The following is a 72,089-nucleotide window of genomic DNA, read 5'->3' as shown; positions in this document are numbered from 1 at the left end:
TAACAGGCTTATACATAATAGGTTTATACGGAACATGAATAAACTAATTTTATGTTCTATACAGTTATGCACATGTGCAAAGTTTGACAAATTACGATTACACTGAATAAGATATTGACGTGTGTGATACATAGTTATGCACATGTGCATAAAACGTAATAGTATGTTAACGTGTACAAAAATTTGAATAGGATTCACTTAATAAATCAATATAATAAGGTGATTTTGTGTTTTATATAGTTATGCACGTAGGCATAAATTGTCATAGTTTGTTAATATGCACATTAATTTGAATACTAATCTCAATTATTTATTCATAAATGATATATAATTTGTATGTATTGTTATTTTGGTGTTGTTTTTTGTTATGACATACAGTTATGTAGTTATATTATTATGTAATCAATTATATTATGAAGTTATATGAACCTGTAACTCATGGTTGAATATGATAATAAGGTAGCATTGGGTGATATACAGTTATGCACATGTGCATAATTTGATAGAATAGGTTAATAAGGTCATTCATGTTGATGTACATGTGCATAGTTTGTCATAATATGCTAACAAGGCCAGTCATGTTAATGCACATGTGCATAATTATGCACAAAATCCGTTTCCCAAATATATTTAGAATGGAACAAGAGAAACGACGACTGATGGCGGACCAGTACAATCAGGATAATATAAACTTTATGGGGGTTTGGAATTTATCGAGAAACCCAAGCTCTGCCGAATAATTACTGTAATGGCACGAGTTGATCGGGCTCCTCGATAATGTCACTTTGTCCGATGGCAAAGATGGTTGGGAAATGGTTGGGAGGTAATGACTCTGATTTTTCAGTCAATGTTGTCAAGAACTTCCTGTATAGCGGCTCCGATTTCAGCAGCAGGCACGTTGTGAAATGGTCGAAATGGGTCCCAAAAAATGCAATATTTTTGTTTGGAGGGAGGTTTTAGATCGTATTCCACGCTGACTTCACTCTGGGATCGGAACTGTTGGGGCAGAGACGTGAAATGTTGTCTGTGTGAAGATGGCGATGGAACAGCTGAACACCTTCTTTGTTCGTGCAGGGTAGCGTAAACTGTCTGATATCACATAACTCAGTGGTGCAAGGTGAGTCCTTTTATTCTGTTTTCAGCTAAAGATATCGTAATTGCCTCTGAGTTTTACCATCTGGATAGAGAAGTGAAAGAAGCTTTATATGGCATTATGTTCGTGACAAATTGGTGTATATGGTTAGCCAGGAACAATAAAAGGTTCCCGGAGATATTATCCGTAATATTAAGTCCGTCGGTTTTTATGGTATAAGAATCGGTCCAAAAATAGGTCCGTGAGTTGGGAAAAATGGTGTAGGTTCGATATAAGGTAGCTGCTCTTTTTCGGTCTTTAGGTTCTTGTGTTGAGTTGTTGTTTTTCGATTTGCTGTAGTGGTTGGTCGACCGCCTCTGTTTTGGAGGTTAGCTTCCATGAATAACATTTGCATTAAAAAAAAAAAAATTATGCACATGTGCATAGTTTGTCATAATAGTTTTGTTACTAATTGATGTTAAATATGATTGGTGGTAATACGAATTTTGATTTGGTAAGGGTTAATTTTTTTATTGAAACAAACCTATTAATAAGGTCAGTCATGTTAATGCACATGTGCATAGTTATGCACATGTGCATATTTTGTCAGATTAAGTTAATATGAATGTATTACGACATATGCAAACGTGCATTATTACCTTAAAACATAAGCATTGTACATATTGTATGTAATATGATTACTGCACATGTGCATACATGAAATAATTGATGTAATGTATGCAGGAAAAAAATATTCGAAACTGCTCATGGATTGACAACAAGGATGTATTTGATTAATAGGTTGAAGGATGAAAAATTATCGGAAAACGATAGACGAAGATGCATTGAAACATGAGGAGTGTTGGAAGATGCATAGAAATTGGAAAGAAGAGCAGAAGGTGTGAGGTTGCGAACTAAAGCGAATGTTATGTGTAGGTAGTTTGTGGACATGCAATACGGATGATCATGTCTTTTAATATATGATGTATTATGTTGTTTGGTAGAGGTAATGTTGGTATTGCACATGTGCAAAGTTTGATATAACATACATATTGGTATTGTATAATGTATTACGAATGGTAACATTTGTTAATTTAGGATGTCATATTTTGTTTAGTATAGTATATGCTGGTGATGCATATGTGTAATAACGATTGTTCTTCGGATTATGTGATTCCTTATGATAAGGGTGTTATATTTACTTGTTGTTATACAAAAGTTGTGTGATAGTGTGTTAATGTTGGTAATGCACCTGTGTATTAATAAAAAACAATAAACATGGTAGTAATGAATATATGTACTTTTTAAGATATTGTATATTTGTTCATATGATATTACGTATGTGGCACCCTATTATGTATGGGGTACCACGTTACATATGTTGATGTATATGTAAAGGAAACGGGTTATATGTAGGTAAAATATTCATGTATGCACATGTGCATTGGTAGAAACAATAACAATGTGAGTGATAAAAAAGTATCACCCGTGCAAGTGCAATCATAAACAGTGCAAGTGCAATCATTAACATCTAAATTTGTAATCATAATATCGGAATACATAGTTTAAATGATGTTTAACCGAGTAGTTCAACGTAAATGTGTAGGTCAAATTGAATGTAAACAGTAATTCAACATAATCAAAATGAACTCAGACGTTTCAAATTAAGTGTAAACAACAGTTCAACGTAGGTGAGCAACTTGAATGTAAACAGTTTAGATTAAATGTAAAACGAATAATAAAACAAAATGATCAATATTTTGACGACGAACTTAATCAAAATTTTGATGGTTGGGTGCATTATGACGTCTGGATAAACGTCTAAGGGGCTGTTCATGTACATTTGTATGTGAAGGGTATTCAGAATCATCATATGTATCTTCATTAGTATCATTATCATCATCGGAATAAGAATTGGTTTCATCGTTAGGGGGGTATGGAATTCCAACAGCAATGGTAGCAACTTCATTGTGTATGAATGTTCCTGAAAATATAAAAAGAATGTTAAAAAATAAATAAATGGTAAAAAGTGATATTTAATAAGTTAAATGTTATGTGTAAGAATGTTGTATAAATGATAAACAGATTACTGGTGATGATTATAGGATAATGGTAACGTGCTGCACATGTGCAGGATGTAGATTATTGGTGATGGTTATAGGGTAATAGTAAAGTGCTGCACATGTGCAGGATGGTGTATTTATACAAGAATCACGTCTGACACTCGAATTACATCAGCAGTTCTCAGTTCTCAAGCATTAGCAGTTCTCTGTATTTCGTCTTCGTCGTCTTCGTCTCGATTACATCAGTAGCGATAACGATACACCATAAACCGTTCGTCATATCGATTTTACCATCAAACATTTCAATTTCGTCATATAATTGAGGGTAGTGCTCCAAAATTCGTATTATAATCGGTATTATTGCAATAAGAACATAATCATATATAATATACTAGTCTAAGAACCTGCGAATTTCCCGGGTGGCTTAACACAAAAATTTTATTATTTATTAGTGTTACATAAACTTTAAAAGGTTATTTTTATCTAATGAAGAGTAGCTGATAGAATGCCCTATGGAACTACTAAGCCAATGTACACAACATCAGTCATCAGATCTGGATAATTTGGTGCATATGTCTAGGTGATAAAAAAAAAAGATACTTAAGAAAAATAAAGAATATCACAAGTATCTCCTAAGTTTAAAGGTAAAACAAAATGAGATACCATCATTAATGGAGGGTAACATGGGCAAAAATTGTCTATAGGGGTGTCTAACTTTGAGCAACATAATTATCCAATCACCTAAACTAACTAATACTTTTAATTGCAGCAGTAGACATTTACAGAAGTGTTCATACACGATTACCTTGGAGAATCAAACATATTTATTTCCCTAATCATTGCTGGTACAAAAAACTACTTACCATTGCTTCAAATCTGGTAATTTGACACCAATTAACCAGTAATACAGTCCTGCATCAAGTTGATCCAATCACTCAACCTAAATAAGACTTCTAATTACAGAAGTAGATGTCTACAGGGTGTTTATCTCCCTTATCATTGTTCTTACGATGAGTACTTATTAATCAACCAAATCTAGTATCACAAGAATTAGCAAATTACTATGTTGACCACAGGTGCACCAAGGCCATTGCTTTTGTCAAAACGGTTCGTTTATATTTACCAAGACAATGAACTACCAACCTAAGTATTAATATTTTAGCCCAATCCATTTGTAATCGAGTATTCCATTCGTAATTAGGGAAACACGATCAGAATTATCGAGGAGTGTGGCATAATTAGGGTTCCAGGAGGAACACTGGTAGGAGGAATGACACGATTAGGGTTACAGGAGGAACAAAGTATGAGGAGGATCAATAGATGTATGATGATCGATACCTGATGAATCAGAAGACGCTATGTGTCACCGTAAACACTGTGCCGACTGCCACCACCGTGAAATATGTGAATGCCGCCGTGAAAACCACCATGAACGCCTCTACTCCGCCATGAAACCACCGTGAATGCGTCTCTGCCACTTGTGAAAACTGTGAACTGATGAAACCCTAAAATGGAGAACAGTGACAACAAAAGGAATGAGCGTGTTTTATATTAAACATATTATAATTACAAAATTGCCATGTGTTCACACTGGTTCTCGCGGTTCTCGCAATAAAGGGTGGTTCCTAACGGATCTTTATCCTATATATATATATATATATATATATATATATATATATATATATATATATATATATAGGGAGAAGATCATGCGAGAACCACCTCTTATTGCGAGAACCGCGAGAACCAATGTGAACACAACCAAAAATGCCTAAAAATAGCTAAAAATCACACAATTTTTTTTTAATATTTTTCATATAAAAATCGCTACTTTTCGAAGCCAAAAAAAAAATTAAAAAAAATTATTTTTTGCCACTAAAAGTAGCGATTTGAGCATAAAAAATATTAAAAAAAAAATTTAGATTTTTTTTAGATTTTTTTAGGTTTTTTTTTTGTTTAGTTTTTAGCATTTTATCTTGGGGGTGGGGGGGGGGGGGGTTTAGGTTTTTTTTAGGGGGGGGGGGTTAGGTTTTTTTTTAGGTTTTTTTGGGGGTTTTAGTTTTTAGCATTTAGCTTGGGGGTGGGGGGGTGGGGGGGGTGGGGGTTAGATTTTTTAGGTTTTTTTAGCTATTTTAGGTTGTGTTCACATTGGTTCTCGCGGTTCTCACAATAAAGGTGGTTCTCGCATGAGCCCCTCCCTATATATATATACATATATAGGGGTGGGCTCTATAAGAAACCCCATCTTTTTTAAGAAACCTTGGAAACCCTAGATTCACCCTTGATTTGGTTTCACTTTAATAGATCAATGGCTCTCCTTTTTTGGTGTATATATTATATTTAAATTAATGCATAAAGGGCATTTTGGGTAGTAAAAAAGACTTTTTGAGCATTGGAAATCAAAAACCCATCTGCCATGTTGTATTGTCAAATCAAATAAGAGATTTCAAAATCATATCCCTCTTTCTCTCTCCCACTCTCTACTCACAATTATCACATCTCTTTCCTCCCCCACCCCACAAACGTGAAGAAGAACAAGAAGAAGATGGTCTCATTTCAGAATTAAAATATCTACCTTCAAGATTTCAAGAAATACTAATTCCAGATTCAGTTGCAGAAGACGATGGTGGTTGCAGATCAAAGCATGATTCAGTTGCAAAAGACGATGGTGGTTGCAGATCTGGTGGTTGGTGGAAGGTGGTGACTGGTTCATTCTGGGGTGTTGGTGGTTGATAGCGGCGACAGTGGGTGGTTGTAGAAGGTGGTGGAGGGTGGGTGGTTGGTGGCGCCGGAGTTCGGAATGTCGTCGGAGTCAAGATCTAGTAATGGTTAATGTTCTCTCTCTCTCTCTCTCTCTCTCTCTCTCCTCTCCTCTATCTTCAATCAAGATCTAGTAATGGTTAATGTTCATATATTTTAAATAAATCGAAAACTTTAGGATGAGATTTTGAACGCGATTTTTTGTTGGTTTAGTTGCTTGTTTGGGGATTTTGATCTTAACAATAATTGTTTTTTTTTGTTGGTTTGGTTGCTGGTTTGGGCTTTTGATCTGAACAGTATGTTTTTTTATTGGGTTGTTTGATTTACAGAAACAGACCCATAACATGTGCTAAGCACCTGTTAGAATGATATATAACGTGTGTTGATTTACAGAAACAGATCCATGCGGGGATGGATGTAGGCAACGTTAATGTGGGGACATTGAATAAGTCAACTCTTTTGGGAAAGAAGTTTTCGTTCGTTTATAACACGTGTTAGTAGTTCATGCTGTAACAGATCCATAAAGAAGTTTTCATGATGTAACAAGTTTTCGTTCATTTCTAACATGTTTTGCACATTTTGGAATGTATAACATGTGTTAAGCCTCTGTTATAATCTTTTTGTAACCTAACATGTATTCATGTATAAGCTAGTGGTTTACAAAACACCACGATGTGTATATACTGATCTAACATGTGTTACAATGTGTCTGTTCGGAACATGTAATTGATTAACATGTGACAAGGGTGAAAACAGTCGACGGGGGCGATGAGTTTAATGGTGAGCTTAGTTAATATCGTAATCTTGTTGTAACCTCACTTGTATACATTTGATAACATGTAAGCATCCATTATAACCCGACTTGTATTCATGTATATCAAAAGTGGTAACCCGACTTGTATTCATGTGTTAGTGGTGAGCTTAGTTAATATCGTAGTATTGTTGTAACCCCACTTGTATACATATGATAACATGTGTTAAGCATCCATTATAATCTTGTTGTAACCCGACTTGTATTCATGTATATCAAAGTGGTTTGCAAAACACTATGATGTGCATATACTGATCGTAACACGTGTACAAGTTAATATGGAGCATACATGTTAATATGGAACATACAAGTTAATATCATAACACCGTATACCTGGGATAAAATGTGTTAAGACTCTGTTATAATATTGGTTTAACTTAACATGGTGTCATGTATAAGCTAGTGGTTTCCAAAACACCATGATGTGTATATACATACTGTAACATGTATTAAGCGACTGAAATATATAACGTGTGTTAAGCATCTATTATAACATGTGTTAAGACTTCCATAATGGATGCATAAACTCCAATAGTAACTTAATAACAACATAGTTGTAACACCTCGAATTTTTGTGTCCAATAATGTGTTAACACGTGTCATTAGTTACACGTGGCATTTAATATTAAATAAAGGACTAATGTTGACAAACCTTGAAAGTATATAAATTCGAGGGTTATAAATGTCAAACAAGGGTAAATATACTGTATAGTAACCCTAAGTGATGCTTGTACCTTCAAACGAATAAACCATGGATCGTACGGTAGCGAAACGCGGAAGAAAGTGAGAGATTACAAGCTACAGGGGTTAACGGTGTCAACATGTTTAATTATACCTCTGAGTGACCCTTTAACGCTCACGAGGCTTTGTAACAGTATTATACGCTCACTAGAATATACTGTATAAATTCCGCGAAGTTCCGTTTTAGAACGAGAAAGTTGTGGTCAAATTCGTATAAGAAGGGTTAAAAGCGCCAACAATGAAAGTTAAGGCTTTTAGAACAATTAATAAACTAACCAGGGACTTAACAATGCGGGTAACTAACACGAGGTCCTTAGTTGTAATTAACCGAGGGCCAAACCGCAAAGTTACCCCTTCAAACCTGAAAGGTCAGGTTAATAATTACGAAAGATTTCGTTATTAATTACCAGGATTTCGTCATAATTACAAAAGATTTAAAAAACCTGAAAATCTAACCTCTCGCGACCCGCGTAAGGTTTTAGAGTTAGTTGAGGCGGGCCGCGAGCCACCTCTTATTCGCGTCTGATTTTTAAACATCAGGCGACCCGCGTTAAAGTATGCCTAATCTCCCATGCGGGCCGCGTGGGACGCCCAGATGCAGAAACTTTGGATTTTTATGCCTTTTGAGCTAGTGAACGATCAAACAACCAATAAATGAGGCATGGGCGCCCCCTACTCGACCCATAGCACCATGGGACACCTGCCCATCATCCATGATCAGTTGTAGACCAATGTGTAATGATCTAGAGGCATGTTGAGCACTATAAATAGGCATGTTATGTGCATAAGTGAACTCACACCTCAAACACTCATCTCTGATCATTTCTAAGGCTCTCAAGTGCTCTTCTCTTGTTCTAAAACTTACTACAAGTCTCTGTAAGTATACCATACCTTCCATAGTTCTGTCTTTGCTTAGTTTAGCTTATAAACCAAACCGTCGTAACTAACGGTTGTCATAGCGATAATTCACGAATGGTCCAGTGAATTGTCAAATCAAAAGTAGTTATGAGTTGGTATTTATGTGGGTAATAAACCCCTAAAAGGGTTCCCTCTGATCACCACTCTAACTACTTCAAATGTCGAGTCAAACGAATACTTAAAAAGTCAACAGAAAGCTATTTTAGCGATTCTTGTATAAATGGTAATGCAGATGATATGAAACCTGTTTTGACTCTTATAAAACATGATATTAAGTATATAAACATGTCTAAACTCGTTTGAATCGACCATTTGCTATATTGACCCGGTTCGGAGCCGAATGTCGCAAAAGTTTGACTTTTGCCTTGACTTCAGTTCTGACCCGTTTTAGTGAGGTATAGATATGCCTTAGGACACTATTAGGACCAGGTTACATGATGGTATAACCCTCTGTGACCGGTTTATTGTTTGTCCGAGTCTTTTACGCATTTCCGTTAATCGCCTAAAAGTTGACCGTAACGGCCTTTGTAAAATAAAACGAGTATTTCGGACGCGTGAATGGACCATAACCTTGCTTACTAAATTCTAAGCATGTCCTTAAAATTCCACGTCAATCCGAGGTCTAGAATAGGAGTTATGCTAAAAAGCGCAACTAAAATAAACTTTTGTAATAAATGGCGCAATTAGCATAACGCCTATCTAAACCAAGATTTCGTCACCAAAACTTTTACCCACTGTTATAAAATAATATTTTTGGAATTTTAAAGATTTTTAATAATTTTTACCTTGCTCATAACCTGCGGTTATGGCTACGGTTCGGTAAATACCGAATATGCCCTTTTCGGCCAAAACTTGAGTTCTACAAGGTCTTTTGACCCGATTCCAGTTGCTACTGATTTTAAATAGTAAATAAAGTATTTTAGACTTTATAAACTATTCGGGAAACTCAGATTTCCTGTAGAACTCGAAAAGCTCTTTAAAAGTCTTTAAAATGACCGAAAAACCCCTACGGGGTGTAATATTAACTTAAACTCGTTACGGGCATTGCGGAAGGTATCCTACTGATACCACAACCTCTTTAAGGCATATTGACTTAGGAAATAAGCGTAAGACTCTCATGGTTAACCGTTTCGCCTAATGCGCGCACGGTTCGGCTTATGAAACTAGTTTTCGTAAATTGGCCGATATGGGTCAAATTATATCATTGTGACCCCAAAATCCAGAGTGTGAACCTTAAACCCATATAAGACAAGTCTCTGAACTTGTTGGGTCAGAATCACACTCCTTTCTCGGTTTTCTCCTTTTCGCGCGATTAAACCGTATTTATATTTCGGAACCAACCGGTCTAGGCTACGGCCAATATAAAGACCCGTTAGGATTCTAATAGGTTAATTAAAACCTTCGTTCCAGAATAGGAGCCCCAGTAAAAGCTATCTGTGACGTAATCCATTAAGGAATATACTTGCAAAGGTAAATACTTTAACTTATTTTCCCTTATACGGGCTTGGGATACGGTATATTAATACCGCTTGATTGAGCATCATATCTTCCATCGCTTAGGTGGTTAATTGAATAATGTGATCGGCTCATTTAAACAGTCTTGTTACTTAAAAGCCTTTGGGGGGTTAATGACCGTTGTCCCGGATATCCTTGGCATCATTTTACGAAATGGCCACGACCTCGACATCCCGGTGTAGGCGTACACCCGGTATATTATGTCGACATTATTATTATTAAAAGACGTACCCGTTGGTTTTTACACTACGGTTTTACGCAATGTGGTGTGTCTATTAATCTTTAACCCGGACAGGATCCGGGCTACTGAACGCATAAAAGGACATGTAATTCGTTCACAAGATTTTAATATTTTCCCAAGTTATAAAAGAGTTTGTGCCTCGTGCATTCAAATCAATTTTAATAAACATTTTCAATTGTGTCAGTTGAACGTATTTACCAGTGTAAACTGACGTAGTTTCCCCAAAAGATTAAGTGCAGGTACTACACGAAATTTGGCTGGTAATAGCTTCCTAGCATCACGAATAGTCTCGCAAACTTGATGCTGTATCTGACTGAACAATACTTTATTTTATTTATGATCCCCTGTGGATACAATTCGACTTCTGTAATACACTTGATATTACATTCAAAAAGTTGAATTTTATTTATCTTTATGCTTCCCCTGTGCATTCATATAATTGTGTGGTTTGACTATATTGTTGCCAACTACGTCACGGTAATCCCCCACCGGGCCCACCGGTGATACACGTGGAAATCGGGGTGTGACAGGTTGGTATCAGAGCCAACATTGAGTGAATTAAACACTATCCTAATGTGTTTAATCTCAGTGACACAATTGCACCTGCTTGAGTCTAGACAAGAACATAGGACAAATTCGAATTGTTATTCCCAATTTGTCTTTTCTTTTATTATTTTTACTTAAAGTTTTGAAAGCAGGAAATATGCCGCCAGTGATATTCCGAGGAAGAGGAAGGGGAAGGAGAGGCAGAGGAGAGATCGCTACTCACCACGATCACGAAGCCGGGCCTTCAAATACGCGAGCTCCTTCAACTACAAGGAGTGAAGAACCGCAGAGGCGAAGAGACCTTTATGAACCTGCGAGGCATTCCACCTCGCACAGCTCGACGCCATCATACCGGCACTCATTCGGGCCAAATTCCGAGAATGATCCCAACAACCCGCAACCCTCCTTCATACCTCTACAACGTTCGGTATCGCACCGAAATTTTGACGACCCTACTCCATACTTCAGAGGTCAGTTCAATCCAGCTGACTACATCCAGGAAACGTCAGGCTTTGTCCCGTTAGGGCCACAAGATCATTTCTCCGAAGATCATATGGACGAGGATACTGATCTGACAGAACCTGCTCGTGGTACGCCCACGCATCCAATAGAAGTCTCTGATGGGTCATCCTTCCATGGCACACCCTATCAGGGACCTGATAGCTTTCAGGCGTTGTTTGACCGACATGAGTGGTACTACACACCACCTCAGCAGTCATCACAACAACCGCGACATCCGCAAGATCCTTCCGAGGATTCACGCTTCGTGGCAGTTACGCCACCACCTCCGCCACTGGCACAACCAGTAATGCCTGATCCGCCAAGGCGTAGGAGGACCAATGCTCGGATGTCCACACGAGGAGGAGGGGATTTCCACTTCAGCACCCCTCGACACTCTAGTAGTAGCCACTATCCGCCACTACAAGAAGAAGGACCTTCAAGTCCTGTACAGGAGGCGAACTCCGCACCAGCTGCACCAAATTCGCCACCATTTGGGTATGACCAACCCATACCCGCTTACACGGGTCCAACGGCTTACAACCCGTTCGAACCGTCATCACAAGCGCATTACAACTACAATTATGAGCGCGACCCATATGTGGTGTCGGCTAGGTATAATGCACGCTATCCCGACGGAGCTCATGGGAACATGGGAATACCGGACTACTCAGCACATGGGTATCCAGCACCTCCCAGACCTCCAGTTCCGCAACAAGCGCCACAACCACGTTTCTCTCCTCCTGAGCATGAAGAGATACTCCACCGACTGGATCGTGTGGAGAGAGAGTTCGAGGAAGAGAAAAAGAGCCACCGAGGATTTCTCAAAGGCTTGGCGAACCTACTAAAGGGCAAAAAGAAGAAACGTGACCACTAGCCCTTAATAGTTGTACTAATGTAATTTCTACTTTGAAATAAGTCCCTGCGTGGACACTTATCGTATTTTAGTCCCTACTTGGACTTATCCGTTAATCCCTACAAGGACACATGTCGTGTACTAGTCCCTGTATGGACCTATCTTTTATTTAACCTTTATAAAGGTGTGTACTGTTTAAAGACCCGTTTAGGGCAATATGTGATTGTATTTGAGATTATGGAATGTATGTTATGAGTTTTGTTTTAATATGTATGAAATAAATCAAAACCATTCCTTTTAAATTGATCTGCCTAAATAAAGAATCTTAAGAGTGAAACCTAGCCTGGTATCTTTTAAGATCCGGCCAAGATGGTACGACCTAATTAAAAGATTCAGATTCCCTGTTAACCTCTGCAAGCATGTTGACGATCATGGCAGATGTGATTCGTTAAAATCACACACGTCATTCTTATACAATAATCCTTTAGAGGATTTCAAAGACCCAACTAAATGATTTATAAATCATGGGCAAAAATCACCAATAAAGGTGATCAAATTATCAAACATCCACTAGCGATGTAGTGCCTACGGGCCAACCTTATTAAACATCCATTAGAGATGTAGTGCCTACGGGCCAATCTTATTAAACATCCATTAGCGATGTAGTGCCTACGGGCCGACCTTGTTAATACATCCATTAGTGGTGTAGTGCCTATGGGCCATAATAATTATCTTATAAAGACAAAAGACAGTGGTGGTCTATGACTCCCTGTCAAAAAGGGGTAAAAGAACTACGGTTCAAACCTCTATGCCTTTGATTCCCTGAAATCTCGGCTAACATTATAAAACATCCTCGTGATTAGGCTTTACGCCGCCGATATTATTGTTATAGCAAAAATAGGATATATTCAGATCCTAAAACTAAGTGAGTAATAAGTTAATTAGATATGGTCTCTGTTACCATGATTAACAAATTGTCATAAAAGACAATCCTATAATAAACTCCTAAATAAAATTTTGTTATCTTCTATAACAGATACAAGTTACAATGGCGGATCCCAACGGAGAAAACAGCCATACAAACGAAGATGACTACGATAATGCGCAAGTGCATCTGACAGGCGCACAGCTAAAGGCTCTGATTGACAACGCTGTTCAGGCAGCTCTTGATTGCCAATACACCGAGTCTCATAGCAGAACCGTATCAAAACCACCCTCCAAACCAAAGTCACAATCCAAACCACTCTCCAAACCCAAGAAAGATGACGATAATCACTCGTCCGCTAAGAATAGTATTCGTCGTGAACGAGAATATACTGATGCATCCGGTGCCAAGGGTTGCACCTACAAGTACTTCGTGTCTTGCAAACCCCGGGAGTTCACAGGGGAAAAGGGTGCCGTTGATTGTATAACTTGGCTGGATGAGATGGACACTATCGTGGACATCAGTGGGTGTGCGGAGAAGGATGTGGTTAAATTCGTGTCGCAGTCGTTTAAGGGCGAGGCCCTAGCGTGGTGGAGAGCGTTGGTGCAAGCATCGGGTAAGTATGCTCTGTACAAGATGACCTGGGAGGAATTCATTGCACTCATTAAAGAAAATTACTGCCCTCAGCATGAGGTGGAGAAAATCGAGTCTGATTTCGTGTCATTAGTGATGACAAACCTGGACTGCCAGGCCTATTTGACGAGCTTCAATACGATGTCTCGTTTGGTTCCATACCTTTTGACTCCGGAACCAAGAAGAATCGCTCGTTTCATTGGGGGTTTAGAACCTACCATAAAGGCTAGTGTAAAGGCCTCTCGGCCAACGACCTTCAGGTCTGTGACAGACCTCTCCTTGTCCCTCACTTTAGATGCTGTCCGTCTGAGGACGCTAAGGAGCAAGGAGGCGGAAAAGAGGAAACGTGAGGATGATACCTCACGAAGGTCGGGAACGAAACACCGTGGAAACGGTGATGGCAAAAGAGGGGCAGAAGCAAAGAAAGATGGGCAAGCTGGAGAAAGGCCCAAATGCAAAATCTGCCAGAAACCCCACTCTGGGAAATGTAGGTTTGGGTCGAATTCACAGTTCCAGCCAAAGTCTTTTGCCTGTGGACTATGCAAGTCCAAGGACCATAAGACTGTGGACTGCAAGAAAATCAAGGATGCAACATGTTATGTTGCAATGAAAAGGGGCATATCAAGAGTAACTGTCCCAAGAATGCCAGGAAACCGGAAGAGAACAAGAAGACGAATGCGAGAGTCTTCCGTATGGACGCAAAGGAGGCTGTGCTGAACGACAATGTACTTACAGGTACTTTTCTCGTAAATAATATATTTGCAAGAGTACTTTTCGATTCAGGCGCTGATAAATCCTTTGTAGACCAAAAATTTTGCAAACTATTGAATATGCCTATCAAAACCCTAGATGTGAAATACGAGGTAGAGTTAGCAGACGGCACGATAGAAACCGTCTCCACTGTTCTAGAGGGATGTGAAATGTCCATTAAGAACCACTCTTTTCCTCTATCTCTACTTCCTTTCAAACTAGCGGGTTTCGACATCGTTCTAGGTATGGACTGGTTATCCCGCAATCAGGCCCAAATCGTTTGCAACAAAAGGCATATAGTGCTAAAGACTCCAAGTGGTGAATCGCTTACCATTCGAGGAGATACGCAGTATGGATTGCCCGAGGATGTATCTATGCTAAAGGCTTCTAGATGTTTAAAAAGAGGCTGTGTCATTTACATGGCTCAGGTGATAATTGAAGAGCCCAAGCCGAAGATAGAAGATCTTCTTGTCATTTCTGAATATCCCGAGGTTTTCCCCGAAGAACTACCTGGTTTACCACCAGATAGACAAGTGGAATTCAGAATAGATATCATTCCTGGAGCAGCTCCCATAGCTAGAGCGCCCTACAGGCTAGCTCCTACTGAAATGAAGGAATTAAGGACCCAATTGGACAAACTGTTGGCAAAAGGTTTTATCAGACCTAGTTCGTCTCCCTGGGGAGTACCTGTCCTATTTGTGAAGAAGAAGGACGGATCGATGCGTTTGTGCATTGATTATCGTGAGCTAAATAAAGTTACCATAAAGAATAGATATCCTTTACCAAGGATCGACGATCTGTTCGATCAGCTGCAAGGAGCGAGCTACTTCTCAAAGATCGACTTGAGGTCGGGCTATCATCAGCTAAAGGTCAGAGATGAAGATGTGCATAAGACAGCATTTAGGACTCGCTACGGTCACTATGAGTTCCTAGTGATGCCTTTTGGGCTCACAAATGCACCGGCTGCGTTCATGGATCTCATGAATCGCGTCTGCAAGCCATACTTGGATAAATTTGTCATCGTCTTCATCGACGATATCCTTATATATTCCAAAAGCCAAGTTGACCACGAGAAACACCTCCGTTGTATTCTCGATTTGCTACAGCGTGAGAAACTCTACGCCAAATTCTCTAAATGCGAATTCTGGCTACGAGAGGTTCAATTTTTGGGTCACGCTGTAAGTGAGCGTGGAATCCAGGTGGATCCCGCTAAGGTAGAGGCGGTCATGAATTGGCAAGAGCCAAAGACGCCTACCGAAATTCGTAGTTTCCTGGGGTTAGCAGGATACTACAGGAGATTTATTGAGAATTTTTCGAGGATTGCTGCGCCCTTGACTTCCCTAACCAAGAAGAAAGAAAAGTTCATTTGGGGCCCAAAGCAGCAGGAATCTTTCGAAGTTCTGAAGCAGAAGCTAAGCAACGCACCTGTGTTGACATTACCTGAGGGTTCAGATGAATTCGTAGTTTACTGCGATGCATCACACACAGGCATGGGGTGTGTGCTTATGCAGAAAGGCAAGGTGATTGCCTATGCTTCAAGGCAATTAAAGGTGCACGAAAAGAATTACACCACTCATGATTTGGAGTTGGGTGCCGTTGTATTTGCACTGAAACTGTGGAGGCATTATCTATATGGTATCAAGTTTGTGATCTACTCTGATCACAAAAGCCTTCAGCATCTGTTCAATCAAAAGGAGTTGAACATGAGGCAACGCCGTTGGATGGAAACCTTGAATGAATATGATTGTGAGATCAGGTACCATCCCGGTAAAGCGAATGTAGTCGCTGATGCCCTAAGCAGGAAAGAAAGGGTGAAACCTATTCGAATCAATGCCAAGAGCATTGAAGTCAAGAATAATTTGATTGAAAGGATATTAGCTGCACAGCAAGAGGCTGTGTTGGAAGCTAATTATCCTAAGGAGAAGTTAGGAGTTACTGAAGAACAGTTGGCTCTTAGCAAGGATGGAATCCTTAGATTGAACGGACGAATATGGGTTCCGATTTATGGAGGGTTACGAGATATTATCCTCCAGGAAGCCCATAGTTCCAAATATTTTGTCCATCCTGGAGCAGATAAAATGTATCAAGACTTAAAGGCAAACTATTGGTGGATAGGCTTGAAAAAGTCTGTAGCCGCCCATGTAGCAAAGTGCTTGACTTGTGCTCAAGTCAAGGCCGAACACCAAAAGCCGTCTGGCTTGCTACAACAGCCTGAGCTTCCCGAGTGGAAGTGGGAATGCGTAACTATGGATTTTATTACCAAGTTACCAAAAACCAGGAAAGGAAACGACACGATATGGGTCATAGTCGATAGGCTGACTAAATCAGCTCATTTCCTACCCATCAAGGAGACGTATAGCTCTGATATGTTAGCCCAACTTTATGTTGATAAGATTGTAGCCTTACACGGCATACCTGTGTCTATTATCTCCGACAGAGATACTAGATACACGTCACATTTCTGGAAGAGTTTCCAGCAATCTTTGGGCACGCGTTTGAACTTCAGTACGGCTTACCATCCACAGACGGACGGTCAAAGTGAGCGTACCATTCAAACGTTAGAAGACATGCTTCGTGCATGTGCGATCGATTTAGGTGGTAACTGGGATAAGAATCTACCCCTAATCGAATTCTCCTACAATAATAGCTACCATACCAGCATAAAGGCTGCGCCTTTCGAGGCATTATACGGTAGGAAATGTAGATCGCCTATTTGTTGGGCGGAAGTAGGAGAGGTCCAATTATCAGGACCAGAGATAGTTTTCCAGACAACGGACAAGATTGTCCAGATTCGGGAACGTCTCAAGGCTGCCCGCGATAGGCAGAAGAGCTACGCTGATCCGAAGCGTAAGGATTTTCACTTCGAAGTAGGTGAAAAAGTGTTGCTTAAAGTGTCACCCTGGAAGGGGTGATGCGTTTCGTCAAGAAGGGCAAACTGAGTCCGAGGTACATAGGACCTTTTGAGGTCATTGAACGTGTCGGGTCAGTTGCCTATAAGTTGAACTTGCCTGAAGAGCTCAATGGAATTCACAGTGTGTTCCACATCTGCAATCTCAAGAAGTGCTTCGCCGATGAATCATTGGTGATCCCACACACAGATGTGCATATAGATGAGAGCTTAAAATTCGTAGAGAAGCCGTTGTCGATTGAAGATCCACAGGTGAAAAAGCTTCGAAGAAAGCACGTACCGATTGTAAAGGTCAAATGGGATGCTCGTAGAGGTCCCGAATATAAGTGGGAAGTCGAAGCCACAATGAAAGAAAAGTACCCCTATTTATTTGAGTAAATCTCAGGTCGAGATTTATTTTAAGGGGGTGAGGATGTAACACCTCGAATTTTTGTGTCCAATAATGTGTTAACACGTGTCATTAGTTACACGTGGCATTTAATATTAAATAAAGGACTAATGTTGACAAACCTTGAAAGTATATAAATTCGAGGGTTATAAATGTCAAACAAGGGTAAATATACTGTATAGTAACCCTAAGTGATGCTTGTACCTTCAAACGAATAAACCATGGATCGTACGGTAGCGAACGCGGAAGAAAGTGAGAGATTACAAGCTACAAGGGTTAACGGTGTCAACATGTTTAATTATACCTCTGAGTGACCCTTTAACGCTCCCGAGGCTTTGTAACAGTATTATACGCTCACTAGAATATACTGTATAAATTCCGCGAAGTTCCGTTTTAGAACGAGAAAGTTGTGGTCAAATTCGTATAAGAAGGGTTAAAAGCGCCAACAATGAAAGTTAAGGCTTTCAGAACAATTAATAAACTAACCAGGGACTTAACAATGCGGGTAACTAACACGAGGTCCTTAGTTGTAATTAACCGAGGGCCAAACCGCAAAGTTACCCCTTCAAACCTGAAAGGTCAGGTTAATAATTACGAAAGATTTCGTTATTAATTACCAGGATTTCGTCATAATTACAAAAGATTTAAAAAACCTGAAAATCTAACCTCTCGCGACCCGCGTAAGGTTTTAGAGTTAGTTGAGGCGGGCCGCGAGCCACCTCTTATTCGCGTCTGATTTTTAAACATCAGGCGACCCGCGTTAAAGTATGCCTAATCTCCCATGCGGGCCGCGTGGGACGCCCAGATGCAGAAACTTTGGATTTTTATGCCTTTTGAGCTAGTGAACAATCAAACAACCAATAAATGAGGCATGGGCGCCCCCTACTCGACCCATAGCACCATGGGACACCTGCCCATCATCCATGATCAGTTGTAGACCAATGTGTAATGATCTAGAGGCATGTTGAGCACTATAAATAGGCATGTTATGTGCATAAGTGAACTCACACCTCAAACACTCATCTCTGATCATTTCTAAGGCTCTCAAGTGCTCTTCTCTTGTTCTAAAACTTACTACAAGTCTCTGTAAGTATACCATACCTTCCATAGTTCTGTCTTTGCTTAGTTTAGCTTATAAACCAAACCGTCGTAACTAACGGTTGTCATAGCGATAATTCACGAATGGTCCAGTGAATTGTCAAATCAAAAGTAGTTATGAGTTGGTATTTATGTGGGTAATAAACCCCTAAAAGGGGTTCCCTCTGATCACCACTCTAACTAGTTCAAATGTCGAGTCAAACGAATACATAAAAAGTCATCAGAAAGCTATTTTAGCGATTCTTGTATAAATGGTAATGCAGATGATATGAAACCTGTTTTGACACTTATAAAACATGATATTAAGTATATAAACATGTCTAAACTCGTTTGAATCGACCATTTGCTATATTGACCCGGTTCGGAGCCGAATGTCGCAAAAGTTTGACTTTTGCCTTGACTTCAGTTCTGACCCGTTTTAGTGAGGTATAGATATGCCTTAGGACACTATTAGGACCAGGTTACATGATGGTATAACCCTCTGTGACCGGTTCATTGTTTGTCCGAGTCTTTTACGCATTTCCGTTAATCGCCTAAAAGTTGACCGTAACGGCCTTTGTAAAATAAAACGAGTATTTCGGACGCGTGAACGGACCATAACCTTACTTACTAAATTCTAAGCATGTCCTTAAAATTCCACGTCAATCCGAGGTCTAGAATAGGAGTTATGCTAAAAAGCGCAACTAAAATAAACTTTTGTAATAAACGGCGCAATTAGCATAACGCCTATCTAAACCAAGATTTCGTCACCAAAACTTTTACCCACTGTTATAACATAATATTTTTGGAATTTTAAAGATTTTTAATAATTTTTACCTTGCTCATAACCTGCGGTTATGGCTACGGTTCGGTAAATACCGAATATGCCCTTTTCGGCCAAAACTTGAGTTCTACAAGGTCTTTTGACCCGATTCCAGTTGCTACTCATTTTAAATAGTAAATAAAGTATTTTAGACTTTATAAACTGTTCGGGAAACTCAGATTTCCTGTAGAACTCGAAAAGCTCTTTAAAAGTCTTTAAAATGACCGAAAAACCCCTACGGGGTGTAATATTAACTTAAACTCGTTACGGGCATTGCGGAAGGTATCCTACTGATACCACAACCTCTTTAAGGCATATTGACTTAGGAAATAAGCGTAAGACTCTCATGGTTAACCGTTTCGCCTAATGCGCGCACGGTTCGGCTTATGAAACTAGTTTTCGTAAATTGGCCGATATGGGTCAAATTATATCATTGTGACCCCAAAATCCAGAGTGTGAACCTTAAACCCATATAAGACAAGTCTCTGAACTTGTTGGGTCAGAATCACACTCCTTTCTCAGTTTTCGCCTTTTCGCGCGATTAAACCGTATTTATATTTCGGAACCAACCGGTCTAGGCTACGGCCAATATAAAGACCCGTTAGGATTCTAATAGGTTAATTAAAACCTTCGTTCCAGAATAGGAGCCCCAGTAAAAGCTATCTGTGACGTAATCCATTAAGGAATATACTTGCAAAGGTAAATACTTTAACTTATTTTCCCTTATACGGGCTTGGGATACGGTATATTAATACCGCTTGATTGAGCATCATATCTTCCATCGCTTAGGTGGTTAATTGAATAATGTGATCGGCTCATTTAAACAGTCTTGTTACTTAAAAGCCTTTGGGGGGTTAATGACCGTTGTCCCGGATATCCTTGGCATCATTTTACGAAATGGCCGCGACCTCGACATCCCGGTGTAGGCGTACACCCGGTATATTATGTCGACATTATTATTATTAAAAGACGTAGCTGTTGGTTTTTACACTACGGTTTTACGCAATGTGGTGTGTCTATTAATCTTTAACCCGGACAGGATCTGGGCTACTGAACGCATAAAAGGACATGTAATTCGTTCACAAGATTTTAATAATTTTCCCAAGTTATAAAAGAGTTTGTGCCTCGTGCATTCAAATCAATTTTTATAAACATTTTCAATTGTGTCAGTTTAACGTATTTACCAGTGTAAACTGACGTATTTTCCCCAAAAGATTAAGTGCAGGTACTACACGAAATTTGGTTGGTAATAGCTTCCTAGCATCACGAATAGTCTCGCAAACTTGACGCTGTATCTGACTGAACAATACTTTATTTTATTTATGATCCCCTGTGGATACAATTCGACTTCTGTAATACACTTGATATTACATTCAAAAGGTTGAATTTTATTTATCTTTATGCTTCCGCTGTGCATTCATATAATTGTGTGGTTTGACTATATTGTTGCCAACTACGTCACGGTAATCCCCCACCGGGCCCACCGGTGATACACGTGGAAATCGGGGTGTGACAATAGTATACCTGATATAACGTGTGTTAAGCCTCTTTTATAACGTGTGTTAAGACTTCCAAAATGTGTTAAGTCCATACCGTTTTAACATCATGTACTAGATAAAACAATAAGAGTCTCACATTACATATTAGTAGTAAACGAAAATACATAGCACTAAGAAAATGGTGGAGCTTCCTTTGACAGTCTGCCTTAGCTTTTCAGCGGCTACCTTTGTTGCCTTAGCTTTTCAGCGGCTACCCTTGCTTTATTGTTTGGGTCGGTCTTGAAACGGTTTGTAAACATGTGGGTGTGCGTATGCCAGGGAAGTTAAAAAAAATGTGTTTTCATATCACACGTAACAGGTGTTACGTTGTACATGGGTTTCATGTCACATGTAACACATGCATGTCCGAGAAGTTCAAACTATAACACGTGTTAGTTGTGTTGTGCTGTAACATAAACATGGTCATGATCCTTGAGCATCTGATCCACGTTTAACGAAACCAACGGTCCCGAGAATTGGATATTATTTCCCTTGTATCCATCACCGTCTAATAACAAAAAGATAAGATAACCGTTAAGTCGTTAACCAGACATAAATATTAACACATTCATAGCCCCAAACAACATCACAAAAACAGTTACTATTCAGATCAAAAGCCCCAAACAAAAGCAACCAAACCAACAAAAAACAGTTACTATTCAGATCAAAAGCCCAAACAAGCAACCAAACCAAGCATAACTTTTTAACACAAAAATAAAAACCTGCAAATTACATAAACATCCACCCCTTTTAAGAACCATTTTAACAAAAAAAATCATGTTTCATCTCTAAAACAACCATTACACAAAAACCTATTAACAACCAGGTTTTATGAATATTTTTTAATATTTTAAGTGTAAAAAATGGAGCCAGACGTTGAATATCATCTTATAAAGTCCATACCTATATCATTTTTAAATTCAATATTTTATTGGTTCAAATATTTAAGTGTAAAATAATAGAACCGTAAATTATAATCATCTTTCAAAAGTTCATACCTACATGCTCAAGTTATCAACTAACATAAACTCCACAAAATCAGAAAAATCCATACGAAATACCCAGAATCAAACATATATGAAAACATATGTTGCATAAAACTAAAAGAGTGTAAAAACTCACAAATATCAAGATCTGAAACAACATATACAAATCATATTTTATATAAACTAAAAAAGTGTAAAAAACTCACAAATATCCAGATCTGTAACAACATTATGAAACATGTGGACAAACGAGATCTAAACGGGAATGGAACAAGATCTGGAAGGGGTTTTCACGTGGATCTGACTTCATATATTAACATCTTCATCACAAAACCACGTTCTTCATCAGGGATTGATCGATCTGATTTTTGTTCTTCATTTCGGTCTAAATTTGATCGGTAAAATGTTGGATTTCTTCAACAAGAAAAATGATACAAAAAACATGGATAAGAAAGTGAAATAAGAAAGAGAGAGTTTGATCTTTTTGATGCTCTACAAATGACAAATAGAGAGTTGGTGATCTGACAAGAGGAGACAAGTGAAAATATAAAAAGACCAATGTGCCCTTAAAAGCAAAAAAGAAATGAAGATGGCTGGGACACGTGGATAAATGTGGACCATGCATTGGGTTTGCAAGGTTTTCTAAAATTGAAGGGTTTTTCATATAACATTATCCTACATATATATATATATATATATATATATATATAGAATTGCGTTAAAATAAGAACCACCTCGAGTTGTAAGAACCGTGAGAACTTTTTGATCCGGGCCGAGGTGGACCAATTTTTTTTTTCATAAACGTAGATGCGTGTATTATAAACACATTTGTAAAAAAAATTCAGAAAAAGAATGTCGTTGTGTAGTTTTGAGCACCACAAGTTTGTGTTTACGGTACCCGTAAATTTTCCGGTTAGATTTACGGTACCCGTAAACACAAACTTGTGGTGCTCAAAACTACACACACGACATTTTCTTTTGAATTTTTTTTACAAATGTGTTTATAATACACGCAACTACGTGTATGAAAAAAAAATTTGGTTCACCTCGCCCCGCATAGTGTAGTTCTCACGGTTCTTACAACTCGAGGTGGTTCTCATTTTAGCGGTCCCCTATATATATATATATATATATATATATATATATAGGGTAAGGTTCATGCGAGAACCACCTTTATTGCGAGAACCGCGAGAACCAATGTGAACAGGGGGCAATACTGTAAATATATAACAAAATTGAGATTAAGTGTCTCCTCCTAAACACCTGACATTAAGAGCCTCCTCCTAAACACCCACGTCTGACACTCATGGACTTCAAAATTCGTCATCTCAGTTCACATCCCTCACTCCAGATTCTCCAAAATTCGTCATCTCGATCTTACCATTCATCCTTTATTCGTAGTATATTCGAAATTAGGGCACAAATAAAAGAGTCATCGAGCATATATTCGTTATATATGCGAAATTAGGGCAAAAAAGAATAGAATCATTGAAGATTGTGGCATAATTAGGGAGAATTTGAAGAACAAACGTCCAATGAACTGCCATAACCTAGTTATTGTCGGAATATCCAGCGTCATTACACCGTTCCGTGAATTTGTAAGTTTATACACTTTGTTTTGCATATTTATATGTTAGCATGAAGCTTAATCACCGATTCAAATCTTTTATATGTGAATATGAGGCTTAATCTTCGTTTCTTATATGCATTAGTGAAAATGGTGTGATGTATATAATTTTTGAGGGATTAGGGGCGATTGTTGTGTGATAGCACAATCTGTAATGTGGTAGTTATGTGCCTTTTTGTATGTAATTTTGTTACTGATTAATGTTAAATATGATTGGTGGTAATACGAAATTGGATTTGTTACGGGTTAGGGTTTTTTTTAATGAAGCAAAACTGTTGATAAGGTCAGTCATGTTAATGCACATGTGCATAGTTATGCACATATGCATATTTTGCCATATTAGTTTAAAAGGGTCAGTCATATTGATGAAAATACGTATATTTATGCACATGTGCATAATTTGCTAGAACAGGTTAATAAGGTCATTCCAGTTAAATTGTCCGCGCTTGGCACGTGGAAACAAATTGCCAATATTTCCAACGATTTTGCAGGTTTGGGGGTGGATCTAATGTCGTTTTTATGCGGGCTCAGAAAGTTAAGTAACATTCTGGAAGGAAGTATGGTTGGGTGACCAGTCGTTGTGCAACAGGTACACACTTTTATATGCGCTGGAACGCCGCAAATCAACGTGTCTACAAGAGCGGATGGGGGTAGAAAACGGACAACTAACGCTGCATCTCCAATGGTCTAGGCTGCAACTTAACCCGTCTGAACTGGCTGAGTTGTCGGACTTAACCTATGCAGCGAATGCGGTCTCTTTTGAGGTGGGTCCAGACAGATGGATGTGGTCTCCGGAATCCTCAGGGTTATTTACAGTTCGTAACGTCAGGAAGATAATCGAGGAAGAGTCGTTTCCAAATGATGGTTTCGGGTTCTTTTGGAACAGATGGGTGCCGCTAGAAATAAATTTATTGGTTTGGAGGCTTGTTTTGGATAGACTACCAACAACAACGAATCTTAGTAGAAGAAATGTCCAAATTCCAACCCTTGATTGCAAGATCTGCCATGACGGGGACGAAACAGCGAGCCAACTTTTTTTCATGCAGACTGGCTCAAAGTCTATGGGATTTTGTCACTGAATGGTGCAAGTTGGGATCAATATTCGTGCTAGATCTGAAGGATTTTGTGTATCTGCATCAGTGCTACTGCGGATCTAAAAAATAGAAACAGGTTATGATCTCAATCATTCAGATTATGCTATTGTTTATATGGAGAAACATGAATGATGTTTTTAATAGGAAGCAAACGAAGCTGACACGTCTGAAGGAGGAAGTTAACACGCTTGGGTTTCTTTGGATAAAAAATAGGGCAAAGTGCAACGCTTTAAGTATCTGTTTTTTATCAGTAACACTCGGTAAGGATCTGATTATTACCAGTAGATATATATTGTTCTTTAGGTATCTGTTTTTTATCAGTAATTTTGATTTCCATCAATGATTTATATGAATGTGATTCAACTCGTTGATCTGTTAACTGTGCTTGTTATGTTATCGCACATATCTTATACAGTGCCATAGCCGACCTAGTATGTATACGTGAACCAAATAAAGTTAATAATATCATTCATGTGCATAGTGAGTTTGAGCAGATTTGTTTAGGATACATGTTTATGATTTTGGGTAATTAGAAAATGCTGGTATTGTTGTTTTAGATAATGCACATGTGCATAGTGAACTTGTGAAGTTTTGTGTAAGATACGTGGTTTTGTGTAACTAGGATATGATGGTGTTATTGTGATTTTGTGTAATTAGGATATGATGGTTGTAACGCCCTGCTTTTTCATACTTTCCATAATTAGAAAGCTCGCCTTGTAATGCTATTTTTGGAAATCTTGTATTATTGTAGTCTTCTTTTCGTTGTAAAATCCGAGACTTGGATCATAAATAAAATTTGTATTTCTTTAAATTCACCATCTACATATTCATACATGTTCATACGTTCGAATTCATTTTACATCGAATCCTTATTTGTAATTCATACTTATACGATACTTATTCACGATGCATGTCCATACTTGTCCTTAAATTGTTGATACCTAAAAACCCCTAATAATATGCTTATTTATACAATGATTAATCATCTAATATGTGACATATACTTGTCACTTACAAACATGTTACATACTTGTACATTACACTTTTTACCTAGTTAAATCATGTTTTATTTCATATTTCACCTTGTTACAAGTTAGGGGAAACATTGTTGCATATTATTACACAACTTAATTAACAAAATTACTCATTATAATGTTTTAAAAAAATAAAAAAATAAAGAAGTATGGCAGCCCCAATTCAGCAAAATTCAGCCCCATATAGTTGGGTTTTGTGGGCAAGTTTCAAGGTGTAACCCCTTCTAAACACTTACAAAGCCCAACCCATTGAAACCCTAATCCTTCCCCCTATAAATACCACTTATAACCAGCCTCCCTACCACTTTTGCAACACTAAAAACTCTCAAAAGTTCCTCCAAACCGTAGCTGAAAGCAAGGGTTCGAGCAGATTGACACCCCTTCACGAAAATGAGCATAACTCACTCAATTCTTATCCGATTCACTCGATTCTTTTTCCTACTACTTTGTATTGACCTTATCTACGTTTCCATGGGTTTTTCACAGTAAATAAGTCCCTGGAACTCCAGCAAAAAGGCTCCAAAGTCCACTGATTGTTTTTGTTTTCATGAAATCCTTTTTATTTCTTACCAAACTTGAGTCTATCTCATCTCAAACCTATGTCCTAATGCTTACAACACTTTAGTGGTTGGTTAGGCTTAAAAACAAGGTTGAGACACTTAAAAATCAGAGGATTGAACCTCATAAACTTGGTGTTTTGTTTAGGGTTTTTAACCCACAAGTCATGTCAAACTTTGTCTTTGATACATGAGTGATTATGGAACAACTTGGGTTGTCCAAACATACAATCCTCACATGATTTGATGATTTCTCTTAGTTAGTGTGTATATTTCTTATTCTTTATTGTATGTTCATGACCCTCCTTGGTTGTTTTTTTTTACATCAAGTGTAGTGGTGAACACATAGAGGTGCCTAAATGGAAGAGTTGATCTTCCTACCTCCTACATGATTTCTATAACATTTAGAGGTACCAAAATGAAGATTTTAATCTTCTACCTCATGCTTGAACTATTGGACATATATTATACAACCTAAATACTATCTATGTACACTCGAATCATTGATGTTGAAATCATATTCATTTGTCAAAGTAGTAGGTTATCATCTAAGGACCTAAACCTTGTTATGATTCTTATGGGTGTTCAACTCATGAAATCATTATAACCCTTGTGGTTACCAAGTGTCATACAAGTGTTATGTGTGAAGATGAATATTTTGATATAATATTTTCATGTCACTTTCATTCCGAATCTCGACTCTAAACATGCTTGAACTTAAACCTTTACGCATTCAACCTTCCAACCTCGTCAACTTTGTCACATTGGATAGTCGGAAAACATATGCAAACTTTGTGAGTATACTCGTATTTCCCCCTTTTTACTTTTACCACTTTTGGGGTGTAACATGTTTATCTATCAACTTACACGTGAACATTTTGCTTAAACACATGAACATTCCTATAACATGCTTGTATACGTGATGGCTTGATGCTTTTAACTTGGATTTATCTTATGTGTTGAATTTATCATTAACTTCGTACGAGCCAAACCGTGACATATGTAGCGCTATAGGATTAACGACCCGCCCCTTTATCTCGGTTATGTCATGAGCATATTGCGTTTCCTTGGTTTGATATGTTAGACACATACCATATTTAAAGGCTTATCTTGAATCACATGCTTGCTATGAGGAATTGTTCAAAACTTATCTTTTGCTATGTACGTATCAAACTTGTATACTCGCCTTTGGTTTTGCATTGAACTTTATTTTAACATGTTACAGGTGGATGTTGACGATGCATGGAATCTAGTAGGATGCTTAGATACACACTTAGAAAGAATTGTATTTGTATTGTATCATTTTATTATTCATGTTGTTGTACTTTGTTTCAAAACCTTGTACTTGATTCTTTAGAAATGAAATGAAATGATTATTTAAATACTTGTCACAATTATTAGCGTTATGATGTCTCGAGCAATCTTCACACTTCGTCTCATCCCGATGTTTCCGCCATTGGTTGGGGTGTGACAGATTGGTATCAGAGCCATAACTATAGGGAATTAGGGAAAGTAGGAATGCTTTAGCCTAGTCTATAGTTTTAGAGCTTTATTCTTATGTTTTACTTGAAACTACTTGCATGCTACCTTATTTGTTCTTATTCATTCTCTTTTGATCTTTTAAGCATATATGTCGCTTATGTGTTAACACTTGGCATGCTATATTTGCTTTATTATGAGCTAATACATGTTTTATTGTCCCATTCATTATGTGCTATTCTTAATATGCTTCATTGTGCGTTTATATTTGTTGTTTATTCCTTTAACATACTCTTTCCCTCATGCATTTTACTCGACTATTCTAAATCCGTAAACACTCGAGACGAATTCACCAAAATAGGCGTGAAACCCACAATTTGGTGAACGACTCTCAATCTATCTATTCTTCTTTTTACACGAGATATCGCCATTAAGCTAGGAGTGAAATCCACATCTTAATGGTAAATCTCAAATTTCAAATTCTAGTGGACCCTTGTCAACATGTCGAAACTAAATTTTGACTCGACGAGTACCAACCACACTAGGATACTAAATCGCCAAATTAGGGGTGAAACCCGCACCTTGTCGACTAGTTCCACTCCTTGATTTTCATTAATCCCGCCAAGTCTCGAAATTTCAATTGATTTGGGACATGTAGTAACCGGAAGGGTAAATACCGTTAACCGACTTGTCGGCGAGAGTATTTTACCTATTAGGCCAAAGCATGCTCCTCAAACTCGAAAGACTTTTCGACCACTTTGGTTAGTCAAAGTTCCGTTTTGGAACCATCCAAATTTTGATCAACATGTGTTTCTAATATTTATTTTATACGATGCAATCTTTCAAACTCGAGTATACTTTCGATATTCTCTTTTCATGCACACAACATATTGAACCTTTTCCATACATTTATATATATGCATGATTTCATATAATATAATTTCATATTCCTTGTAACGACGAGTGGAGACATATCATTAAGATTGGAGTGATTTCCTTACCTTGACGACTAACTCCACTCCCCTTTTTCTTAAAAAAAAAAAAACGACATCACCAACGAGTTAGGGGTGATTCCCTTACCTAGGTGATCGTTACTAAAACGTCTCTTCAAAATATCTTATTATGCAAACTCGATCATATCTTATACCAAAATTGTTTATCATTATTCAAAATACCCACTCATACCGATTTCAAAATGCATTGTTTTATCAAACGTACTTCTTATTCTACAATCTATTTTCACTCAACTCATATCCGCGAGATTCATAATCATGTCTTAAAACGTTTTATTGCTCGAACTTCAAAACCTTACGAAATGCTACCTATCAATTTAATCGGCTCAATGAAACTCTTGCCCGTGAACTTCATATTCGACTTAATCACTAAAACATGCTCACCTTCTACTTTTAATCAAAATCCAACCAACCTTTCTCAAATACTTATAAGATCTTATAGAAGTTATATGATTGTTTTACCAAATACCCTTTTCAACATCAACAAATCATTTGTTAATTTTTTTTAATCACTAAGTCCTTTTGCTAAATTTCTCTTCTAAGGATCCTAGTTTTCACAAGAACCTCCTAAATTCATAATTTCTTCTTTGATGAAACGAACTTACTTTTTAACGAAAACCTTTTTCCTACACCAATTTACAAAACACGTGGGCAAGAAGACTTCATAGGGACCGACCATTTTTCGGATTACGTAAACCCTTTTAAACAAAATTAGCATTTCTATTTGTTACAAAATACGTTATGCATAACCAACGAGTACTTTATGTTCCTTTACATATACAAACTATATTCTACCTTTCAAACCAGGCTCAATCTAATTTTGATTCGATAAACTCAACGTTCTGTTGGAACAACTATACATGCACATCGTCATACACGTTTTAGTCGATATCTCGCGATAACACCATTTATATCGTTCGTATCTACATACTTAGCCTTTCTAATCCGCAATGCCTCAACGTACACCATATACACAATATTTATTTTTCATACCTATACCTATGTTCATCATACACATACTACTTATACGTTTTACGCTTCTGCTTGTACACATACTACTTACACGTTTTATGTTTATGCTCATACATACATGCGTATTCATACTTAAACTTATGCTCATACTTTCATCCTTACTCATGATTCATACATTCGTACCTATACGCGAGCGTAACCTGAGGGATTCGCTTGCGTGGGTCCCACACATACTTAAGCATGGACTTGCTTATATACTATATTCTTGTACGTACACATTCTAAACTTTTTATGTATACCCCGATTCATACACAACTAGTACAAGCTATGCGGATAATGCGACGATCAAAATAATCACGGCTGCACACGGGATTATAGTGATAGGCGTATGAGAACCATAGAGTGTGCTTCTGCGTATGGTAATACACGGAACGTAACATGACACCGAAGACGAAACGGACGTAACATGGTCAAAACATGGTGGATACGCCGCTGGTACTTCCTATATATAAGTGTTTTCACCATGTTACCAAAATTTCGTAAAACGTGCCATGGGAAATTCAGTGTTTTACAGACCTCTTGGACCTAATACAAGCTTTAAGCAACTCACAAACACATTATGCCCGATTATCCATGACGAGACTTCATCCTTAACATGCTACTTTCATCTATCTAATGCCCATATCAATCGTATACTTGCGTTCATTTAGTGTCAATTGTTCGCCCCATGCTCCTATTTCCTTCCTTTCATACAAACCTCGTTCACAATCAAGCTCGTTTAAGCATTCAAATCCTAACTTATCTTATTACCCTTAGAACTTTCTAATTTTTAGCCATTTCAAATCGTTTTACCTATACCTGTTTACCCCTGCTTATGCCTCAAACCCATTTCAGCTCGACAAATCATTTTACAAACTTATCTTTATCTTCCCAAAATCTCGTACTTTTCAAAACGTTTCAAAATCTCAAGTCTCGAACTGTTACCAAAACTCTTTAAATCTACCTCTTAAATAAATTTCGGGACGAAATTTCCTAAAGGAGGGGAGACTGTAACGCCCTGCTTTTTCATACTTTCCATAATTAGAAAGCTCGCCTTGTAATGCTATTTTTGGAAATCTTGTATTATTGTAGTCTTCTTTTCGTTGTAAAATCCGAGACTTGGATCATAAATAAAATTCGTATTTCTTTAAATTCACCATCTACATATTCATACATGTTCATACGTTCGAATTCATTTTACATCGAATCCTTATTTGTAATTCATACTTATACGATACTTATTCACGATGCATGTCCATACTTGTCCTTAAATTGTTGATACCTAAAAACCCCTAATAATATGCTTATTTATACAATGATTAATCAATGTGACATATACTTGTCACTTACAAACATGTTACATACTTGTACATTACACTTTTTACCTAGTTAAATCATGTTTTATTTCATATTTCACCTTGTTACAAGTTAGGGGAAACATTGTTGCATATTATTACACAACTTAATTAACAAAATTACTCATTATAATGTTTTAAAAAAATAAAAAAATAAAGAAATATGGCAGCCCCAATTCAGCAAAATTCAGCCCCATATAGTTGGGTTTTGTGGGCTAGTTTCAAGGTGTAACCCCTTCTAAACACTTACAAAGCCCAACCCATTGAAACCCTAATCCTTCCCCCTATAAATACCACTTATAACCAGCCTCCCTACCACTTTTGCAACACTAAAAACTCTCAAAAGTTCCTCCAAACCGTAGCTGAAAGCAAGGGTTCGAGCAGATTGACACCCCTTCACGAAAATGAGCATAACTCACTCAATTCTTATCCAATTCACTCGATTCTTTTTCCTACTACTTTGTATTGACCTTATCTACGTTTCCATGGGTTTTTCACAGTAAATAAGTCCCTGGAACTCTAGCAAAAAGGCTCCAAAGTCCACTGATTGTTTTTGTTTTCATGAAATCCTTGTTATTTCTTACCAAACTTGAGTCTATCTCATCTCAAACCTATGTCCTAATGCTTACAACACTTTAGTGGTTGGTTAGGCTTAAAAACAAGGTTGAGACACTTAAAAATCAGAGGATTGAACCTCATAAACTTGGTGTTTTGTTTAGGGTTTTTAACCCACAAGTCATGTCAAACTTTGTCTTTGATACATGAGTGATTATGGAACAACTTGGGTTGTCCAAACATACAATCCTCACATGATTTGATGATTTCTCTTAGTTAGTGTGTATATTTCTTATTCTTTATTGTATGTTCATGACCCTCCTTGGTTGTTTTTTTTTACATCAAGTGTAGTGGTGAACACATAGAGGTGCCTAAATGGAAGAGTTGATCTTCCTACCTCCTACATGATTTCTCTAACATTTAGAGGTACCAAAATGAAGATTTTAATCTTCTACCTCATGCTTGAACTATTGGACATATATTATACAACCTAAATACTATCTATGTACACTCGAATCATTGATGTTGAAATCATATTCATTTGTCAAAGTAGTAGGTTATCATCTAAGGACCTAAACCTTGTTATGATTCTTATGGGTGTTCAACTCATGAAATCATTATAACCCTTGTGGTTACCAAGTGTCATACAAGTGTTATGTGTGAAGATGAATATTTTGATATAATATTTTCATGTCACTTTCATTCCGAATCTCGACTCTAAACATGCTTGAATTTAAACCTTTACGCATTCAACCTTCCAACCTCGTCAACTTTGTCACATTGGATAGTCGGAAAACATATGCAAACTTTGTGAGTATACTCGTATTTCCCCCTTTTTACTTTTACCACTTTTGGGGTGTAACATGTTTATCTATCAACTTACACGTGAACATTTTGCTTAAACACATGAACATTCCTATAACATGCTTGTATACGTGATGGCTTGATGCTTTAAACTTGGATTTATCTTATGTGTTGAATTTATCATTAACTTCGTACGAGCCAAACCGTGACATATGTAGCGCTATAGGATTAACGACCCGCCCCTTTATCTCGGTTATGTCATGAGCATATTGCGTTTCCTTGGTTTGATATGTTAGACACATACCATATTTAAAGGCTCATCTTGAATCACATGCTTGCTACGATGAATTGTTCAAAACTTATCTTTTGCTATGTACGTATCAAACTTGTATACTCGCCTTTGCTTTTGCATTGAACTTTATTTTAACATGTTACAGGTGGATGTTGACGATGCATGGAATCTAGTAGGATGCTTAGATACACACTTAGAAAGAATTGTATTTGTATTGTATCATTTTATTATTCATGTTGTTGTACTTTGTTTCAAAACCTTGTACTTGATTCTTTAGAAATGAAATGAAATGATTATTTAAATACTTGTCACAATTATTAGCGTTATGATGTCTCGAGCAATCTTCACACTTCGTCTCATCCCGATGTTTCCGCCATTGGTTGGGGTGTGACAATGGTGTTATTGTTTCATGTGATTCACATGTGCATAGCAAACATGAGCAGCTTTGTTTAATATACGTGTATATGATTATGTGTAATTAGATTTTGTTGATGTTGTTGTTTAAATTGATGCAAATGTGCATATTGAATTTGAGCACATAACATTAAACTTTACATATGGATTGATTTTAAGCATCATTATAAGAATATGTGATGCACATGTGCATATAGATGCACGAATTCATATCGTTACAGTGATAGTGATGAAAAAGGTTGTTTAATGCACATACTAATTGAAATTGCATGTTTGATTATATTATGTTTCAATTATTATTGTAGGCAAAAAAAATGGAAAAAGCGAAGAAAATAACACTTTTGTTGAGATCGAATGACAAAGGGGCAACAAAACTGCCAGATGATAAGGAAGGTGATGATAAGGAAGGTGAATACAAAAGTGTTAAGTGAAAAGCCAAAGAAGGTTGGTTATTAGTCGATGATGCAGTTGGTATTATATGCACATGTGCATCCAATTGTTACTTTCTATTGAACGATGTTCTTTGATGTCACGTGCAGTTACGGCAGGATAAAGAAATACAAGGAATAGGACAAGTAGACGAATGCACGATGTGATGGATGATAAGGGCGACAAGACAGTGGAAAACATTAATGAAAGAAAGTTGGATAGAATGATGTTATATTGAAAATTATGGTTGTTTTTTGTATGATGGTTTATATGTTAGTTATTTTCTTTTAACGATAATTTATATTTGTTTATTGGACGATGACAACTATGTGATTGTTAATTCCATAATTTGATGTAATATGGTATAGTATATGTTGGAAATGCACATGTGCATAAGGTGAATTAGTATGCATAGTGGTGATATATGATGTGTTACCGGATGATTATATTCAGTTTACAACGTTTTCAAATGTTATATGGTGGTTGGTATAGTATATGTTAGAAATACACAATTGTGTAATATTGTGACGTAAATGATTGTTAATTCCTCATCATGCCATAAGATGCATAAACTCCACCCATGCCTCCCCGGTTGTCGGCTTGTTCTTCCATTTTTTTTGTAGTTGTCCGCCACCCAAGACCCTTTGTTTAATGCCATTCTGTACATAATTGGATAGTCATCCATAAGGCACCTGTTCAGAATCCATACATAAACAGGATCCATACATCAACGACATGGTATAATTTTCAACATAATGCACATGTGCATATAAGTTAATACAATATCATCTACAATCAACATGATGCACATGTGCATATAATTTAATACAACATCATTTACAGTCAATATAATGCACATGTGCACATCATTTAATACAATATCATGTACAAAAGTATAAACATCGTTTACAATCAACATAATACCTTTAGTCACAAATCGAATGAATTGCAACTCTTGATGATCTGTATTTGTAGGTGTTGTCAAAGTGATGTATACATAGAGTCAAGAGTCTGAATTTCAAACCTATGAAGGGTATGTCGACTTTCAACAGTTTTAGACATAATTTTGTGACTATCAACGGGATTGATAACAGATGGACCACCAAAGTCGGCAACAGATGTTGTATGATGATGATATTTCAGACAATATATGAGGAGGTTCATCTGATATACGAGGATCGACACGAAAACGCCATATGCCATTGTAAACATCGTGCCGACTGCAACCGCCATGAAGTACATGAACACGACTATCTATATGCCATGAAAACCACCGTGCACGGCTCTCCGCCGCCGTGAACCGCCGTGAATGCCTCTCGGCCGAGTGAGAAGACCATGAACTGGTGCTGGTGAACTACCGAAACCCCAAAGTGGAGATGATATATGTGCATATAATATTGAGTAACCATAATTAAATAAGTGTATGCACATGTGCATTTTTTCATATCAGTAACCATATGGAGTCAAACAGTAAACATGTATGCACATGTGCATTTTTCTGTCAATATAGTAAGTTTGGTCATATATGTTAGATGGATAATAATAAAATTTGAAACAATTACATATAATAGGTAATTGATAACAAAGTATAACACATACAATAGGTAATTGATAACAAAATATAACAATGATAATCATAAACATTTGAAAACAAACATATAGTGCAAAACGTTTATCGTCATAAATAGTTCAATCAAGAATAATAAGTCGGGTTGGTTGATTTACGGACTTCTGGTCTGGTTGAACGTCTAAGAGTTTGCTCAGATTCTTGTATGTATGCAGATTCTTCGGGATCATCGTCAACATCGGGTATCCAATATGGGGTGCCATTAGGTGCCAATAGGCGTACTGTTCCTGTACTGTTCCTGTGTAAATAACAAATAAAAGTTGTTTAAAATTTTGTAATTATTACAGGGTGTGGTAATGGGATGCACATGTGCATGATAAGTAATATACATAAGAAAACAACAAGTTAGTTGTTTGATGTTTATTAATGATAACTAGGTGGTATTAGTGATGTTTAAACATATGTATAATTATGTACCGTTGGGTTGGCTAAAAGTTTATATGTGATGATTAATTTGTGATGATTACGGATTGTCGTTAAATGTTTATATAGTTTAATTGTCAAAATAATGCACATGTGCACAAATGTGCACAATGTAGTTGTCAACATAATAATGTCTACATAATGCACACGTGCATAATGTAATTGTCACATAATGCACATGTGCATTATCATTTAATATATAATGACATATTGTATTTGTCAACATAATACACATTTACATATCATTCAATGCAGTATAATTTATTGCTTATCATTTTAATGCAGTAGTATAATTCACAAGTATAGATAATTTACTAGTATAGATGTATAATACCTTTTAGTCTCAAACCGTATAAACTGCAATGCACATGTGCATATCAGTCACAAAAACTTATAAAGATGAGAAATACTGAATTATGCCAATCAGAGCAATCTCATCTCCTCTTGACGTCATTTTTATTCACTTTTACATAAGCACTTCAAATATAGTAAGTGTAATAATTCAAAAGCAACATACGGACAGAAAAAAAACTTAAAATTAACACCGATTTACACAATAATAAACACTTACAAATGTCCAATCCGCAGTGACCCATCTGGGATGGTCCGGTGATGTAGTTGTGACCGCGATGTTGGATTGACGGTGGTGAACCTACAGTCACTTCCCATCTCCTTCACGCTCGCCCACTAACTACACGATGAACCGATCTGCATAAAAATGGAGAGATGCAAATGAAAAGAGATTACCTGAATTCTCGCTGAAACACCGATTCAAGTCTCTGACTTCAAGATCACTTTCAAGTGTCCCATTCTGTATCTAGATTGGTCGATTCAAGTCAATGACATTGCGGTTGTTCAAGATAACATTCAAGTGTCCCATTCTGTATCTAGATCGGTCGATGAGAGACACTATGAGAGACACCGGTACCCTCGCCGGAACCCTAGACACACAGTAGTCATGGTCACCACCACCAGACCATCACCACCGTCGACTTATGCCCCGTCGTGGAACCCGTGAACGCCGACTGCCGCTCCACCGTGAAATCCGTGAACGGCCGATGAGATACGAACGAACCCGTGAAATTTGTGGGATCGACTGTTGTTTACTGCCGTGAGAACCACCGTACACTCTTGTGCGCCGCCTGTACGCTGCCGTGAATAGCCGTGATCCCTCAATGTGTCGCTGCTGATGATGCAGATTGTGGTTTGGAATGAATGAATTGAACTGGAGAAACCCTAAAACAGGGGACGTGATGTTACAGTTCAATATATTTACAATATCTGCCACCGTGTGTTTTATGTTTTAGTTCAATATATTTACAATAATGCCATGTGTTCACATTGGTTCTCGCGGTTCTCACAATAAAGGGTGGTTCCTAACGGATCTTTATCCTATATATATATATATATACACACACATATATATATATATATATATGTAATAACCCTCGGTAAAACCAACACCCTCATAATAGTTCTAACATCCTCCTATATCTTATAATGTCTCAATATGTCTTTATATACATCCCGTATGTGAAAACCGAGCCCGAAATATAACATAATTTATAAAATAAATTAAAAACAATAAATATTAAGTTGAGGCGGGCCGCATAGACCCACCCCAACCATTTACACGGGCCGTGTGAAGGTGTAACCGGATTCCTTTATTTTCTTTAGTTCAGGCGGGCCGCGTACGACCTCGTTTAAGTTTATGCGGGCCGCGAGAGACCTAGAATGTGGCAAAGCCCGGTGCGGCCACGTGGCCCAACACACGACAAGTCTACTTGGTGACCCAGCCAACCTACGCGTTGACCCAGCTTTGACGCGGGCCACGTAAGCTTGGCCTGTTCTTTACGCGGGCCGCATGGAGACCCGATGTCAGCCCTATATAAGAAGGCAACGGGCCTTCAGTCTGTTTCGTTCATTTCTTTCAACTCTCTCTCTAAATTCTAAATAGTGGGCATTATACCCGAGTCCAATACACCCTAAATAGCGAGGTTCTGCTACGATGTAAGTATTATAACCCCTGGAGACGTATTAGATGCGCTGCTCGATTGATCTAGGGTTCCGTAACGGCTGTCGTGGTTCTGCCCGACGTAGTCGTTGGAATGCCGTCTCGGGGAGGGTATTACTAATGTTAAAATGGGTTATTATACTAACACACGTGTTTTTGTGTAAATTATAGATTGTCACCAGGAAACCTTACGAAAAACCTAAAACAGCAATGTGAGTAATCTCCTTTTTGTAAACAGTTTTTACAAAACCTTAACCTTTTTACAATGCAATTTAGCAGTGATTGAGTCTTTGTAATTCTACAATTACTGCCGGTATGTTGGGGTTTTGTATACAAAATGTGAGTAACGTTACCATTGGACAAAGAGTTAGCCAATGTGTAATATGACCCTCTAGTCAGACTTGACACTACTGAATGAGTAATTGGGTAGATATAAACATTGTAATCGCTCTCAACACTGTTTAAATTAAATTAATATTTCTTGATGAAACTGGGATTCACTCACCAGTATTACCCACTGACAAAATGTTTTTAAAACGCGTTTCAGGTAACAAAATGTGAAAGCCAAATAGAAGCCAGCTGGACAGCACTGAAGGCTTGGAAAAGTGGCAATAAAGTTACCTAAGAATAAAATAGATGTTTTTATTAAATAAAATAGGATTTATTCCTATGAAATGTGTGTACTAAAAACTTGGGTTTTACCCATGTGTTTAATGTTATAAAACGTGGTGGTTTACTCTGATTAAATATTTCCTAACTACGGTCCTGATGAAAATTTCCGCTGCCAAATTGGATAAATAAACCTGATACCACCGAAACTGGCTCACGGCCGCCCGTTCCCGGGAACTAGGGATCGGGGGTTGTGGCAGAAGGTGGTATCAGAGCTATGCCATTGATTCAGCCACAGAAGTGTTATGCTGACATCAAAATTCAAAGTGTTAGGAAATAAATTACGGAAATACGTGCATAATTGTATTTTCTTGTTATGTGTTATCTGACTATTTGTTAGTTTACAGTATGAGCGACCAAGGACCCTCTGACGCGTATCGTCAATTGTCTGGTTCGCCTAGGAGCGAAGGCACCTCCTCTTCTCAGCCTGCCCTCTCGGGGTATTCTGTTGATACGGAAGAAGGAATCATTGTGTTTAAGGCTCAATCTGAAGAGCCATTTCCTCAGAAAAAGAGGGGATGGTTCAGTAGGGGAGCACACGAGCGTAGGAAACGTATGAAAAAGTTGCAGGAACAGCGAGTGTTAGCCGCAGCTAAACGAGAAACTGATGCCTATGCCCAGGATATGCTCAATAGGGGTATAGCCAATATTCACATTTTAGCAACCACTGCAGCTGACCCCAAACCTGGAACAAATGCTAGCACCCCAACCACAACTACCAAATCCTGATCAACCCATGGAGCTAGAAAACCCTGAAAACCAAATAGAAATGCCTGATTACAACCAGGAGGAGATACCTAGGGTACCTGCACCAAATCCCCAAGACCCAAACAACCACGACCCCTGGTGGGACGATGTTAGGGAATATGTGCAACAAAACCCGATACAGGAAAATGTGCCAATACCCAACTTAGGAGCCTACCCAGGGTTAGATCCTCAAGATCCCTATTACATTAATGATGCATACATTAGGAAGATCTTAGAGAATCCCTACCCATACCAGGCCCCTATCCCTCCGTACCAGGAACCCGCACCTCAGATTCCAAACCCAGTCCTAGAACCTGCACCCCCAATGAGTGCAGAAAATGTACAAGAACTTAGGACTTTCGGTGAGGAAATTTTAGAAAGCAGTGAGAGAATGCGACAGGTGGGAGAGCGTCTCGTATGGAAATACGACGAGCGCAATATGGATTTTTGGATGAATCCATATCAGTAAACGTGATAGTGGAAACGGTAGTAGTAGTAGTAGTAATAATAATAATAATAATAATAATAATAATAATAATAATAATAATAATAATAATAATAATAATAATAATAAACGATATAATAATATATGTGTGTACGTGTTAGAAAAAAAAACTACGGATGCATACTATTAGTATTATAGCTTTACATTTCAGTTGGTATTGTAATTTTAATTTCAGTACTAGTGTGTAATGATGCATACTATATGAATAGAGTAAAAGTCGCAATGCTCGATGCTTTTGACTAAAAGTGCGTGTCATGTGATTGGCTATATTCGAATATTATTTGTGATATTAATATTTGGTAAATGTTTAAAATTCAGATGGCCGACGAAGGAAATCAAGATAATCTGAATAACGATAGTAACAATAACGTGGTTAATGAGAATCCAAACAACAATGGAAACCAAATGGATAATAGTGCCGTTCAACACATAGTGGCACAAGGAATTATAGATGCAATGCCATTTATTATTCAAACGGTTCAAGAAGAAAATAATAAAAGTAAGCATAGCAGTAAGCGACCAACTGAACCGGAACACAGCGTGAACAATGGACTCGTACTTCAAGCGCCCATTCCCAAAAGAAGAAGAACCATGCCATATGGTTGTTCTTACAAAGAATTCTGGTCCTGTAAACCCATAGAATTCTCGGGCAATGAAGGACCCATTGCAGCTTTACGTTAGATAGAGAAAACTGAGGCTGTTCTGAAAATAAGCAAGTGTGCTGAAGAAGATAAAATAATGTTTGCTTCGAATCTGTTTAAAAATGCAGCTCTAGAATGGTGGAACACTATCCTTCAGTCAAAAGGAAGTGATAGAATTTATAACATGGAATGGGAAGAATTCAAAAACATGGTAGAAAGGAAATTCTGCCCTCCTAATGAAAAGGAACAAATAGCAAATAAGTTTCTAAACCTTAGAATGGCCGGGGTAGATAGTAAGGGTTACACTACCACATTCTTTGAATATGCTAGGATAGTACCAACCCTTGCATCACCTGAACCGGTATTAATCTCCCGTTACATCTGGGGATTAATTGGAGAGATTAGACATGTAGTCAAGGCAGCTAGACCCCAAACCATAGAAGAAGCTGTAGAACTAGCCAATACCTTGACAAATGAGTTAATCCGTACTAGAGAAGAAGATCAGAGAAGAAACCTATCCCAAAGGCTTACTCAAGAATTCCGTTCTGGAAATTTCAACCGTAGGAATGTAGGTTCTACATCTGCACCTTATTGCAAGTATTGCAAAAGGAAGCATTCTGGAAAATGCTCCATTTATTGCAATATCTGCAAAATATCAGGTCACAAGGAAGAAGACTGCAGGAAGAAAGCCAATAGCAGGGTGTGCTTCAACTGTGGGGAACAAGGTCACATCAAGACCAACTGTCCGAAGTTAGCTCTAGCTACAAACAACAAGAACACTAAAAATGCTAGAGCATTTGTTTTAACTGCAGATGAAGCCAAGATGATTCCAGACGTCATTGCTGGTACGTTTTTAGTTAATGATATTTTTGCTAAAGTATTATTTGACTCTTGTGCAAACCAAAGTTTTATTAATACTTCGTTCTGCAAACTCCTAAATCAATCATTAACTAAACTACCACAAGAATGTCTCGTAGAGACAGCAAATGGAGAAACCGTTAGGATTTCTGAAATCTTGCAGAGAGCAAGAATAGAAACTTTTAATCAAAAATTTATCGCAAACCTTTACCCAATGAATCTGGCTGGATTCGATGTTGTGTTAGGAATGGATTGGTTAATAGCCAATAAAGCCAGTATTTTATGTGATCAAAAGTCAATTCAAGTAAAATCACCAAGGGTGAAAAGATCACAATTAAAGGAGGTAAACCATCTAGATCCACTAAATTCATCTCTGTGATGAAAACTGCAAGTTATATAAGAAAAGGATCTATAGTGTATTTGATTTCTATAATCACTAACACTAAAGGAAAAGAATTAAAAGACATCCCAGTAGTGTCCCAATTTTCAGATGTCTTTCCAGAAGAATTGCCAGGACTACCGCCAGACAGGGAAGTCGAATTTAGAATCCATCTGCTACCAGGAACAGCACCGATTGCCAAAGCACCTTACCGTTTGGCACCCGCCGAAATGCAGGAACTGAAGGAACAATTAGACGAATTGTTGGAGAAAGGATTCATACAACCAAGCTCATCGCCATGGGGAGCGCCGATTTTATTTGTTAAAAAGAAGGACGGATCAATGCGTATGTGCATTGACTACCATGAATTGAACAAAGTCACGATAAAGAATCGGTATCCATTACCGAGGATCGATGATCTGTTCGATCAACTTCAAGGAGCTCGATTTTACTCTAAAATCGATTTAAGATCAGGATATCATCAATTAAAGGTACAGGAAGAGGATATTCCTAAAACCGCATTCAGAACAAGGTATGGTCATTATGAATTTAATGTTATGCCATTTGGTTTAACCAATGCCCCAGCCGTATTTATGGACATGATGAACCGAATATGTAAGCCATATTTGGATAAATTCATAATTGTTTTCATAGATGATATTCTAATTTACTCTAAAATTTTCAAAATGTGAGTTTTGGTTAGAACAAGTACAATTCCTTGGACATCTAGTTAACCATGAAGGAATTCATGTGGATCCAACAAAAATCGAGGCAATTACCAAATGGAAAACCCCTGAGTCACCAACCGAAGTTAGAAGTTTCTTAGGATTGGCCGGTTATTATAGAAGATTTATCCAAGATTTTTCTAGAATAGCCATTCCCTTAACTAAGTTAACCTGTAAATCTGTTAAGTTTGAATGGGGACCAAAACAAGAAGAAGCCTTTAGAATCCTTAAGCAAAGATTAACCCATGCACCCATACTAGCATTACCAGAAGGAACTTAAGACTTTGTAGTCTTTTGTGACGCTTCTAAGTTAGGTTATGGATGTGTTTGGATGCAACATCAAAAAGTTATAGCTTACGCCTCTAGACAGCTTAAGAGTCATGAAGAGAATTATTCAACCCATAATTTGGAATTAGGAGCCATAATTTTTGCCCTTAAGATTTGGAGACATTATCTTTCTGGTAGTAAGTTTACCATATTCACAGATCATAAGAGCTTAAGGTATGTTTTTGGGCAAAATGTAACACCCGTTCTTATAAATCAAAGTTTAATGTATATTTAGCGAAATAATCATGTAATTAATAATTACATATACATCAGAAATACGGGTTGTTAAAAACTTTTACAATTTAAGTGATATACATAATGTGATTTAATTCGCCGTTTAGAATAACGACAATACAACGTTGCGGAAGCTTTGTTTAACGTATGTTCGGTTCTTGTTCGATGCTTGATCTTCATCCGGGACTCTCGACATCACCTGTGATCAAAACCAACTTAAAGGTTAGTTTTGATAATTAAATAACTAATACAACGAGGAAATGAGGAAAATCCAACATTTATATCTTGATCCCAACACAATAACTCATTTCTGGCCTCCACCGTAACTTACGGTGACACCGTAAGTTACGGTGGACCCTGTGTTTACATTTTCCTACCGTACATCAGTAGGCTAGCACCGTAACCAATTCAGCTCCACCGTAAGTTACGGTGGCACCGTAAGTTACGGTGGCACCTGCATCCAACCTTTCCATTTTTGCCACTATTTGACACAAAACTTTCGTATCTTTCAATCCGCTTGTCCGTTTTACGCGATTCTTTCTCCTACGCACTCGTAATTTAATTCTCCATCGAATGGAGTTAAAATCTAACGTCTCACTTCACAAAATTTTAGACTTCAAGCTCTCGGCTTGAAGTCCAATTACGACACTTTTGACCCATTCACGGTTTCCTCTAACAAACTCGTTTGTGGCCTTTGTTTCTTTTGTAAACATTTTATTATGGTTATTTCCTATTGTACAAGGTTCAATTTACGGGTTACTACACATTTTTAACCCGTTTTGCTATTACTTCTATTTTGACCCGTTAAGGGTATTTATGCACTAAGATCCCATATCATCCCTTTTATACTTATCCTAAGAATTTAATCTATCAAATCACTTATTTCCAACAACCTTTAAAGGTCGTTTGCCCGATTTACCCATCAAGGGCATTTTAGTCGACTTTAGCCCCTCATTTACGACGAAGGGCATTTGCTACTAATTTGACTCAAAAAAATAAATGTTTAACCACAATCTTATTTATACGTACCTGGCTCGAGTCAACCTAATGACCCGTTTCGACTCCTTGCTTTCATTATCGATATTCTTATGGCGACGCAATTACCCAAATTACTATTCGCCCCTGAAAACACATGACTTGACAACCACATTAGTTGATATTGTCAAATGGTGTTATTCCCACCATTTGACCCGTTCGACCTATATAACCCAACATTTTCATATGTAACAAAACCTGGGTTTTTAATTACCAATCACATATCCGACCCATTTCGGATTTTCTCACTAGATCCCTTTCTTTCTAAAGTCAATTTCTTATATATATATATATATATATATATATATATATATATATATATATATATATATATATATATATTTTCAAAACTCATTCGGCTCACGCTATGGGTGTCATTTGAAACTGATTTTACTTTAGTCGATACTTGACTAAATTTCCATTTTTACCCATTTTCCATTACTAGTTACGCTATAAGGTAACTTTAAGAAAAACTCACTAATTCTTAACCAATTCGTGACTAATTTACCATTTTGCCTTTTTTCACCATTAATCATGGTTTAAAACATTTTTGTTGGTTCCGACTCATTTCGTTTTGGGTCGGAACCCATGATTCAAACCAAATCCTTTATTGTATTCATCGTTATGAAATAAACACATATACTACAAGTGGGTGTAAGTTTTACTTACGGTTTGCGTCCGTTCGAGCTTTCCTTGCGCACTTGACCCGTTTGATCCATTCCTTGCCAGCTCCCACTTAGCTTGACGGGATCAAACTTAACACAATACCCACAAGATTTTTTAGATTTGTCATTATATAAAATGACCACAACATCTCATGGATTCACACATACTCATTTATCAAGACAATAGTTTAAACTGTCCTTGTGTTTGTACCTGTGCACTAACTTAGAACATGTTTGGCATACAAGTACATATTACTTGCATTAATCATTTGTATGTATTTTAGATGCCTTTAATACACCCAATTTCATAAAATTTGTTTGAAGCAATTACATGGTACACACCACACCATTCAAGTATGGAATAAAAGCTACTACGACATACCTCTTACCAAGTCTTACAATCAAATTATATTTCCACAATAGACACATTGCCTCAAGCTAATTTATTAGAATGTCATCATTATCACATTTCTCACAATTTATCCTTTTCTTGCATACAATTTTCTTAGATTAAGTTTATCAATACAATGTGCAGCAACTTTAGAATGTAGCTACTGAATCGACTCTTTTGACCATTTTTCGGTTTTATTTAGCCTTTCGTGATCAAAGATGAAATGTAGAATACTAAAATATCTTTCCAGCGCAAAAAGAATCAGCTCAATCCGAGCTTCCTAGAATTTATTATGATTTTCGCAAAATCAGCTCAGAAGTCAAATGCTTCCAATCAGCTTGCTGTCAAAACAGTTCAGCCGACTTCGGACACTGTTTTGACCCGTTTAACATCAGAATTTAACAAACATATTCAAACATAAAACGTAGTATGTTTTAATAGCTTTCTGAGCATATAAGGTTCGTTGTCTAACTCCTAATAACGAATGAGATACGGCCTTTACAAGATGACTATCTAAGGCTGTCAAAAGTGACGAATTTCAAACTATTTTACACAAACTTGAATCAATTCAAGTTTCATGTAGGCATTTTATCAAACACTTAATGTGCAACCATTTAACACATGATTCTTTAACATGTCAAGATGGTCCTTAACCCTTTAAAACTTGTAGTTTTCACTCGGATTTTCACCAATTCTAAGCACCCTAGTAATTGCTATCCTCAATTGACATCAACTAATATAGATTCAAGCATTCAACACAACTTTGTGATGTAAGCCATGTATAACATCAAATTTTCGGATTTCATAATACCCATAAAGTCAAAACCCCAAGTCTTTCACTACCAAGGGTTATTTAGGTGAAATTGAAGTAGTTACTCACTATTTATTCGTATAACATCATCAATTTCATAAATCTTTTACAAATCATCATCAATTATGATGATTCTAAGCACATGCATATCATCATTTTTACTATTTAGTCAAAAACCCACTTAGCTCATATTTGATTAATTGACTATCACTAGTTTATGGCACAATTTTACAAGTTTGCATCTAGGGTTTGTTCCTAGACATATACTCACACCAATTTCTCTAAAACATTAAATTTCATACACGAATTTCATTCATGCATGATTATCAAAATTCCAAAATATCACCATATCATAATTTTCGACATACCTTACAACCCCCTTGTCTTGGTGATCGCGAATTTAGTAAAAGCCCCAAATTCCTAGCTTGTTTTCCCTCTGATTTTGATCGAATAGTGAGTTTAGGGTTCAAAAGAAGGAACCCCTTTCTTGCTATGTGTAAACATCGACCAGAACACACACCTTGTGTGTGCTTTGAGTCAAATTTTCTTTTTATTAATTTCATTTTCAGTTTTGTCCATTATAGCCCCTTTATTTTCCAAAGTTTATAAAAGAAAGGTTAATTAGTCAAGTTCCTTTATTGTCTACAACATATAATTAACTAGGTTAACTATTCCTAGTTACTAAATGGGTTCGGGAAGTTATAACCCATTTTACTTTAAGTCCCGTTAACTCGGGACTTCTATATACTTTGTTTTTCCCAAAGTATTTATTCTCCTTTTTTTTTAACATCCAGTTTATTTAATTAAATCCTAATATTTACCGGGTTAACTTTTACCACCAAAAGTATTCTACCCGCTCTTCGACGTTAACGCGGTTTATCTACTAAACCCGTTTTTGGGGTGTTACAAGTCTACCCCCCTTAAAGAGGTTTCGTCCCCGAAACCGTTCTTAGTCCCTTATCTTTATTTATTACCAATTACCCGTAGGTTCCTTGACTTAACCTCGTAGGCTATTTTCCTTAGGCTTTCACCTCTTTGAGGCGAGGCCCTTATGATCCTTTTGCTTCAATTTATGACCCGTGGGTCAATTTGGCCCCGTAGACCCTTGCTCTAATTAATATCCCGTAGGTTATGATGATCCCGTAGATCATCTTTTATTCTAGTCTTTATTCAATTGTCTATTTATATATATATATATATATATATATATATATATATATATATATATATATATATATATATATAGCTTTAAAGCATCCTTTGTTATGTTTGGAATCATTAAATTTTACTTTTGAACTTTAGTTGACCTTGACCGTAGTCTAAGGGTTCATTTGTTTACTTTCGGACTATCCTTCCGGCTTTACGACTTCTAGCGTCATTTACATGTCGGTTTGTCTCACGCTTACCATTACACGGTTCATACTTATACTCCTTTACAACCCATTACTCGGGTCCTTCTATCTTATTGTTTTTAGCTTTCCGGTTTCACCGGTTTGCGTTTTCCTATTATATTAAGCGTTATTCCTTAATTGACTCGTTTAACTCATTTTGGGTGAATTTTCATCACTTAAGAATGTCAAACTTCATTCTTTATTTGACCCGTCCAACTTTGAAATGGTTGAATATAATTACCAAAATTTATGTTTGCGAAAATTCTCGTCATCTTTTAGTCATGACTCATTTCCCGAGTCTTTTGACTTTCTATTTCACGTTCCTGTTTCTCAGTCTACGCATGCGTTTAAACCCTTACCCACCAACCGGGTGTTTTACCGAAGTCGTTATTATTGCAACCCTTACGGTATGCATTATGACTTCGTTTCGCGTTTATATTCCGACTTTGTCTTTAAGTTTGACGTTTTACAAAAACGACTCATTAAGGGACATATCTGCATTTTCCGGGTTCGAGTGTAAGTACACCCCCTCCCAATACTTGTCTAAATCATTTTTCATGTTTGTGTTTTCCGGGTTCGAGTGTAAGTACACTCCCTCCCAATTCTTGTCTAAATCATTTTACATGCTTGCGTTTTCCGGGTTCGAGTGTAAGTACACTCCCTCCCAATTCTTGTCTAAATCATTTTACATGCTTGCGTTTTCCGGGTTCGAGTGTAAGTACACTCCCTCCCAATACTTGTCTAAATCATTTTACATGCTTGCGTTTTCCGGGTTCGAGTGTAAGTACACTCCCTCCCAATACTTGTCTAAATCATTTTACATGTTTCTTTGTCCCTTCACTCGGGCTCATTATCCTAATGTAATACGCTTCCGTCACTCGGTTGTGCGTTTACATTATTATCAAATATTTTGCTTATCTGATTCATTTGGGTACTTTTTAATTAGTCCCATTCACCCTGCCCTTACTACATCGGATGTAAATGTGTCCGCCATAAGAAGTTCATGGTACCATATGCCACTACTTACTTGGCCAGAGTAAGCGATTAACACATGACATACATGACCTTTTTATAGTTTTCACATCACGCCCTATGTAAGTAACGCCTCTATTTGTTTCTCTTGGAAACAATATCCCGAATACATTTTCTATTCGGGTTTTTTTTTTCTACATATGCAACTTTCAATTTCTACGTATTTGTTGCATATTACCATTTGTGCGATTATTTAAAATGTGCACCTGGTAATGTTTGCCCCGACGGGCGTTCCTTGCCATTAACCTTGTTCGCGGTCGTTACGCGATTTAGTCCTCGGTGAGCATGCTCCTCTTGTCATACTTCGGACCGTTCCATCATCATATCCACAATTTGTTTGACTCTCGTCGTCTTCAAACGCGAGTGTCCTTCAATTAAAACATTCCCAAAAGTTAGTAACGTCAACTTCAATAATCGCCCATATTATAATACAAGGCTTTTTCTACTATACGCGTCAACGCGCGTATTTTCGTCAACTATATCAATCATTTTAATTGGGGTAACATGTACCACACGATAGCCCTATGTGATGTTTACAAGACTTTAGCATACTAAACTATTAACATACACGTACCTACCGGATTTGCGATCAAGCCTTGAACCGAACACTTTATTCTTTTCACCTTGAGCTCTGATTACCAACTTGTAACACCCGTTCTTATAAATCAAGGTTTAATGTATATTTAGCGAAATAATCATGTAATTAATAATTACATATACATCAGAAATACGGGTTGTTAAAAACTTTTACAATTTAAGTGATATACATAATGTGATTTAATTCGCCGTTTAGAATAACGACAAAACAACGTTGCGGAAGCTTTGTTTAACGTATGTTCGGTTCTTGTTCGATGCTTGATCTTCATCCGGGACTCTCGACATCACATGTGATCAAAACCAACTTAAAGGTTAGTTTTGATTATTAAATAACTAATACAGCGAGGAAATTAGGAAAATCCAACATTTATATCTTGATCCCAACACAATAACTCATTTCTGGCCTCCACCGTAACTTACGGTGACACCGTAAGTTACGGTGGACCCTGTGTTAACATTTTCCTACCGTACATCAGTAGGCTAGCACCGTAACCAATTCAGCTCCACCGTAAGTTACGGTGGCACCTGCATCCAACCTTTCCATTTTTGCCACTATTTGACACAAAACTTTCGTATCTTTCAATCCGCTTGTCCGTTTTACGCGATTCTTTCTCCTACGCACTCGTAATTTAATTCTCCATCGAATGGAGTTAAAATCTAACGTCTCACTTCACAAAATTTTAGACTTCAAGCTCTCGGCTTGAAGTCCAATTACGACACTTTTGACCCATTCACGGTTTCCTCTAACAAACTCGTTTGTGGCCTTTGTTTCTTTTGTAAACATTTTATTATGGTTATTTCCTATTGTACAAGGTTCAATTTACGGGTTACTACACATTTTTAACCCGTTTTGCTATTACTTCTATTTTGACCCGTTAAGGGTATTTATGCACTAAGATCCCATATCATCCCTTTTATACTTATCCTAAGAATTTAATCTATCAAATCACTTATTTCCAACAACCTTTAAAGGTCGTTTGCCCGATTTACCCATCAAGGGCATTTTAGTCGACTTTAGCCCCTCATTTACGACGAAGGGCATTTGCTACTAATTTGACTCAAAAAAATAAATGTTTAACCACAATCTTATTTATACGTACCTGGCTCGAGTCAACCTAATGACCCGTTTCGACTCCTTGCTTTCATTATTGATATTCTTATGGCGACGCAATTACCCAAATTACTATTCGCCCCTGAAAACACATGACTTGACAACCACATTAGTTGATATTGTCAAATGGTGTTATTCCCACCATTTGACCCGTTCGACCTATATAACCCAACATTTTCATATGTAACAAAACCTGGGTTTTTAATTACCAATCACATATCCGACCCATTTCGGATTTTCTCACTAGATCCCTTTCTTTCTAAAGTCAATTTCTTATATATATATATATATATATATATATATATATATATATATATATATATATATATATATATATATATATATATATATATATATATATATATATATATATATATTTTAAAACTCATTCGGCTCACGCTATGGGTGTCCTTTGAAACTGATTTTACTTTAGTCGATACTTGACTAAATTTCCATTTTTACCCATTTTCCATTACTAGTTACGCTATAAGGTAACTTTAAGAAAAACTCACTAATTCTTAACCAATTCGTGACTAATTTACCATTTTGCCTTTTTTCACCATTAATCATGGTTTAAAACATTTTTGTTGGTTCCGACTCATTTCGTTTTGGGTCGGAACCCATGATTCAAACCAAATCCTTTATTGTATTCATCGTTATGAAATAATCACATATACTACAAGTGGGTGTAAGTTTTACTTACGGTTTGCGTCCGTTCGAGCTTTCCTTGCGCACTTGACCCGTTTGATCCATTCCTTGCCAGCTCCCACTTAGCTTGACGGGATCAAACTTAACACAATACCCACAAGATTTTTTAGATTTGTCATTATATAAAATGACCACAACATCTCATGGATTCACACATACTCATTTATCAAGACAATAGTTTAAACTGTTGTAACAACCCTCACTAAAATTAATATTTAATATGATAACTATGCAATAAGGAAACCCTAATTAAGTTTAGTATGATTAATTTATCAGTTAATCAATATTAATTAAGCTAACAAGATTAATTAAGCTAAGTAAGGTCTATTAAAAATAGATATATATGGGGTCGTATAAGAACGTTTAATATTAATAATAAAATATATTATTTTTTTTTCCTTACTCCGTTTTTAATGAAACTTAGGTTAAAACGTAGATAAAAATATGCTCGTTCTAAAGACAAATTCGTCGTTTTATAAAACGTTATATTTTAAAAGTTATACAAGAAAAACGAGTTAAGCAGCTGAAATAAAATAACTAAGCTAGCTAGCTAGCACGTCAAGCTAGCTAGCAAGCACGTCACTTGAATCCCACGTCGAACAGAAAAGGAATTGAGCTGCCTGCTTGCTTGCTATAAATAAGAAGCTTAGGATTCATTTTTCTTTGCTCATTTCTCTTCTTCTTCTCTCTATACGTTGGTGTTCTAACCAATAATCACTCGATCGCTATTACGATTCAGTTTCCGAGCGATCAATATATCCAAAGAATGTTTAAGTGCCGCCCACATTGGGTTATGCTTTGTCGTTGTCGATAATTCGATAATGAGTTGAAGCATTGTACTTTGTCGTTGTCGATAATTCGATAATGAGTTGAAGTACTATACTTTGTCGTTTGTCGTTAATACGATAAATGAGTTGAAGTATTGCACTTTGTCATTCATTGTGAGAATTTGATCTCGTGAATTATCGTAAAAGCTGTATTGATCATTAACCCGGTTTTTGTGAAATTCGTTAAGGTTCGAATCTCATGACTACCGTTAAGGGTTGATTTGGGTTTTACACCAATACGTATTCTATTCTGTTAAACCACCAAAAACACTCCCAACTACACCCTTACAATCAAACAAACTATTAAATCATCAGAAGATCCATAATAATAAAGTGCATGCTTAATTATCGGAAGAAATAGAATCAAGAAGTTTGTTAACTCAATCCTGCATGCTGATTTGTGAGTCATTCTCTTTTTATCAACTGTTTTACAATACTCCAAATCATTTTCCAAAAGTTATAATTACAGTGATTAAGTTTATGTAATCACCAAATTACAGCCGGTATGTGGGGTATTGTGCACAGTATTGTTATTATTGTTTCCTTCACATTAGGTGGGCGAGCCTAATTGTGACATACGTCACTCATTGGGACATCCAATGGTGATATGATCACAGTCACAGAGCTGGTCTGTGACAAATACCTATTCTTGAAAGTTGGTTGATAATAAACATATGTAAAAACTCTTAATACTGTGAATTATAACAAATGTGTCGTTTTTAGTAAAATGAATGAACTCACTCAGTATTTCCCGCTGACAAAACCTTTTTAAAACGCGTTTCAGGTAATTACAATAGATTGGAGTAAGGATTGGATCCGACACTGAAAGGACTTCAAGAAGTGGCTTATTTTCAAATTAAGAAATATTGTTTTTATTTAAAAGCTACCTTTGTAAAACATGGAATTTATTCCATCTTTTTAAATAAAATCCGGTGTTTCTAAACTCTGATATTTTTCCTAACTCACGGTCCTGATGAAATTTCCGCTGCAATGTTTTTAAAAAATAATCACCGGTACCACTGGACTGCTCGCGGCTTCCGATTCCGGCCAGGATGGGATCGGGGGTCGTGACAGAAGGTGGTATCAGAACTAAGCCACTGCTTTAAGCCTATAAGTTTTGTGATAACAATACTTAAATAAAAGAGTTAGGAGATTGCTATTAACTGGTAGCACATCTGATAGAATTTAGACTTGAACATAAGAAAAGATGCCTTAGTATAAACTAAGCCACTTGTTTAAGAGCAAGTAGGTGTTATAATAATAATACCTAAGCTTAAACGGAAAGTTAGAAACTTAATATTATCTGATAACATTCTGAATAATATTTAGACTTGAACTTAAGAATTTTGCCTTAAAATAAACTTTAAGGTAAATTACTTATATAAGTATAATGTAATGGATACTGGTATGTCATAAGAATGACGGTTAGCAGGCAATAGCACTTAATTGTTATTTATTCTTGCTTATTGATATTATTTGGTCTAGAATAAGATATGTTATGGGGATACAAATTTCCTTGATTCTGGATAAAAGTCCTAATAAAAGAGACACTTGAAAAGATACTATTTATGGGAAATAGAAAAGTTTCTCCGGCAAAACTGGGTATAGAGTAGCAGACTCTCCAGCTTATCCGGATATACTGAGGTTACCTCTCCGGCGCGAACCGAGTAAGATGGGGTATATAAAATGTCAAACAAGTGACAAGATTTCCCTAAATAAGTATCGTGGCCTGATATCAGACTTGTTTTTGAAAATAAAAATCTGTTAAATACATTAACCTTATAAAGGGTATGTATATTACAGCATGTGAAATATATGATTATATAGATATGTACATCTATAAAAAAATTTCAAAAGCCATAACAATTGATAATTAAGGATAAAACACAAGTATATGTGTCAATAATAAATCTAGATTCCTTTATCAAGAATCTCTTACCTATATCGATATCAAACATTATTTTGTTTGATCATCTACCTCGTAACTCGAGCAATAATAATAAATGGAAACCCATTAAGTTAGGACACCATCAAAAATATAAGAATTACCAATGCGTTACCATAAATTATTAACGCCATAAATTATGAACGTAAGTAAGAAGCATGTAAAGTTTTGCTAATGCACAAGAAAAGACATGAAACTTAAATTATACATCCACAGATGTCGAAGTTTATCACACACGACTTCCAAAGGCAAGATCTTTGAAAAATATAAATTAGGCACGACGATACCTACACTAATTCCATCAGTAAAAGAACTCCTAAATCAAAAAATCGGCACTTTGCCACATGATCTTACAAACGATCAAAATGTCGCTGAGGTACGTTGGAACAATATTTCACAAACATCGGTGCATAGTCTAACCTGAGTCATAATTATTAGCACTACAAAAGAAGTCATATAGTTTTGCAAATTCCCTATTTCATTTCATTTCATTCGACATTTCTTGGTACTGTCACGTAACAATGGTTATCACACGAGATTTCAGATAAAGTTCTTATATTTCTTTCGTTGCAATTCTAACTTCTGCCTATAATAAGTTGACTTTCGTGTTCTTTTAATGATCATCATACCATAAAGAATTCTTTCATAATAGCAAATATTGATCCATTTCGTTTCTTGTGTAAATCCACACGATACACATGCACTATTTGTTGCGCATGTGGTTCATTTGAGTTATAAGACCCTAGGAAGGCATCCTTTCAATTTGTTGTTTTATCAAAAGTTCAAATATCGTTACGCTATACTTGATCTTTGCATTGTAAACCGCGTTTTTACAAAGCAATGACTCTTTAATATCGAATCAATGAATTTATTGAAAAACTCGATTTTCTTTTGAAAGGGAAACATGGTTTCTTTGTGATCATGTTTGAACTTTCTTATTAAAACTCGTTTTATCCAAACCCAGTTAACTTGCTCGCAATACGTACTCAATTCAAAGTCCCATATGATGGATTGAAACCATCATATTCAAAATAATCCTAACAAGCACTTCAATTCTCTTAAAACCATAATATGCTTGTTTAGTCTTCGAATTCATCAAATCATCTCATTGATCACGATCAATTTGTGATGACATTTTCACAAAATTGAAGATTTCGCTAATCTAAGATTTAATTATTTATTTATATTGAATCCGCTTTATTGGTTTATTTTATAAAAGCAATCTTAACACAATTATATGCTAAAATAATGATCCACCCTTTCATGTCCTAAATTCCGTAGTCCTTACAACCAATCGAGCCTTTCGTGATATTTCTTACCTTATCATCATTAATCGAAAAACATTAATTCATTATATATCGAAACTTACAATATAGTATTTCTGTAATAAAAAAAAAAATTTAAAACCATTAAGGTAAAGAAATTATATTTTTGTTTAAAGTATATTCTCATTTAAGTTTATGCATTTATTATTGGTAATTAATATTAGTTTTATTATTAGTAATAATATATATATTAATAGTAATAGTGTTAATATTATTTTTAGATATTAGAGTTATTATCAGGGGCATGTATTGAATAGCCTAGCCTTAGTTAGGCATGGACTGGCCACCTATGCTTAAACAAGGCAACACTAATCAATATCTGACCATGATAATGACTAGTTAATAAACTAAGTCATCATACTTAATTAATAAATTTCAATTATATGTAAAAACATTTTTATATTATGCATAGAAATATATATACTTCGTACTGTAAAGAGAAAACATATTTTCATAAAACAATTAAAAGGGACGAATAGAATTATCTAAATAATCATAAAACAAAGACATATTTATCTTGATTAATATTTCACAACCATTAAATACTTATAGAAATATTATTTTATATTAAAAATATCAAATGTTATTTACGCAACCCAATATTTAAGTATGCTTGATATTAGAGTAAACATTTATTATTTTACTTTTATGATTTAAAATACCCTATTATAAAATCTTATAGTTAAACATACTTGATTTTAAAAATAATAATCGTAAGTTATAGAATATTGGGTAAACCAATTTATAAAACATATATCAGTATATTGTTAAAGTTACCACGGGTTTTGATATTTTAAACCTATCTATATTTATGTATTATTCTACTTTATGATAACATAAAAGGAAAAGAAATTTAATAAATCAAAGTATCACCTATCTTTAATCAAACATTTTGATTAAAATCATCTGAATACAATTGTGTATTAAAACAAAAATACTCTAACTTTATTGTCTTTTCATGTATTCCTACAAATCACCCATCTCAGCACATTGATTTTCTCGTATCATAATTCAATATTTGACGAATCATTTTCATATTTTCATTTCATTTTGACCCAGTCAATCTTAAGTCTTCCTTAGGTACCAATCAAGGTAAGGTTCCTTCTGACAAAGAATTTTACTAATTCCAAAAAGTTCTTCACATTCATTTTAAGAATCTATAGATCATATATCTTTTGGCTTAAACCCAATCACCTTGAAAAACTATACCATTTCATCTCATTCGTTTGAACATTTCATCTTTTGAAATATCTAGATTCGCTTCCTTGAAACTCACAATTTTGAAAACGGTGAATTTATTCGGTCATCATTATTGAATTCTTTCAATCATTACAAACACTTTGTAGCATCCGAATAGAGCTGTAGCCTGTGTTAAACCCTATTCATAAGTCATTCGTTTGATTGGTCATATTCTTGGTACAATTATGTACTCAGATTACAATACACTAAATCCTGTTGTCCAGTACCATTTAAGTAAACAATACTGATTTTCGGACAATCATTAACAAATCATTTTCCATACTCCCATTCACAAATAGATATTTATCGAATCGGAATCTCCCTCCATTGATTAAAGTAAGTTCATTTTGAATATTAAATCCAATTGTTTCTATAAATCATTTTTATTTTTAAAATGTTCATACCCCTCAAAATATCTTTTGATTCCATTCCACGCTACATTATTCCTCTTAATTAAAAGAAGAAACATAACCCCAAGAAAATATCATAGTTCAAATCTCGAGGACGAGATTTTTATTAAGGTAGGGAGGATGTAACAACCCTCACTAAAATTAATATTTAATATGATAATTATGCAATAAGGAAACCCTAATTAAGTTTAGTATGATTAATTTATCAGTTAATCAATATTAATTAAGCTAACAAGATTAATTAAGCTAAGTAAGGTCTATTAAAAATAGATATATATGGGGTCGTATAAGAACGTTTAATATTAATAATAAAATATATTATTTTTTTTTCCTTACTCCGTTTTTAATGAAACTTAGGTTAAAACGTAGATAAAAATATGCTCGTTCTAAAGACATATTCGTCGTTTTATAAAACGTTATATTTTAAAAGTTATACAAGAAAAACGAGTTAAGCAGCTGAAATAAAATAACTAAGCTAGCTAGCTAGCTAGCACGTCAAGCTAGCTAGCAAGCACGTCACTTGAATCCCACATCGAACAGAAAAGGAATTGAGCTGCCTGCTTGCTTGCTATAAATAAGAAGCTTAGGATTCATTTTTCTTTGCTCATTTCTCTTCTTCTTCTCTCTATACGTTGGTGTTCTAACCAATAATCACTCGATCGCTATTACGATTCAGTTTCCGAGCGATCAATATATCCAAAGAATGTTTAAATGCCGCCCACATTGGGTTATGCTTTGTCGTTGTCGATAATTCGATAATGAGTTGAAGCATTGTACTTTGTTGTTGTCGATAATTCGATAATGAGTTGAAGTACTATACTTTGTCGTTTGTCGTTAATACGATAAATGAGTTGAAGTATTGCACTTTGTCATTCATTGTGAGAATTTGATCTCGTGAATTATCGTAAAAGCTGTATTGATCATTAACCCGGTTTTTGTGAAATTCGTTAAGGTTCGAATCTCATGACTACCGTTAAGGGTTGATTTGGGTTTTACACCAATACGTATTCTATTCTGTTAAACCACCAAAAACACTCCCAACCACACCCTTACAATCAAACAAACTATTAAATCATCAGAAGATCCAGAATAATAAAGTGCATGCTTAATTATCGGAAGAAATAGAATCAAGAAGTTTGTTAACTCAATCCTGCATGCTGATTTGTGAGTCATTCTCTTTTTATCAACTGTTTTACAATACTCCAAATCATTTTCCAAAAGTTATAATTACAGTGATTAAGTTTATGTAATCACCAAATTACAGCCGGTATGTGGGGTATTGTGCACAGTATTGTTATTATTGTTTCCTTCACATTAGGTGGGCGAGCCTAATTGTGACATACGTCACTCATTGGGACAGCCAATGGTGATATGACCACAGTCACAGAGCTGGTCTGTGACAAATACCTATTCTTGAAAGTTGGTTGATAATAAACATATGTAAAAACTCTTAATACTGTGAATTATAACAAATGTGTCGTTTTTAGTAAAATGAATGAACTCACTCAGTATTTCCCGCTGACAAAACCTTTTTAAAACGCGTTTCTGGTAATTACAATAGATTGGAGTAAGGATTGGATCCGACACTGAAAGGACTTCAAGAAGTGGCTTATTTTCAAATTAAGAAATATTGTTTTTATTTAAAAGCTACCTTTGTAAAACATGGAATTTATTCCATCTTTTTAAATAAAATCCGGTGTTTCTAAACTCTGATATTTTTCCTAACTCACGGTCCTGATGAAATTTCCGCTGCAATGTTTTTAAAAAATAATCACCGGTACCACTAGAATGCTCGCGGCTTCCGATTCCGGCCAGGATGGGATCGGGGGTCGTGACAACTGTCCTTGTGTTTGTACCTGTGCACTAACTTAGAACATGTTTGGCATACAAGTACATATTACTTGCATTAATCATTTGTATGTATTTTAGATGCCTTTAATACACCCAATTTCATAAAATTTGTTTGAAGCAATTACATGGTACACACCACACCATTCAAGTATGGAATAAAAGCTACTACGACATACCTCTTACCAAGTCTTACAATCAAATTATATTTCCACAATAGACACATTGCCTCAAGCTAATTTATTAGAATGTCATCATTATCACATTTCTCACAATTTATCCTTTTCTTGCATACAATTTTCTTAGATTAAGTTTATCAATACAATGTGCAGCAACTTTACAATGTAGCTACTGAATCGACTCTTTTGACCATTTTACGGTTTTATTTAGCCTTTCGTGATCAAAGATGAAATGTAGAATACTAAAATATCTTTCCAGCGCAAAAAGAATCAGCTCAATCCGAGCTTCCTAGAATTTATTATGATTTTCGCAAAATCAGCTCAGAAGTCAAAATGCTTCCAATCAGCTTGCTGTCAAAACAGTTCAGCCGACTTCGGACACTGTTTTGACCCGTTTAACATCAGAATTTAACAAACATATTCAAACATAAAACGTAGTATGTTTTAATAGCTTTCTGAGCATATAAGGTTCGTTGTCTAACTCCTAATAACGAATGAGATACGGCCTTTACAAGATGACTATCTAAGGCTGTCAAAAGTGATGTAGGCATTTTATCAAACACTTAATGTGCAACCATTTAACACATGATTCTTTAACATGTCAAGATGGTCCTTAACCCTTTAAAACTTGTAGTTTTCACTCGGATTTTCACCAATTCTAAGCACCCTAGTAATTGCTATCATCAATTGACATCAACTAATATAGATTCAAGCATTCAACACAACTTTGTGATGTAAGCCATGTATAACATCAAATTTTCGGATTTCATAATACCCATAAAGTCAAAACCCCAAGTCTTTCACTACCAAGGGTTATTTAGGTGAAATTGAAGTAGTTACTCACTATTTATTCGTATAACATCATCAATTTCATAAATCTTTTACAAATCATCATCAATTATGATGATTCTAAGCACATGCATATCATCATTTTTACTATTTAGTCAAAAACCCACTTAGCTCATACTTGATTAATTGACTATCACTAGTTTATGGCACAATTTTACAAGTTTGCATCTAGGGTTTGTTCCTAGACATATACTCACACCAATTTCTCTAAAACATTAAATTTCATACACGAATTTCATTCATGCATGATTATCAAAATTCCAAAATATCACCATATCATAATTTTCGACATACCTTACAACCCCCTTGTCTTGGTGATCGCGAATTTAGTAAAAGCCCCAAATTCCTAGCTTGTTTTCCCTCTGATTTTGATCGAATAGTGAGTTTAGGGTTCAAAAGAAGGAACCCCTTTCTTGCTATGTGTGAACATCGACCAGAACACACACCTTGTGTGTGTTTTGAGTCAAATTTTCTTTTTATTAATTTCATTTTCAGTTTTGTCCATTATAGCCCCTTTATTTTCCAAAGTTTATAAAAGAAAGGTTAATTAGTCAAGTTCCTTTATTGTCTACAACATATAATTAACTAGGTTAACTATTCCTAGTTACTAAATGGGTTCGGGAAGTTATAACCCATTTTACTTTAAGTCCCGTTAACTCGGGGCTTCTATATACTTTGTTTTTCTCAAAGTATTTATTCTCCTTTTTTTAACATCCAATTTATTTAATTAAATCCTAATATTTACCGGGTTAACTTTTACCACTAAAAGTATTCTACCCGCTCTTCGACGTTAACGCGGTTTATCTACTAAACCCGTTTTTGGGGTGTTACACAAAAAGAGTTGAATATGAGACAAAGACGCTGGATGGAATTGCTTAGCGATTATGATTGTGATATCCAGTATCATGCAGGAAAAGCCAATGTGGTGGCTGATGCTTTAAGTCGAAAGTATCACGAAAAGCCAAAAAGGGCACGTTCTCTTAAATTAAATCTACAAGTAGATTTAAACGATCAGATTAGGAAAGTTCAAGAATCAGTAATTAAGAAAGATACTGAAAAATTAAAAGGAATGATTAAGGAGTTAGAACAAGGAACGGATGGAATTTGGAGGTTCCATAAAAAGAGAATGTGGATACCTAAATTCGGAAATTTACGTCACCGTATATTAGAAGAAGCTCATAAATCTAAATATACGATGCATCCAGGAAATGATAAAATGTACCAGGATTTAAGGAAAAATTTCTGGTGGATAGGAATGAAAAAGGATATAGCAGCCTATGTTTCTAAATGTTTAACTTGCCCACAAGTTAAAGTTGAACATCAGAAACCCTCAGGTTTGTTACAGCAATTAGAAATACCAGTCTGGAAACGGGAATTGATAACAATGGATTTTGTTACCAAATTACCCAAAACAAGAAAAGGTAACGATACAATTTTGGTAATTGTAGATAGGTTAACCAAGTCAGCTCATTTCTTACCAATGAAGGAAACCTTTAGCATGGAACAATTAGCTAAATTGTATGTAAATGAAATTGTTTCATTACATGGAATTCCTTTATCAATTGTTTCTGATAGAGATAGCCGTTTTACTTCTCATTTTTGGTCAAGTTTCCAAAAGGCAATGGGAACTAAGTTGAATTTAAGCACAGCTTATCACCCTCAAACAGACGGGCAAAGCGAAAGGACAATCCAAACAATGGAAGACATGCTTAGAGCTTGTGTAATTGATTTCGGAGGTAACTGGGATGATCACTTACCTTTGATAGAATTTTCTTATAATAACAGTTATCACACAAGTATCAATGCTGCACCATTCGAAGTACTTTATGGACGAAAGTGCAGAACCCCAGTCTGTTGGGCCGAAATTGGAGAAAAGCAACTATCTGGAGCTGAGATAGTACAAGAAACAACTGACAAAATCATTCAAGTCAAGGAACGACTGAAAGCAGCACGTGATCGACAAAAGAGCTACGCTGATAACAGACGGAAGCCGTTAGAATTCCAAGTAGGCGATAAAGTGTTACTAAAAGTCTCTCCTTGGAAAGGAGTGGTAAGATTCATCAAGAGAGGAAAGTTAAGTCTCAGGTACATTGGACCTTTTGAAATTATTAGAAGAATAGGACCTGTAGCCTATCAGCTACAACTGCCAGAAGAAATGGCAGGAATACATGATGTATTTCATGTATCTAATCTCAAAAAGTGTCTAGCCGATGAATCACTCGTAGTACCTCTCAAGGATATAGAGGTTAATGAACAACTCCAATTCATAGAAAGGCCTCTACAGATTGAAGATAGAAAAATCAAGAACCTCAAGCATAAGAGATTAGTTCTGGTCAAAGTAAAGTGGGACTCTAAAAGAGGACCTGAGTATACATGGGAGCTTGAATCAGAAATGCAAAAGAAATATCCACACTTGTTCCAGTAGATCTCGAGGACGAGCTCTAAAACAAGGTGGGGAGGATGTAATAACCCTCGGTAAAACCAACACCCTCATAATAGTTCTAACACCCTAATATATCTTATAATGTCTCAATATGTCTTTATATACATCCCGTATGTGAAAACCGAGCCCGAAATATAACATAATTTATAAAATAAATTAAAAACAATAAATATTAAGTTGAGGCGGGCCGCATAGACCCACCCCAACCATTTACGCGGGCCGTGTGAAGGTGTAACCGGATTCCTTTATTTTCTTTAGTTCAGGCGGGCCGCGTACGACCTCGTTTAAGTTTATGCGGGCCACGAGAGACCTAGAATATGGCAAAGCCCGGTGCGGCCACGTGGCCCAACACACGGCAAGTCTACTTGGTGACCCAGCCAAGCTACGCGTTGACCCAGCTTTGACGCGGGCCGCGTAAGCTTGGCCTGTTCTTTACGCGGGCCGCATGGAGACCCGATTTCAGCCCTATATAAGAAAGGCAACGGGCCTTCAGTCTGTTTCGTTCATTTCTTTCAACTCTCTCTCTCTAAATTCTAAATAGTGGGCATTATACCCGAGTCCAATACACCCTAAATAGCGAGGTTCTGCTACGATGTAAGTATTATAACCCCTGGAGACGTATTAGATACGCTGCCCGATTGATCTAGGGTTCCGTAACGGCTGTCGTGGTTCTGCCCGACGTAGTCGTTGGAATGCCGTCTCGGGGAGGGTATTACTAATGTTAAAATGGGTTATTATACTAACACACGTGTTTTTGTGTAAATTATAGATTGTCACCAGGAAACCTTACGAAAAACCTAAAACAGCAATGTGAGTAATCTCCTTTTTGTAAACAGTTTTTACAAAACCTTAACCTTTTTACAATGCAATTTAGCAGTGATTGAGTCTTTGTAATTCTACAATTACTGCCGGTATGTTGGGGTTTTGTATACAAAATGTGAGTAACGTTACCATTGGACAAAGAGTTAGCCAATGTGTAATATGACCCTCTAGTCAGACTTGACATTACTGAATGAGTAATTGGGTAGATATAAACATTGTAATCGCTCTCAATACTGTTTAAATTAAATTAATATTTCTTGATAAAACTGGGATTCACTCACCAGTATTTCCCACTGACAAAATGTTTTTAAAACGCGTTTCAGGTAACAAAATGTGAAAGCCAAATAGAAGCCAGCTGGACAGCACTGAAGGCTTGGAAAAGTGGCAATAAAGTTACCTAAGAATAAAATAGATGTTTTTATTAAATAAAATAGGATTTATTCCTATGAAATGTGTGTACTAAAAACTTGGGTTTTACCCATGTGTTTAATGTTATAAAACGTGGTGATTTACTCTGATTAAATATTTCCTAACTACGGTCCTGATGAAAATTTCCGCTGCCAAATTGGATAAATAAACGTGATACCACCAAAACTGGCTCACGGCCGCCCATTCCCGGGAACTAGGGATCGGGGGTTGTGACAATATATATATATAGGTAAAGTGTACTGTACAATATTCCTTATCGTACATTACGTACGCTTCAATCTCAGACGTCAGATCATCTTCCCGTATTTGAAATCGCATGTTGTTTTTTTGTAACATTTTTCGCATGTGAAAATTTTTGATGAAATCGCATGTTGTTTTTTTTAACAATTTCGCATGTGATAATTTTTGATGAAATATCATGTTGTTTTTTTGTAACAATTTCGCATGTGATAATTTTGATGAAATCGCATGTTAAAAAACCAACATGCGAAATTGTTACAAAAAAAAAACAAAATGTGAATTCAATGCGGGAAGATGATCGGACGGCTGAGATTGTAGCGTACGTAATGTACGATAAGGGCATTTGTACGTTAACCTAACCATATATATATATATATGGTGACGTTGTAGAGTGAACACTAGTGTATTTTTGAAATGAGTGAACAAAATCCTGGTCATTGATTTACATCATCAAATCGTAAAATACACTAGTGTATTTTCATCATCAAGTCATGGCCATTGATTTTCACTTGTGTTTACGCTTGTATAGTGATAATCAAGGGCTAGGATTAGTTCACTAGTGTTCACAATCAAGGGGGTTGTTCACAAATGAACCTAACCCCATATATATATATATATATATATATATATATATATATATATATATATATATATATTACTAGTATGAAGCCTATGTGTTGCAGCGGTTGTCATAAAACTGTGTTAAGTAGTAGCAATACTACATCATTGTCAGCGACCACCAACACCAGAAAAGCTCGCAAAAACAAAATAAATAAAAACGGGAAAAAATAACGCCGAGTGAAAAGCAGACGTAAAATATTTGAATCACGCACGCTCGTTACTGAGAAATTAAACTAAAACGTAAAACATAGAAAAAATTAACTAAGTCTATCCAGGACCCGCGTGTTGGATGAACTTGTAAACGCAGAAAAATAGATGTGATGCGACAGGCCAGTCAAAAAATATACGAAAAATGTTGAACCTCACACGCACGTTGCGGTTCATTAACTCACAAAATTTATAATGCAACGATAAACTTGGGAAAGATGAAAAGTATGGTGGATCAGAATTGAAAATAAAAAAGAGTTGAGAGTAAATTGCAAGAGATAAAAACTTTGGGTAAAAAGTAAAAAAAATAAAGGGTCTAAATTGTAAAATTGAAGTTATTTATTAATTTTAGATAAAGATAAGGATAAAAATAAGTGATATCTATATATTGGTTATTAATTAATATTAATATTAAAAGAAATTTATTAAACAAATATAAATAAAATTTACTGTGTTAAGTAGTAGCAATACTACACCATTGTCAGCGACCACCAACACCAGAAAAACTCGTAAAAATAAAATAAATAAAAACGGGAAAAAATAACGCCGAGCAAAAAGCAGACGTAAAATATTTGAATCACGCACACTCGTTGCTGAGAAATTAAACTGAAACATAAAAAATAGAAAAAATTAACTAAGTCTATCCAGGACCCGCGTGTTGGATGAACTTGTAAACGCAGAAAAATAGATGTGATACGACGGGACAGTAAAAAAATATACGAAAAAATGTTGAACCCCACACGTACGTTGTAGTGCATTAACTCACAAAATTTATAATGAAACGATAAACTTGGGAAAGATGAAAAGTATGGTGAACCAGAATTGAAAATAAAAAAGAGTTGAGAGTAAATTGCAAGAGATAAAAACTTTGGGTTAAAAGTAAAAAAAAAATAAAGGGTCGAAATTGTAAAATTGAAGTTATTTATTAATTTTAGATAAAGATAAGGATAAAAATAAGTGATATTTATATATTGGTTATTAATTAATATTAATATTAAAAGAAATTTATTAAACAAATATAAATAAAATTTATGAGGTTGTAGGAAAGAATGACATATACCATTATTTGGAGTCTTTTATTATAAGTTAGATTATATTTTTATATAGTTGACATTTATATAATACAACACAAACTTATATTAATTTAAAAAAAGTTACATAAAATCCCAGAAAAATTAAAAGAACCCTACTTATTAAATTCTAAAAAATAAAAAAAACTACTTAATAAATCCTAAAAAATAAAAAAACTACTTAATAAATCCTAAAAAAAGAAAAAAAATTACAATGTACGGTAAATATTAAAATGGGGAACCCACCGAAAATGCGAATTCCCATCGTGCCTATACTCGATCTTCGCGAGCTCGACTCGATCGTTGTGGATCAAGTCGCACGCAGGGACAAGGTCGAAGCAAACTTTAAACCGATCCAACTTCGATTTGAGCTCACACCACTTATGTTGACATGCGTTAAATTGTGACGCGCGTTCCTGACGTGTTGTTGGTATTGCTGAAACGCTCGTCCCCAATACGCAGTTTAACCACGTTGTAGCGTTTGTTGTGCGTCAACAATCGATGTCACTAGTGCTATTTCCTTCTCCTCGGTCCAATGCAATTTGTTTTGTACTTACCATAACCGCCATACCCAAGGGCTAGCCTAATCGGTTACCTCTCCCTAGCCAATCCAAGCCAGCCACACACCTCATCTCTCCTCCCGCCCCACGCCAGGCTTCAAACCCACGCCAGCGGGACAACGCCGTGGCCAACGCTGGCCCGGTGTGGTTTAGCCAGCGTTGTTTGCAACCCCGCCCCACACCCCATAGCCTTTTGCCCATAGCTTCTCGTTTTTCCTGCCAGACGCACCAAATGGCTCTAGGTTGACACATACAAAACCACCATCATCGTCGCGGGGTAAACGACCGCTATTATGTATCACCAATAAACATCTCGATTATTTAGACGGAAACGTAAAAAAACTCAACCAATTGTTTTAATGATTTATGGGAGAGAACTAGACAAGAGATATATTTATTTATTTATATTTTTTTATGTTATTATTTTTTACATTTTTTATTATTAAGGATAGTTTGGTCATTTCACACCATGTTAATAGAAAACAATGATGCCAATTTATGGAAAATATAAATGTGGAGTAAATTGCCAAAATCGTTTCCGAGGTTTGGGCATGTTTGCTCTTTTTATCCAAAACAATTTTTTTTGTACAATATAATCCCTCACATTTGGGATTTTTTTGCCATTTTCATCCGAACATTTAAGTTGCTACAATTTTTCTATCAAACATTTGGATAAAAATAACAAAAAATCTCAAATCTCATGGACGATTTTGGTAAAAAAGTCAAACGTTGGGATGAAAATGGCAAAAAATCCCAAAAGTCAAGGACTATATGGTACAAAAAGTTGTTTTTGATGAAAATGACAAACATACCCAAACATCAGGGACGATTTTGGCAATTTACTCTATAAATGTGTTAGCAACTTTTAAATAAGAGTAAGAGTAAATTGCCATTTTCATCCTTGAGGTTTGGGCACATTTTCCATTTTCGTACAAAATGACACTTTTGTACCATTTCCCCCCACGTTTGTAACTTTTTGCCATTTTCATCCAAATGCCTAACCATGTCACTTATACCGTCAGATGGGGTATTTTTAAAATTTCTCAATGATAAGGGGGTAACTTGTAATTATCTGTTTAAATACACTCTCTCTCTACTCGCTCTTTCTCTCTCTCAAACAAATACACATGTACAAGTCACTGTCTTCTTCCTAGTAATCATCCTGCACATCTTCCTTCCACCCAAGATTCCAATCCCCAAAACTAAAATTCGACCAATATACAAAAATCTTATATAAATCCCACAAAAATTTACACAGTTTCTATCTAGCCCAATTGAGCTTCAACTTGATTTCAGTACCTGGAAAACGTAACCCGTAAAGGCAACGTCGATGTCCAGCACATTCATGAAACCTCATAAATCAAGTCACCACCACAAGCTTCCGCTGCTCAGTCATCGGCCACCACCACAAGTCTGCGCCACCCAATCATCGACCACCATTTCGCTGCTCAGTCGCCAGCCACTACTACAAGTTTGCGCCGCCAAATCGCCGGCCACCACCATAAGATTCCGGCCGCCGCCAAATCGCCACCACCGCCAAAATATTCCGACCGCCGCTCAATCGCCGCCACCACCACAAGCTTTCGGCCGCCGCTCAATCGCTTCGACCACCACCAGTTTTGACTCGAGTGTGACTCCATAGCCGCTCGGATTTCAGATCGGCTCTTGCTCTGAAGCAACGTCGTGTGAGGATGCTGGTGTTCGTGTGGGGGTGTTGCTCTTATTGTAGATCTGGATTAACCGATTTTGACTCCATGAAACTGATGATCTTGATGATGACTCCATGATAAGAGGTGGTGCTTGTGGGGGTGGGAGAGGGTGGTGGCAGTTGGTGGTGCTTGTGGCGGCAGGTGGTGGTTTGCCCCTGAGAGAGAGTAGAGAGAGGGAGTGTTTTCAGAGTGTGAGTGTGTGTATTATATAAAAGAAGAAGACAACACTCACTGTAATCGTCCCTGTTGTACATGTGTATTTTTTTTTTACAAGTTACCCTCTTATAATTGAGAAATTTTAAAAATACCTCATCTGACGGTATAAAGAAACTTAATTAGGCATTTGAATGAAAATGACAAGTTACAAACATAAGAGGCAAAATGATACAAAATTATCATTACTAAACCTTAAGGACGAAAACGAGAATTTACTCATTTTCTTTTGATTATCCCATTAAAAAAGATTCCTGGTCCGTGACCATTTAGTATTTTTTTTTCATTATAAAAAAGATTCATGGTCCACTGTTTAGTAATTTTTTTTTCATTATAAAAAGGATTCTAAGTCCACCATTTAGTATTTTCTTTTGATATACCACAACAGAAAAAGATTCTTGGTCTGTGACCATTTAGTATTTTCTTTCATTTTAGAAAAGATTCATGGTCTGTCACTAACCATTTAGTATATTTTTTTTTTCATTTAGACAATATATTCTAACCTAATAATATGATTTTTTTTTTAAAGCTAGTAACGTTAATATAGTGATACAATAAACGTTAAAAGAACTTTTTAGTTACTAAGTGAACATAGAGATTGAAGAGAATTTTCCACCACAAGTTAGCTTGACTCAAGTTGATATAAATGATGCAAAAGTCGCTAATTAAGAGAATTTTTTAGTTGCTATGTGAACATAAACACTGAATAGCTTGACTCAATGTTGATATAATTAATGATACAAAAGTCGTTAATTAAGACAATTTTTTAGTTGTTATGTGAACATAGAGAATGAATAGCTTGACTCAACGTTGATATAATGATACAAAAGTCATTAATTAAGAGCATTCAGATCCATTCCACCATTTTTTTCACTCTAAATTAAACTAAAATACACTACATTTTCTCTCTCGTTTTCAATTAAATAATATATTTTTATACCTTTATCATTATCTTTTCTCTCTCTTTCACTCACAACCACTTTCAAAATATATTAAAAAATTATAAGGTGTGAACAGTGTTTTTTCAAATATACAGATGAACAGTAACATTTTCTCTCTCCTCCACTCACAACCACTTTTTATACTCTTCATATTATAAAAACCCACTCACACAATTTAGTGGATTGGATGTGAATGCTCTAAAAGACAAAGTTAACTTGACCTTAAAATAAACCCAAATCCTTTTTCTAGTTTTCTTCTACACCCATGCTTTATTATGTGTACTTAGATTGATAACCAGTAGTATGTAAGACATAGTTTAAAACCATTGATGCATAGAAATGTTCAAAATTATAGTATTATATAATATATGATATATAATATATAATATATAGTTATATAATATATAATATATAAATATAATTATATAATATATAATATATATTATATAATGATTGTACACTATTCTGAGTTAAAGAAAGAAATAAAGGTAACCAACATCTCATTCTTATATATAATCACCGTTGTGGCCACAAATGAATAAGAGATAGAACCATCCTAAACCACCATGGCCATTACCATAAGCACACCACTGCTAATGTCAACAATCTTGTTTATACTCACTTGTATTCCAATCCCATCATTCTCTTGTCCTTCCCATCAAAAACAAGCACTTCTTCACTTCAAATCCACCCTCACCACCACCATCAGTTCTAGTTCTTATCACATGGTACAACTAAAATCATGGAATCCTACTTCCGATTGTTGCTCTTGGGAGCGTGTTAATTGCACCGAAACCAAAACTATCACAGAGCTCCACCTGGATGGCTTAGTTGTTCCTCTTCCTGATATCGACCCGGCTCCTGTATTTTCGGATATATTGGCTCCCCTTTTTCATATCAGGTCACTTAAATTACTTGATATCTCCAACAATTCTTTGCATGACAAAATCCCTGGTGATGGGTTTGTGAATCTCACCGAACTAGTTCACCTTGACATGAAAGACAACTGGTTCAACGGCTCCATCCCCCGCCAACTTTTTGGGTTGACGAATTTACACTATTTGGACATGAGCAACAATATGCTGGAGGGGGGAACTAGGACCAGAGTTCGGGTCTTTTCAGAACTTAACTACACTGAGGTTAAGTTACAATTATTTCAAAGGTGGGATTCCTTCTCATCTTTTCAAACTCAAATCTCTGCGAGTTCTTGATTTGAGTGATAATACTCTCAAGGGGGGTTTAAGTGTTGAAGTTGGAAAACTTCTAAATCTTGAATCACTTATCTTGAGTGCCAATTTTCTTTCGGGAAAATTACCACAAGAGATTGGAAAATTAACTAGGTTAAGAGAATTATTATTGCAAAATAATCAATTCTCAAGTGGAGTCCCATCTTCAACTGCAAACTTCAAGAATCTAGAAACACTAGATTTGTCTCAAAATTCTTTTTCGATGCAAATTCCGGCTTCCATAGGGACATTACCCAACATTACTGCAGTTGATCTCAGTAACAACAAATTCACAGGTCCAATTCCATCATCCATGCAAAACATGAGCAAGTTAGTAATCCTTGGGCTCCACAACAACAAGCTCGTTGGAAAAATTCCTACCTGGTTATTCAGTTTCACATCTCTAGATACATTGTTCATTGGCGGAAAGGGAAACGGCTTAACTTGGAATAACAAAGCTAAGTTTATTCCAAATTATAGTCTAAAGTTCCTCTCTCTGATTTCTTGTAACATTTCCGGTCAATTTCCAGAATGGATTTCTTCTCAAAAACGTTTGATTTGTTGGCGGAAGCCGTTGATCTTCATCTTCATTATGGTGGGGTTTTGGAGGTTTGACACGAAACAGTGGATTACTAACAGAATTGGAAGACATGATTATAACAGTGTGAACGGATAAACTTGAATAGAGGATGGACAGACAATAACAAGTGTTATGAATGTCTTGGTGCCAAGGGATGTTCCCGGCAACAAGTATATATACTTGATAGACAAGCGGTTACTAGGTAGTTTGGTTTTGGCGGGAGTAACCGTCAAGTTTGAACCGTTTAACCTACCGTCACAACCGCTGGTCTACATCGTTACATACATACAAGTATACTGACACAAAAATAATAATGTATAATACAAATAACTATTGACATATAATTATGTTTATATCTATATATATAACTAATATGATTTATCTTGATTTGAGCCAGAATAATATAGAAGGAAGATATCCAGATTTTCTTATAGGGGGGAAGTTTCAAATAATATACCTTTTTGAAAACAAGCTTACCGGATTAATCCCACCTCTTCTGATTGAATCCGCGAATTTGTTAGGCTATAGGGTGTGGTTATGACCCTCATGATCACCATGACCCTCCATATCAGCGCCATGTCACCTATTTCTAATCCATCATCCAAAACCACTACCCTAAGGGTGTGGTTATGATTCAAACCACTATTATCTTACTTTAATTTATTTTTGTGAAAAGGAAAAAAAATATTAAATATGGAAAGTAGGCTCATGGTTTCCATGGTTTAATCCATGGGAATCATGGTGGATGAGACAAGGGGGTGGTGTAACAATCCATTAATGGTCCTATGTGGTGATTAATGACCCAACCATGCCCCTCACACCCTATAGCCTTAGTGCTTGATTTGTCTAGGAACAATTTTTATGGGGGAGTTGCCAGAAAATATGGGCAATGCCAAAAAGATTGGTTATCTTTCTTTATTTGAAAATAACATTTCAGGACAAATTCCAATGTCCATCTTCAAGATTGACACTCTAATATATCTAGACTAGTCCACAAATAGACTTTTCGGTGACAACCTACCTCTTTTTGGAGATAAATCTATTTTGCATACCCTAGATTTGTCCTACAACAATTTCTCTGGTAATATCCCAATAAATTTTCCTAAAGGAATCCGGCATCTTTATTTATGTGGGAATAAGTTTTCTGGAAACTTGCCTTGGAATTTGACTAGATTGGTCGACCTACGAGTTCTTGATATCCATGGAAACAATATTACCGGAAAATTACAGGATACCCTCCCTCAAAACCAAGCTCTTGAAGCTCTTATCCTAAGAAATAATTCTCTTGAAGGATACATCCCAAGCAACATCTACAACCTCACGTCTCTTAGAATACTTGATCTCTCATGGAACAACCTAACTGGAAGTCTTCCACAGGAGATGGCAAACCTTCCAATAATGATGGAAACTCATCAGATTCCTACACTCTTTCCCACTTCACATTCCATTTTGGCTATAGATAGAGATTTTACCTATAGGGACTTAGTTGTAACTTGGAAGAAATCTTTTCAAGGCCTAGCATTCCGTAACTTTGATACCTACACTTTGTTGGACGTATCACACAACAAAATATCTGGTGAAATTCCGTCATCGTTGGGCAGTCTCAAAGCCTTAAAATTGTTCAACATTTCACACAATAGGATTTCGGGGCATATTCCAGTGTCTTTCGGTGATCTACAGAACATAGAAAGCTTGGATTTGTCACACAATGAAATCTCAGGTTCGATTCCTCAATCACTAGTGAAGCTCAAGCAAGTCTCAGTTTTAGATTTGAGCAACAACAGGCTAACTGGTAAGATTCCT

General features: G+C 36.3%; 1 protein-coding gene and 2 long non-coding RNA genes across 6 annotated transcripts in view; 1 reads left to right on the top strand and 2 right to left on the bottom strand.

Annotated features, from left to right (window-relative positions):
- Positions 1 to 42,858: 42,858 nt before the first annotated feature.
- On the bottom strand, positions 42,859 to 48,444 carry LOC110867685. 3 transcript variants are annotated; one of them, XR_004863186.1, is made up of 5 exons: positions 48,394 to 48,444; positions 46,133 to 46,200; positions 44,567 to 44,652; positions 43,892 to 43,984; positions 42,859 to 43,061 (listed from the first exon to the last, which is right to left on the bottom strand). It is a non-coding gene; the product is annotated as an uncharacterized LOC110867685 (long non-coding RNA). The 3 variants fall into 3 exon arrangements; XR_002551768.2 differs by lacking the exon at positions 48,394 to 48,444 and having other exon boundaries at positions 43,892 to 43,998; positions 46,133 to 46,272; XR_002551769.2 differs by lacking the exon at positions 48,394 to 48,444 and having other exon boundaries at positions 46,133 to 46,272.
- A 1,493-nt stretch (positions 48,445 to 49,937) lies between these two features.
- LOC110867684 lies at positions 49,938 to 59,640 on the bottom strand. Of its 2 annotated transcripts, none has more exons than XR_002551766.2 (3): positions 59,520 to 59,640; positions 50,599 to 50,684; positions 49,938 to 49,991 (listed from the first exon to the last, which is right to left on the bottom strand). It is a non-coding gene; the product is annotated as an uncharacterized LOC110867684 (long non-coding RNA). The 2 variants fall into 2 exon arrangements; XR_002551767.2 differs by having other exon boundaries at positions 49,945 to 49,977.
- A 9,406-nt stretch (positions 59,641 to 69,046) lies between these two features.
- LOC110866394 (receptor-like protein 46) overlaps positions 69,047 to 72,089 on the top strand; it is a 3,299-nt gene continuing 256 nt past the window's right edge. Inside the window, exons 1-3 of the mRNA XM_035975688.1 lie at positions 69,047 to 69,619; positions 69,714 to 70,002; positions 71,344 to 72,089. The exon at positions 71,344 to 72,089 is cut by the window's right edge and continues 256 nt beyond it. Coding sequence (XP_035831581.1) covers positions 69,047 to 69,619; positions 69,714 to 70,002; positions 71,344 to 72,089 — 1,608 coding nt within the window. The remainder of the gene's footprint in view (positions 69,620 to 69,713; positions 70,003 to 71,343) is intronic.

The sequence above is a fragment of the Helianthus annuus genome, chromosome 7 (genome assembly GCF_002127325.2).
Source record: "Helianthus annuus cultivar XRQ/B chromosome 7, HanXRQr2.0-SUNRISE, whole genome shotgun sequence".
Taxonomy (NCBI): Eukaryota; Viridiplantae; Streptophyta; class Magnoliopsida; order Asterales; family Asteraceae; genus Helianthus; species Helianthus annuus.
Note: the sequence above shows the minus strand (reverse complement) of the source record. Positions and strands in the feature narration are given on the sequence as shown.